This window comes from Urtica dioica, chromosome 10, assembly GCF_054948205.1.
Source record: "Urtica dioica subsp. dioica isolate 48M chromosome 10, U.dioica_male_clone48M_v1_H2, whole genome shotgun sequence".
NCBI classification, from domain to species: domain Eukaryota; kingdom Viridiplantae; phylum Streptophyta; class Magnoliopsida; order Rosales; family Urticaceae; genus Urtica; species Urtica dioica.
In genome coordinates this window covers 22347827-22418212 of record NC_142765.1, presented here as the reverse complement: position 1 = coordinate 22418212, position 70386 = coordinate 22347827, and the positions used below count along the sequence as shown (strand labels likewise).

Genomic DNA, 70386 nt, shown 5'->3' with positions numbered 1-70386 from the left:
CGACAAACTCTATGGCCTCGTACGCCCAAAATTGAACCGCATGAAGAAACCCGTTGACCACATACTTTGCGTCTTGAACCTTCTTCTGCTTCTTACCTCGATTCTCGTATAAGCTACGAAGGTGTTTCGGGTCCGTCGCTAGCAATCCCTCGAGAGTGGCAGCCCAACTAATGTGGCCCCACGGAAACGCCATAAAGTATGGGAGCTCATCAACCATACTCAACAACTCCTCCCAAATACCTTGCCAACTATCCTTCCCTCGTATCACGCCTTCCACAATCAAACACAGTCCGAGCTTGTAGCAGTCTTCTTCGTTCGTGCACTTCAGAAAAGCTGCCTCTAAATCAGCAACAGACAGTGCCTTGTGAAGTTTTTTGTCGTTGTCATCAACGTGTTCGGGGTCAGGAAAATATGTCTTCAACAGACGGTTGCTTGAAAGGCGCTTCTCGAATTCTTCCGTTGACGGAAGCGCACTAAACTTCAGTCCCGTTGTCAAAGCAAACTCGGTTCTTCCGAAACGGATACGATTCTTACCGATACCAAAGTAAACTGCATCCGCATATCTTTGCTTGATGCGTCGTTGGAGAAGTTGGTCTATAATCACACCATTAAAGTTGAACCCCGTAACGGAAGGGGAATCGATCCAACTAAATTGTGTGTCCTTCAACCTAGCCTGTAATCCGAATGCTATAAATCGTGCGCTTGTTTCCTTCAAGTACCCGCTGCCTCTGAAACTTATTTGCCCACTGTACTCCTTACAGATGGGGACTACTAACTCATATTTCGGTGCCTACAAAAAAATGATAAGTTGTCATACAAAAAAAGATTCAATCACTGAAAACTTACTGAAAACAATGAAATCCATTACAAAAAATAACATAAACTAACTCAAATCCATTACAAAAAATTACTGAAAACTTTGAAATCCATAAAAAAAAAGATAACTGAAAACTCTGAAATCTTTTACAAAAAATAATTGAAAACTCTGAAATCCTTTACATAACCTAACTGAAAACTCTGAAATTCATTCCATAAAATAACAGAAAACTCTGAAATCATTTACAAAAAATACCTGAAAACTCTGAAATCCTTTACATAACCTAACTGAAAACTCTGAAATCCATTCCATAAAATAACTGAAAACTCTGAAATCATTTACAAAAAATAACTGAAAACTCTGAAATCCTTCACATAACCTAACTGAAAACTCTGAAATCCATTCCATAAAATAACAGAAAACTCTGAAATCATTTACAAAAAATACCTGAAAACTCTGAAATCCTTTACATAACCTAACTGAAAACTCTGAAATCCATTCCATAAAATAACTGAAAACTCTGAAATCATTTACAAAAACTAACTACAAACTATGAAATCTTTCACATAACCTAACTGAAAACTCTGAAATCCATTCCATAAAATAACTGAAAACTCTGAAAATCCATTACAAAAAATAACTGAAACGTCTGAAATCAAACACATAAACTAAATGAAAACTCTGAAATCGTTTACAAAAAATAAATCCATTACATAAACAAAGCAAACTTAAATCTTCGAAATCCCTTCAAACCGCTATGAACTTCATAGCCAAAAAATCCAAAATCTCTAATCAAAACTACATCCCATCCCAAAATTTCACACCGAAAATACCAAAGATTTCATATCAAAACAATCTTAATCACCAAAAATTCATCGAAAACTTCAAACCCTCAGACCCAAAATCTTCGAAACATATTCTTTACAACCCTAACAAGTCATAATCGAAGATTCTCAAATAATGTCATCTAAATAATTATGAAACCATTTCAATTTAACAAACCCTAAAACAATGGGACCCAAAACAAACTCACCATTTTCGTTTGGTTCACGACTCGGCTGGACTGGCGACGAGGGCTCGGCTGGTTCGCGAGGAGGGCTAGGGTGGTTCGCGACTCGGCTGGACTGGCGACCACGGAGCGAAATGGCGAGTAGGGCTGGACTGGCGAGGAGGGCTCTGATGGTTCGCGACTCGGCTGGACTGGCGACGAAGGACTGAAATGAAGAGTAGGGCTGGACTGGTTTACGACGATGGGCGTGGGTGCATGAGGATGACCGACGGAGAGAAGAGAAGAGAACGAGGGATTTGGGGCGAGACGGGATGAGCGGGTTTTTTTTTTTTTGGGTTTTGAATTGAAATGGTTCGGGAATGGGAAAGGCACGCGTGAAATGGGAAGGAAGGGGAGTGCAGAAAAAAAAAAGGATTGATTTTGAAAAGAATTTTAATTTAAGGGTAATTTGGACATTTTACATGAACAAATGCTTGATTTCTCTAAAGGACCCAAAATATAGTTTGGTTTTCAAAACACATGCTACACTAAGCTTGGTTTATCAAGTTTCCCTATAAAAACTTCAGAGAGAGAGAGAGAGGAGCAAAATTTTAAATTTTTTTCTTGCTACAAGGAATTAATAGCAAAAAAAACATAGAAATGTGGGTCATAAAGAAATTGATTTTTATCAGCGGCCGCTAATGCGCTGATGTGAGAGAGGCGGTGGGCCCACATGTCAGGTACGTCCCATGATAAATTTCCTATTCTTTCCATAAGGATCGTTATGACTGAAGCCGCCATTTCGGCCTCCTCTTGAATTCTGGGGTCTCTTTCTATGCTTTGAAGCGTTGCTGTCAATGTTCAAACTGATCTTCGGAGGGCTCGCAAAGCAAAACGAAGCTGCCACGGCCTGCTCAATTCAACCACCCATTAACACAAATCAACCCAAGTTTAAAATAAATAAGCAAAAAAATCATTGAAAAAAAATAACGGGTGAAAAGAAACGCCTCTGAACAGAAATCAAGACTGATTGTTTTTAAACCCAAGCGACTGATTTCTGGTGGGTTGAAAAAATACAGAACAGCACAAAAAATTACCAACTCGGTCACGGAGTTTGTGCTGAAAAGCCTTGAAAAATATTCTAACCCAAGAATGAAATTCTCAATTACACCAGAGCTATATATTTTCTTTGACGAAGACAGCTAATTAAAAGCTAAAAGCATCAATAGAAAGTGTACCTGAAGATCAAGGCGGTGGACGTTGAAAGTGTCTTTCATGGTGTGCGAGTTATAGCCTAATATATACGATCTATACGCTTCTTTTGCCGACTTGTTCAGATAATAGTTTGTGCCCACTAGTTTCTCCTGCATCAATCAAACTTTCGGTGAAGATTTTGTCGCCTATGTAAACGAACCATTAAAGGATAAAGTGAGATTTACCAGTTGAGACTTGACATTTTTAAGCTTCTCGGGAACTTCATACTCTTTTACTGAGACTTTTGCTTCCTGAACATGTATTCCGCATCAGAACACAGAAATGGAATAATATAAATATATATGCCGAGTATCATGTTTCAACGACATAAAATTCTGCGCTGACAACGCTTTTATAAGTAGATTTTTTTTTAGTCGAGTGAATATATTATACCTTGAGATAGCGAAGAAATAGCAACTCTTCGGGAAGCAGAAACAACAATGCTCTTCCTTTTGCACCTTCACCACGAGCTGTTCGACCGACTCGGTGAATGTATTCCTACACACAGTGATTCACAATTCAATACAGTACTTTTCTATATTATTATTTTAAGGATTTCACCTGGTATATATGACAAGAAAAATGTTGGAGTAAAAGCAAAAACCGCAATGTGTTTAAGTGGTTAAGTTTTAAATACCTTAGGATCACCTGGAGGGTCATACTGAATAATCCAGTCCTACAAGAACATAAAAACTTATAAGATACAATACTCGTACATAACAAGAGTTGTCATTACATTGAGTCAAAAGAAAACAGTTTTTTTTTCTTTAGAAGAAACTCAATTAAAATAAAAAGAGAAAAGAAAGCTTTTACTATGAAAAAGCAAGATACAAGCTAAAAGCAAGATACAAGCTTTTACTATGAAATTGAGTCAAAAGAATCCAGTTGAATCGTTTAAATAATGCAAAATATTGGGGCATTTTAAATGAAATATAGACACGTACCACAGCAGGTATATCCAACCCACGAGCAGCGACATCGGTGCAGAGCAAGATTCCGGACTCGGCCTTGCAAAAGTTGAAAAAGGTGGTCGTTCTCTTTGTCTGGTTTTGGTCTCCGTGAATGTCGAGGCACGGCACTTGGATGTATTTCAGAAGCTCGCTGTGGAACATCACGGACTTGCACGTGGAGAAGAACACCATCACTTTCTTGGACAGGTTCTTCTTTAGAAAAGAGTAGAGAAGTATAAATCTCTTCTCCGAAGGAACGACGCAATAACCTTGTTCCAACCCATCATTCGTAACCTACACAAATAAAATCTATTAGAAAAGTTGAAATCTAATATTCCCGCTTTCCGACTCCAATCTATTACCTTTCTTCGACCTTCGTCGACATCGACAAATACTGTTTTTTCTCTCTGAAAAGACAACTTCACGAGATCTTCCACCTGCAGTGTTTTACGGAGTTGTGATGAGAAGGAAATCCGTGTGGAAAATAATTGTAATAAAATAAATAATTCGGCCGAAACATGACAATGAAAATTCTTAACGAAATTTGAAAGGTAATGTTGAAAGGGATTTACAAAAACTTGTGATCGTGAAGATACAATGATGCAAGTTTATTACCTTCTTTGTCTGGGTTGCCGAAAACAAAGCGGTTTGCCGTGTCTGCAATTTAAAAGAATAAACTCAATTAGCTACACAGCTATCAATGAAAACAACAGAGTTCAACAAAGAAAAATTACGAGGGGTAAACAAACTCATAGATTTTTTAATTATATATTATGATAAAAAAATATATATTACCAATAAAAATCCCAACTCTAAGATAGTTGTTAACACTTGATTAAGATGATTTCTCAGAAATAACTGGTTCTTATTCCCTTCACTCATCGAAAGAAAGAGTTATTATTTATGAAGTAATGACACATAATACAGATTTTTTAAGAGGTATATTATCGGAATATTCAGCAATATGAGACAAAATTATCAAACCTTTGGCAGAATCCTGATAATTTGATTCATTTCCTCCTCAAAATTAGCTTCCAATATCCTGTCCGCTTCGTCAATCACAAGACACTACAAAAGCAAAAGCGATTTAGGATCTTAAGCACAATGCAAAATATCTTTGAATAGAAACTGGTCTAGTTTATATAGAAAATCACCGATGAATACAATGCAACATAACTAAAAAAAGGCTGATGCATAGATTAGCCCCGATTCTTCTTTTTTATAATTCTATCATCAAATTTTAGTTGAAACTGATACACACTCTTCAATCTTTCAGATTTTTCCATTTGTATGTCTATCCCACATAGATAATTGCAACAATATACACTGTTGTAGACTTCCCAAATTGAAGAATGTGATGTGCAAACACGAAACTAAACATATCATACCATATAAGAAAAATGCTTTTTCTCTTCCTACCCATCAAGTGCACATCAAGAAGCTATATCTTTGAATTCAGCACAGTACGTGGAAGCAACAAAAAGCATAAGAACTTGGACACAAACTTACCTTGAGATTTTTGTATATAAAACCCTTGGTGTCTTTGAGATGGTCGAGAAGCCGACCAGGTGTGGCAACCAATAGATTAACCCCTTTTACGAGGCGCTCCGATTCTCCTCTTCTAGCTGCTCCGCCCATGACTATACCGACCGTTTGTGAATGATGTTTAAATAATTCCTTCGCCACCGCGTGGGTCTTCATTCAGTAAGCCAATAGTGAAGCAATTAGTGAAAGCTTAGATAGACATGTCAAAACTATGAAACCATAGATAAACATAAATAAATTAACAATACAATCAAGTCCGTGAAAGCTAAGAGAGGCAATCAAGACTACAATGAAAGCTTAGAAGTGGACTTTCGAAAATCAGACCCTTTCGTTCGAGGATCTGTGGGAACGAGTCAATTGTTCTATTGCGCTTTGGCTTTCAGTTATAGTCAGCTCCAAGTTTTATTATTCTCTTCGGCTATGCCGAAATAAGACCATACGATTCATTAGGTTTTGCTGATCTAATTTTGTTACACTTGAGAAATTTATCATTCAATTGTCATATATGGCTATACTTGGCCGCTATCCCAGCAGAACAGTTGATTATATTCGATATGACCTGATTCAAACTGGTTACCAAAATGAGACCTATTTTTCTAGACTTCATTTATTCTTGGAAAACGATATTCCCTGATGACACATAGCGAAATAAGAAATCAGGAATAAATAAAAAGCACTAAAATTTTTGTTCCCTTTTTAAACAGGCTAAGCTTTTACGATTATCAATGAAAATAATCAATCAGACACAAACGAAATGTCCGCTAAAAAGAAAAATAATAAAAATCAGAAGAGCAGTAAAAGAGAGCCGATTCCCAAGACAATCAAAATTCCGAAAAAAAAAACCTCTGGCCCTTACAATTAACTCTAATTTTCCAAAAGCTAATCAAATGTGATCAAGTTGCTACATAATAACACTGAATCTACCTGAATGGCAAGCTCTCTCGTGGGGCAAATGACAAGAACACCGGTCCCATTTCGTGGCGCAAAACGAGCATTAAACAATAACTCGACAGCGGGTATCAGAAACGCCAAAGTTTTCCCCGAACCCGTCCTCGCCGCTCCCACCACGTCCGTTCCCTCCAAAAGCGGTGGAATCGATCGCGCTTGAATCTGAATCCCAATTCCAAATGTAAAAATCCAAATTCAAACAACCCTAAATAAAAAAAATCCCTATAAATGAGAAACGTACAAACAAACAAACAAACCTGAGTCATGTGTTCAAAGCCCATCTCTCGAATCGCCATCAAAGTCGGCTCGGAAAGTCCCATAGAGGTAAAAGCCTCAGAGCTCATAATCCCATTATCCACATTTCCACTCTTCCTCTTCTTCTTCTCCTTCTTCTTCTCCTCCGCTTCTTCTTCTTCTTCTTCTACTTCTTCTTCTTCTACTTCTTCTTCTTCTTCATCTTCTTCTCGAAGCTTCTCTTTCTTTCCCTCGACCTTCCTCTTCTTATCCTTTTTCATTTCTTTCTCCTCCGTTTCATGAACTTCTTGTTCTTCTTCTAGCTCTTGCTCTGTAGCTTCGTTCTTGGTCTGATCAGACTCGGAATTCTTCTTAGGTCTGTTTCTCTTGCGCTTGCGCTTCTCGCCGGAGGCGCTAGGATTGTCGACCGCCATATCTAAAGCCCTTAAACCTTAAATATTAACGGCACGTTCGAGTTCGTCGTCTCAACTGAAAACGTAATCAAGAAATGGAAAAGAAAAACATTTAGTAATGAAATTAAATTAGCAATAAAAATCCAACAAATACTAACGATAACAACCTGCGAGAAGAGAGGGAGAGAGACGGCGAATTAGCAGTGTGCTTGAAGGCAATAACGAGTTCGTAGGGTTTGTAATTTCTTATTGCTCACATTCACTAAATAAATAATAAGAAAGTGATGAAAAAAAATAGACAATGTCATCGTTTGGCATAGCTTTGTTTTAAAAAAAAACGCTTTTAGAGTTTTTTTTTTAAATTGACATGTGTTTGGTAAGTTGTTTATAAAACAATTGTTGCTGGTAACACTGATTTTGCGTTTGGTAAAATAAATATATTATAGTAAAAAGACTAAAATATACATAAAATAAATATTTAACAGTGCTATGGATAATCACGTGAGGATATTAAAGTAATTTTATATCAGATACAAAAACGCGTTTTCTAAAAGCTAAGATTCTTAGCTTTTGTGACTCATGTACAATTTTTAAAATCGTTTTTGAAATTTTTTCTAAAAACTGTTTTACCAAACAGTAAGATTGCAGTTTGGTTTTTGCTAACAGCAAAAACAGGCTTAAAAAAGCTCTGCCAAACACGCCCAATAACTTCCTGAAAATAAAAAGAGTTGTCAAAATTTTGAACTTAAACGACGTTGCGCTTAATTTTTTTTTTTTCCTCGTTCTAATTTCATCCTACTTATAATTTTAACGATTTCGACCTATGTATCTTATCTAATTACATCCTTGAACTTTTAATTTGCTCTCATTTTGTCTTTCGCTTAATATAAGTCAAACGTAATTCTTATAGTTACCAACATAATAATAAATGCGGGAACAAAATACAAAAAATAATGTTATACCGTCATTTTTCACAAGATAAAAACGACATCCTTAGAGCAAAAACGACAAGAAAAATGCTCAATGACTCAAACGACTCTTAAGGCTGAGCCACAAAACGGCTCTGGAGACTGAGTCACACATGGCTCTAGAGGTCGAGCTTCTAACGGCTATGAGTCCCTAACGTTCCCACAAACAGCTCTGAAGGCTGAGCAACAAAACGGCTCTGGAGGTTGAGCCACAAGTGGCTTTGAAGACAGAGCCTCTAACGACTCTGAGTCCCTAATGTTCCCAGAAGCGGCTCTGAAGGCTGAGCCGCAAAACGGCTCTGGAGGCTGATCCACAAATGGCTCTGAAAGCCGAGGCCCTAACAGCTCTGAGCTCCTAATGTACCCACAAGTGTGAAACCACAATTCGAGACAACTAACTCTCCCCAGAAAAACCTAATACAAAAGCAAAAAATTTATTTCCAAACACTCAAAAAATTCAAGAGGAAAGAAACCATAAAGCTCTAAACGCTCTCAAAAAACTCAATACGCCCAAAAAACAGAAAAAGATCAAGAAAAAGATAAAGATGAAGATGAAGACGAATAAAAAAAAAATCAAGAAAAACACAAAGACGAAGATGGAAAGAAGAGAAGGAGTCAAGACGAAGATAAAATAACGAAAATAATGCGATAAATCAATGAAGAAGCCGAGAAGAACATAATCACCGATCCGAAAGACTCTCAAGAGTAAGCAAGTCTTCACCACTCTTTCGAGATCCGAGAAAATGTGACCCCGACAATACAAAGATCGAGACACGTCGCAAGCTCGCACTCCGACACGTGTTCCGCGAATGTTATCCGAAAAATCGCACTAACAAATATTAAAAAAAACAAATGACACCCTTGTTCCCCGAAGTACGACAGTTGTAACACTTCGAGCTATGAACTATGAAAAGATTATTTTCGTTTATGGACCTTGTTTTTAGCATTTGTAGTCCGTCCGCGTATGTTATCGTCAACATTTTATGTTAAGTTGCATATGTGGCTAACAAAAAATGCAAAATTATTGAAATGTCCTCATTGACAATTAAATAATGATTTTCATATCAGTTTTATTTACTTTATTTTAGTTAATATTTTTAGAAACTTAAATCAGTTGAAACGTATATTTTTCAAATTTGAATTACAAATCGAATGGTTATTTAGTATCATTTATTATAACTATTGCTGTAAACTTGGAAGGAGCTAAATTAATTTTCCGAATTAGAATCTTTTCTCAATGAATTACCTATAACTAGGGGTGGCAATTTGGGACCGTACACGAAACATGACACGGTTACGATACGGTGTAAATGGGTTTGGGTCGACCTTAAATAGACCTGGGTCCATCCGTGTCGAACACGATTAAATAACGGGTGAACACGACAACCAATTGAGACCCAATTAAACAAGAATGTTAAATGGATTGTTAATGGATAAACACGATCAAGACCCATAATGACCCAATTAAAATTTTAAAAACAACTATCAAATTAAATTATAAGAATAAATATCATATACATATTATAAGTGAAGTGCATCTACTTTACATCGAACAATGAGTTAATTGTATATTTCCAAAACAAACAATTAATAAAACTTTCCACTTACTTCGTGGAATCTCTAGAGCAGAGACGTTTTGCCTTCTCTTATCGCGTGTTCAAATGAGTTTAGTGGTCTAAATGAGTCTGTTGGTCTAAGTGGGTTCGTGGGTTACATGGCCCATTAAGACATGATTAATAAATGGGTCTTAGTGAGTTGTGTCTGGCTGTGGCAAAAAAATAGTGAGTCGTGTTCGGGTTTTGCTCATAGACACGATTAATAAATGGGTCGTGTCAGGGTCTGTCAAAAAATACATGAAAGTGAATAAGACACGGCACGAACATGGACACGTAACCCGAATTGCCACCCCTACCTATAACTAGTTAAGCAAAAAAATATAAAAATTGTGGTAGCTAATTTGATCTAGTGGTAATCTCTCACATACCTCGATGTAAATGTTATGTGTTCAAGCCCGATGGGCTGCAGAAAATGCATGCCCCTTATGATTTATTCTAAATTATGTAATCTTGTCCAATAGTGCCATTTAAAAAAAAAAAAAAAATTATAACGATCAATAATAAACACTAAAATCAGAATAAAAATATCAAGTTACATAGAACATCGTCATAGTTGGCTATACGGCTAAAAATACAGACTTTCAAATAGCTTCGTTTGTGTGATTTTTCTTATTTATTTATGCAATTGAAATATGCATCACAAGATCAACTATTACTTTATTAGATTCTTCAAATAAAATTGAGTAAAAACGAGTTCATAAAAGGAGAATTTGAATCAAAATAACTAAATTCAAACTGAGTTTATTTTTTCTTACAAGTATAGATTTTTGCAGGTGACTTCTCATGTGACATTCTACTCATAGTTTGGCAAGAGACCTTATATCCAAAAAAGATCGCTCGTAATAAAATGGAAATCACCAAGTTGCGATTACTTCAAACTCAAAGTCGTTAGTCCTGAAAAGTTTAAATTGTATAGGTGTTTTAGTTATCCTTTGAAGCTCATTTTGTTTTGTCATTGATGCCTTGATCCATAAATCTTCCATTAAAATTCAAAACCAAAGAAGTTGAGGCTCTTGCTCTATCTTGGTTTACCATGACTTTAAATTGCTAAGTCAGATAATAAGAACGTGGTCCAAACCCTTTAGAAAAAAATAGCATAATTATCTAGTTTATCGTCTATTTTTCAATAATGAGCTTTACATGAATATATTATCACTTGTTACCCATTTACCCGTTCATTACTCAGATTAAACGAGTAAACAAGTCAGGTAATACCCACTCAAAACAGGTTTACGGAAACGTTCACCCAACTCGCTTACACAACCCGTTATAATTTTTTATTTTTTAAAAAAACAAAATTGGATCCCTTCAGGTCATTTAAATATAGAGATTTGTAAGTAACCAAGCCATTTTAAATATGTGATTTTGGATCTAGCATATGTTTGACAATTTTTAGGGATATAACCAAATGGCTTACGTGGCAATAATTAAGGTCTGATTTGCCCTTATTTATTAACAAATTCGTCACTTTCTCTCTCCTATTTTTTTTCAAATAATTTTTTTTGCATCAAAACTTCAAAAATTCGTATCTTTCTCATACGAACTCGAAATTGAGTGATTTCAGATCCTACAAATTCGTGGCGTCGAGATCTTCAAAAATAGACCCATTGTGTTTGATGAAAAAATATGTTTAATGCATCATAGTTATGTTTCCATTTATTTTTTTGATAATTTTCAAAATTTACAGTTATTTCCATATTTAAGGTAGTAACGTGATTTTTCTACATCTATGGTACTAAACATGATTTTTAATCAAACATAATGGATCTAGTTTTGAAGATCTCGGCGTCACGCATCCGTAGGATTTGGAATCACTCAATTTCGAGTTCATATGAGATATATATGGTTTTTTGAAGTTTTTATGTAAAAAAAAGTGTAAGAAAAAAATAGGATAGAGAAAGTGACGAATTTGTTAATAAATAAGGGTAAATCAGACCTTAATTATTGCCACATAAGTCTGTTGACTATTTCCCTAAAAGTTGTGAAACATAGGCTAAAAACAAATTCCATAGTTTCATTTTTGCTATTTCGCTACACTGCCCTTAAATATATTGTGTTGTAACTCTGAATTCCAATTTGCTTTAGTATTCTCATTTTAAATTTTATTTTGACTTTAAATTTGTAATTTTAAAAATTACGATTTATTGAGTGGTTATTTTTTTATCTGTGGACCAAGTTAACGGGTAACGAGTATTCGATTTTCACACATACTACCCGATGGATATATCCGTTACCCGACTCATTTAACAAGATAGGTTAATGGGTACATATTAGTGAGTATTTTTTTTAAAGGGTATTCGAAAAAGTGCATCCGTTCATATTTTTTATCTGTTGTCATTCTTAATTGTCACATTATATGTATATAGAAAGTCAACTTGATATCTCATAATTTAGTAACTTTTATATTTTTTATAAAGAATAAATTCATTTAGTTGGAGGATGTCCTCCTAATAAAGTATGTAATTAATTTTAAATTGGGCATTGTAGCAAAATAGCCAAAATGAAATTATGAAATTTGGATCTAGCCTATGTTTGACAATTTTTAGGGATATAGCCAAATGACTTATGTGGCAATAATTAAGGTCTGATTTGCCCTTATTTATTAACAAATTCGTCGTTTTCTCTCTCTTATTTTTTTTCAAATATTTTTTTTTTTTCATCAAAACTTCAAAAATTAATATCTTTCTCATACGAACTCGAAATTGAGTGATTCCAAATCCTACGGATTCGTGACGCCAAGATCTTCAAAAATAGATCCATTGTGTTTGATGAAAAATCATTTTTAATACCATGGGTGTAGAAAAATCATGTTATTACCTTAAATATAGAAATAATTGAAATTTATCAAAAAAATAATAAATGGAAATGTAAATATAATACATTAAACATAATTTTTCATCAAACACAATGGGTCTATTTTTGAAGATCTCGACGCCACGAATTTGTAGGATCTGAAATCACTCAATTTCGAGTTCGTATGAGAAAGATACGAATTTTTGAAGTTTTGATGCAAAAAAAATTAATTTGAAAAAAATAAGAGAGAGAAAGTGACGAATTTGTTAATAAATAAGGGTAAATCAGACCTTAATTATTGCCACATAAGCCATTTGGCTATATCCCTAAAAATTGTCAAACATAGGCTAGATCCAAAATCACATGTTTAAAGTGGCCTAGTTACTTATAAATCTCTTTTAAATTTCACAGATTAATAGTTTTTTTTTTTCAGAAACTAAAAATTTAATTAAATAAGGGATATACAAAAAATTCAAGAGAAAAAGAACCACAAAGCTCTAAACGCTCTCAAAGCACTCAATACGCCCAAAAGACGGAAAAAGATCAAGAAAAAGATGAAGACGAAGACGGATAAAAAAAATTAAGAAAAACACAAAGACGAAGATGGAAAGAAGAGAATGAGTCAAGACGAAGAGAAGATAACGAAGAGAATGCGATAAATCAATGAACAAGGCGAGAAGAACATAATCACCGATCCGAAAGATTCTCAAGAGTAAGCAAGCATTCACCACTCTTTCGAGACCCGAGAGAACGTGACCCCGACAACGCAAAGATCGAGACACGTCGCAAGCTCGTACTCCGAAGCTTGTCCCATGAATGTTATCCGAGAAATCGCATTAACAAATATTAAAAAAGAACAAATGACACCCTTGTCCCCTGATTATTTTGACCTATGAACTCTGAAAACGATTATCTTCGTTTGTGGACCTTGTTTTTTTAGCATTTGTAATCCGTCCGTGTATGTTATCGTCAACATTTATGTTAAGTTGCATATGTGGCTAAAAAAATGCGAAATTATTGAAATGCCCAAATTGACAATTAAATAATGATTTTCATATAAGTTTTATTTTATTTTTTTTAGTTAATATTTTTAGAAACCTAAATCAGTTGAAACGTATATTTTTCAAATTTGAATTACAACTCGAATGGTTATTTAATATCTTTAATTATAACTATTGCTATAAACTTGGAAGGAACTAAATTAGTTTTCTGAATTAGAACATTTGTGTGATTTTTCTTATTTATTTATGCAATTGAAATATGCTTCACAAAATCAATTATTACTTTATTAGATTCTTCTAATAAAATTGAGTGAAAACAAATTCATAAAATGAGAATTTGAATCAAAATAACTAAATTCATACCGAGTTTATTTTTTCTTACATGTTTAGATTTTTGCAGGTGACTTCTCATGTGACAATCTACTCATAGTTTGACAAGAGGGTTTATATATAAAAAAAAAAAGAAAAAAAGAAAAAAAGATCGCTCATAATAAAATGAAAATCACCAAGTTGTGATTTCTTCAAACTCAACGTCGATGCATTAGTCTTGAAAAATTTAAATTGTATAGGTGTTTTAGTTATCCTCTGAAGCTCATTTTGTTTTGTCATTGATGCCTTGATTCATAAATCTTCCATCAAAATTCAGAACCAAAGAAGCTGAGGCTCTTGCTCTTCATCTTGTCTAGTTTTGCAGACTTGTCTAGTTTATCGTCTATTTTTGCAGACTTGGTCTATTTTTTTGCAGATAATAAGAATCAAAAGTCAGGTAATAAGAACGTGGTCCAAACCCTTTAAAAACACACACAAAAAAATTTATTTTATTTTTGCAGACTTGTCTAGTTTATCGTCTTTTTTTCAATAATGAACTTTACAGGAATAACATTATCACTCGATACCTATTTATCCGTTCATTACTCAGTCTACACGGGTCAAGTAATACCCACTCAAAACAGGTTTACGGGAAACGTTCACCCAACTCGCTTACACAACCCGTTATAATTTAAAAAAAAAAATTTGGATACCTTCAGGCCCATTAAATATTTTGTGTTGTAACTATGAATTTCAATTTGCTTTAGTATTCTCACTTTAAATTGTATTTTGACTTTAAATTTGTAATTTTAAAATTACGATTTATTGAGTGGTTAATTTTTTTATTTGTGAACCGAATTAACGAGTATTGAGTATTCGATTTTCACATATACAATCCGATAGATATACCCGCTACCCGACCCGTTTAAGAAGATAGGTTAATGGGTACATATATGAACGAGTATTTTTTAAAGGGTATCTGAAAAAGTACATCCGTTCGTATTTTTTATCCGTTGTCATTCTTAATTGTTACATTATATTTATATAGAAAGTCAACTTGATATCTCATAATTTAGTAACTTTTATATTTTTTTTATAAAGAATAAATTCATTGGTTGGAGGATGTCCTTCTAATAAAGTATGTAATTAATTTTAAATTTCACATATTAATAGATATTTTTTTTCAGAAACTAAAAGGTTAATTAAATAAGAAATACACGTCTAAATGTTAAGCTCGAAAGTTAATTTAAAAAATATTGAAAAGGACAAAATAATTTTTTTTATAAACATGAAAATCCAAATTTGCAAAAAGAAACCATTTATTTAATCAGAAATCCCATAAAATTCCACGGAATTTCATTTTTACATTTTGGATGGTACTTACATCTTTCATTAGACAAATCTGCAAATTGAACGGACATATTTTTTTTTTTTTTTTTTTTTTTGAAATGGAACGGACATATTTTTTAACATGCGTCCGATTGCACATATTTTATTTCCAATGATATTCCGTATGGTTTTTTAAATTATTTTTAGCACAGAAAATATTATTTGAAAAATGTAAATACATTTTCAGCAAGAGAAATAAAAAAAAAAAACTCATTTACAGAAACACAATTTATTCGTCTTGATAATTTGCATAAGAAATTAGATTTCTAACAGTACAAGTACAACGTTCTCTACCATCTCGTACGTTAAAGAATCATATGAAATGATAACAAAACCAGATTTTTTTTCATTTAGATTGAAACTAATACACAGAATCCCCTTAAAATACTTTGATTTCCCATATCTTGAAAGATTCACTTATCATATGCAAAAGACAATTATTTAAATAAATATCCAAGGTTTTACTTTTAATTGAGGACTCTCCCTCTCCAAATATCTAACCGTTTCTTACAACCATAATATATATAATTTATAGATTCGACTTTCGACCGTTGAAGACCCAAGAGATAATGAGAGGACGAACATACCCCTGGGAATTCAAAACACCAAAAGAGACAAAAAGGGCAAATAAGAAGGCACTTGAAATTGAAAGCCACAAAAGAAGCAATCTCTTTCAATTCATCCTCTTTAAAGCCCAGATTTCCCCCGCTTCAATCTCAACCGTCGATCTACCTCAATCCAACAGTCCAGAGCCAGACTTCACATTCAACGCCCAATCTTGGGGTTTTCGCTTCAGCTTCTTCTTCTTCACTGATTTCTCCGGCGAACCACATCACATATTTTCGGAGCTGTTTTTTTTTTCTCTCTCTCTCTTTCTCTATCGCATCTGGTCATGATTCAATAACGAACGGAAAAAAAAAAAAACAGAATGCCGGTTTCAACTCGGTCTCAGATCAATGAAGAAGAGAGGCAAGAATTCCGAAACCCTCACCACGGGCTCAAGGAAAAGATGCGAGCTCTGACTCTCCTGTACGAGCAACAAAAGCGATCCTCTTTCTCTCTCATGAACAACAACAACAACAATGGAAGAGGAGAAGCAGAAGAAGAGACCGAGTCTCGCCGATTCTCAACTCACATTGGCAAGAAACAAGAAGCGAACAACAATCGAGTCATCTCGATGACGGCTCTGCCAAAACCGGCGAGAAATTACAGTCTCCGCAGCGAATCGGCGAAGGAGAACGCGGTCGAGGCGAGGGGTCCGGTGGCGAGGAAGCTTTCGATGGGTGGGGAGAGCAGGATCAACGTGTTCGTGAGGCTGAGGCCAATGGCGAAGAAGGAGAGAGAGGCCGGGTCTCGAAGCTGCGTGAGGATCGTGAACCGCCGAGACGTGTTCCTCACGGAGTTCGCCGCCGACTCAACTGACTATCTCCGACTCAAGAGGCTCCGCGGCCGCCATTTCGCCTTCGACGCCTCGTTCCCCGACACAGCCACCCAGCAAGAAGTTTACTCCACCACGTGAGTCTCTTCGCTCCTCTCCATCGAATCTTTTGTTTCTAATTTTGGCATCCTAATACAAGGCACAGCAGAGACATAGGTCGGATTAGATCAACCACTAGTTAGAAATACAAAATTTTCTGTGCATGTTTCAGAGAATTTATGTACTAGAATATGGGTAGAAACGCCGAAAGATACATCTTTGGAACATTTTGTGCAAATTTCCGATATTTTTGTTTTGGTCATAGACATAGAAGTTATTTGTTTTCCTATATTGACCTGCAAACAAGCTTAGAAGTGTAACTTGCTGTTTTTGGTACTCAGCCAAACATGGAAAATATCATATGTAATTATATTCTCTCAATGCTTGAATTAAAATAACTAGATGTACTCTTGCTACTAGAGACGGTGATGGTTTGACATTTGGCTTTGGTCAGTCATAGAATTCACTTATTTTCCTTTTGGGTACTTCTTTGATCAACCAAATATGGAAAATATCATGTTATTCCATTCTCTCAATGATTTTAATAAAGATCACTAGATCTAGACTACTTTTGCATGCTTTCCAACGATAAATCATACGGAAAAGCGTTCTTATCGTGTGATTAGGACGTCGGAGCTTGTGGAGGCGGTTCTGCAAGGGAGGAATGGGTCGGTGTTCTGCTACGGCGCGACCGGAGCGGGAAAGACACACACGATGCTGGGCACGGTGGAGAGCCCGGGAGTTATGGTGTTGGCGATCAAGGACCTCTTTGCCAAGATCAGACAGAGGAGCTGCGACGGGTCCCACGTCGTTCATCTCTCCTACCTCGAGGTCTACAACGAGACCGTCCGCGATCTCATCTCCCCCGGGAGACCCCTCGTTCTCAGAGAGGACAAACAGGTTTGTAACAAAATGTTGAGAGTTTCGCAGAACCGAACGTGCTTGCGATGGTGGATTCGAACTCACTCTCTCCATCTGTGTGTTAGAAATGTTTTATTTTGTCGACAATCCATGACATAACATTTGATCATTTCTAGGGGATTGTGGCAGCGGGGCTTACACAGTACCGAGCATACTCTACAGATGAAGTAATAATTTCCTTGCTTTTTTTTGTTTTTTTTTTTTTTTTTTGTTTTTTTGTTGTTGTTGCTTTGTCTCAGTGAATTTTAAGTTAAAGCTTGTGCATGGAGTTTCTTGATATATGTGGTTTTTTGGGGGGGAACAGGTTATGGCGTTGCTCCAACAAGGAAATAGGAATCGCACGACTGAACCGACCCGAGTGAACGAGACCTCTTCTCGTTCCCACGCCATTCTTCAGGTACAATAACTGATATATTGTTGAGTTTTGGTGACCTGAATGTGCATACTCGGGCCCGTGCTGCTGCAAAAAATTGCAACCGAATTTTGACATAATAAAAAATTCATCCTTTTTTTGTGAGTGGTCTTTTCCCCGTCTTGAGTTTTCCACGTAAATATGTGTTGGTCTTGTTTTTTTTTCGTATTTTACTTATTTTATTTCGTCGAATTCCCCGGTTTCTCGAAAACTGCCATGGGTTTTTCATGGATCGTTTTTGGCCATTTCTTTCTTTTTTCAGGTTGTGGTGGAGTACCGAGTGAGAGACGATGCGATGAAGGTGGTGAGCAGGGTAGGGAAGCTGTCGCTGATCGACCTGGCGGGGTCGGAGAGAGCGCTCGCAACGGACCAGAGGACTTTGAGATCCCTCGAAGGAGCCAACATAAACAGGTCGCTCCTCGCTCTGAGCAGCTGTATCAACGCCCTTGTCGAGGGAAAGAAGCACATTCCTTACCGAAACTCCAAGCTCACGCAACTCCTCAAAGACTCCCTCGGCGGCGCCTGCAACACCGTCATGATCGCCAACATCAGCCCCAGCAATCTCACCTTCGGCGAAACCCAGAACACGCTCCACTGGGCCGACCGCGCAAAGGAAATCAGGACCAAGGTCAGTCCAAAAACGTTGCCTTGGAGAACAAGCCATCTCAACTCTAGAGAAAAAAGAAAAAAAAAGTCCGTCTCCTGCGCCGCGCCCAGAATGCGTGATAAGAATCATTGATAATTGGACTGAACTTCTCTTGGAAATAAGCCACCTCAATCTAGAAAAAGATTTTATCTTTTGAGCCTCGGATATCTGATAAGAATCATTGATCATAGTTATAGGAAATACAATCCGTTTATGAGCATGTTTCTTCTGTTTTAGTAATTGGACTGGAGTTCCTTGGAAAACAAGCCACCTCAATCTAGAAAAAAAAAAATCTTTTGGACCCCGAATACCTGATAAGAATCATCCATCACAGCCATAAGAAAATTCCAAGATTATCAACATTTTGTGTGTGTTTATATCAGGCGTGCGAGGCGAACGAGGAAATACAAGGAACGGTGGCAGCGGGCGAATCGGGAACCGATCAAGCGAGCTTATTGCTGGAAGTGCAGAAAGAGAACCGGGACTTGCGGGTACAGCTGGCACGCCAGAAACAGAAGGTGATAACGCTCGAAGCGCAGTCCTTGGCTTCGAACTTCTCTCCGACCCCGTCTTCGACCGCCTCCGCGATGAAGACTCCACCGTCCACGGCCCAGCCCAACGAGAAACGAAGACTGCTGAGGAGAAGCGCCTTCCTCGGCCGCACTTGTTTCACTCCCGGGTCTCGGAACGACCTCCAAGGAAGAAGCAAGGAGCTCGAGAGGGCCGTGAAGGCGTTGGAGGCCGAGATCGAGCGGATGAAGAGAGACCACGCGGTGCAGTTGAAGATGAAGGACGAGCTCATCCGCGAGCTCTCGCTGAACAACAACAATAACAACAACGACAACAATATCAGCAACAACAAGAGGATAGTTACGAGGTCAAGTTTGAGGCCCAAAGAGCCGAGCTCGGGCGAGCTGAAGAGCCCGAGCTACCGGTTTCGTTCTCCGGTAGCTAAGAAGCGGAGCATTTGGGACATCACCACGGCGAATAGTCCTTCCATTGCCACTCTTAACGGAAGGAAGACTAAAAGCCACATCGTCGTCTCAGAACAACCCGGGCCCGCCCCTTCCATGCTTCTTCAGGTACAATTCTAATCAAGATATATATATATATATATATATATATATATATATATTTATATTTTACTGGTCTTTTCTCGTGATTCATGACATGGGTTGTTGGTTTCATGATTCAGCCAGGTTTTGCTCGAGTAAAGCACGAGCGTGTATGGTAGAGAGATTAGAGAGTAGAACAGAGATAGATATGAAGGAACATTCTCAACTAACAATATTCTCTCTAGCATTCTATATAGAAGAGAGATTTTAACTCATTGCTAATGAGATATCATGTGTTGTGTGTTGTGTGTGTGTTTGTAATCAATTAATTATGCCCAAGTTTTCAGGGAATGATTAGTTGCGTTCTATGTGAGTAAGACAAGGCCTGACGTTTTACAGATTAGATTGCAAGTTATTTCATTGCAATCTATGGTGTTAACATGTTTTTTTTCTACATGTGAGTGTATTTCTATTCAATTTATTTAATTTTTGAGTTTGCATTGTCTTTCTTCTTCTTTTTTTTTTTTTTTTTTTTTTTTTTTTTTTTAAAGAACATTCTTCTTTTCTTTCTGTTCAATGATATATGCTTGTTGCTCAACATCTTGTATTGAGTATTGAACTCACTGATTGCTCAATAACTTGCTAGGGGTACTATGAATGAACTTCTAAATCAAGGTATAGTTAAGTAATGCTTAAATGATGGGCTTAGGTGTTAAAAAAAGAACGAACACTAATTTGGGTAAATTTATCCCCAAATAATATAGAAAATATTGAATGACTCGTAATGAATTATGAAATTCAAAAGCCCTGACCTGGTAAAAAAGATGCTAGCTGCTTTTTATTAAAACTTTTAACGAAAAAAGTCGTGAAAAATTGGAGTGAAACAACAATTTCTTAAATTACGAAAGCTAGTGGCTATTTATAGATGGAACATTTCATAAAGTTTGTGTAAAAAATTACGAAAATATTGCATGCAATTTGGTTTAATTTTTGTATTGATAAAACTATTGTAATTGACTATGCCTATTTAAACTTAATAATTTCATTTTGTCACACGTTTCATATTTTTTTTTAATTTCTAGCCATTCTGCTTATGTGACACATTGTCCTTATACCATTTTTACCCATATTAATTAGTTAATATAATTTATTTTCGAAATTAATAAAATATAATTATTATTCAAAATCCCTAATTATTAAAAACTCAGATCTCTCTCTCTCTCTCTTCACAATTTTTTATTTATTAACAAAGGTCAAAAACATTAAATGCGCAATTAATAGCCATTAATAATTGTTAATAGGACTTTGATTTAACTAATAATCGGTAATAACTGTTCATAGATTTCTACCAGAAACATATTAAAACAGTTATTATGAACTATTAACTACGATGCTGTTTTTTTTCGACCGTCATTGCTAAAAATGTAACGAAGAGAGAGAGAGAGAGAGAGAGAGAGAGAGAGAGAGTATTTAGGTATAGATAAATTATTTTATTTAATTTATTCTTGGCAAAGAATGAAGGGAAAATAATAAGAGTAATTATGTCTTATTGCATCATAGATAGGTTAATTACCAAATATTACTAAAACATTGGCTATTTTACAATTTTAAGTTTTAAAGACTAGTAACCTAGAGCGCCCAAATTATAATGGTTTAAAACTTTTTTTTAACCGAAATTCATTAATTGTTTCTAATTTTAAAACTATATTATTTATTGACAATTTTTTTAATAAATAATTGTGTTTATAGACAAAAATGTAAATAAACAATTGTGTTATTGATAATTTTAATTATAATTCTGAAATTAGAAGCAATTAATGAATTTTGGTTAAAAAAAATTAAATGATCGTAGTTATAAAATTATTACATATCCTTAATGCAAGTTTAATTGGAGCCTACTACCACGTTTGGTCGGCGGGAAATTTGAGTGCAAGGAGCCTCAATTATTTGTTTGTTTTCTTTGCAGCAATGTGTTGCAAAAACTACTTTTATCAACGAAAAATTTGAAAAAAATTAAATCTTATATTTTATGACACAAAAATATTTTAAACTTTGTAATAAAGTACCAAATTAACAAAAAAAATGATTTTCTGATAAGAACAACATTTAAGAAAGAGCAACGCTATTTAGCACGGGTCACGAGTGTGAACGATCCATACATTTTTTGACACGTGATATTTTTTTTAAACACTTTTTGGTGTTTAATGCTTTTGGTGGGAGTCGTGTGAATTCGTGCACGGGTTGTAAGCATTTCCGTTTAAGAAAGCATCCAAAAAGTCGGAACCTTAGAGTTTGTTTTCTATACTTTAAAGGGTATTTTAGTCGAAACAATCATAATTCTAAAATTTTGACACTAACGAGCGTAAAGCCTAATTTTACCCATCATCACTTCAAAATAGGGGTGTTCATCAAAATCGCCAAACCGAACAACCCGATCATCCAAACCAAACCGCACTATTTTTTAAATCGCCCCATTAAAACCCGATGAAGTTTGGGTTGTAACTCATGGTGGCTTCACGGGATGGAACTTAATGGAAGGATGGAATTCCATGTCATGCTTGTGCCTCACGGAATTCCGTGTTCCGCGTGACTGACGGAAGTGGCAGGGGCGGAAGATTGCTTAATGGAAGTGGAATTTCCGTTAAGCTTAATGGAATTCCATATTTCCATTTGCTTTCATTAAGTAATTAAAAATAAATAAATAATCAAATTTAAATGGTATATAAAAGGGACTAAACTGTTAAAAATTTAAAAGAAGGTACAAATATGTAAATTAAATATCATCTCGTCTTTATTTTTTTTTTCTCATTGTGAAACCACGGTATTCTTTTGCCATAAGTGAAGCCTATGAATAAAACCTCCGTGGTAATGTCCACGTTTTAAAAAAAACTACTTTAATATGTTTTTATTTTGATATGAAATTTGATATGTAATGTTTTTATTTTGTCTGTAGCAAATAAGTTATTAATAAACACGAAAAAAAATTAGTTTATACAGTGACTAATGTAAGATTTTATAATTTATTTTGATATTTTAGTTTTTATTCACTTTTGATGTGAGATTTCTAATACATTAGGAGAAAAAACACTTTTAGAGAAGAAAAAAAAAACATTTCTAATATACTATATCTTTAAAAAGTTATTAATAAAGATGAAATTCAATTTACATATTAGTACATTCTTTTAAAATTTTAACAGTTTAGTCCCTTTCATTTACCATTTAAATTTGATTTTTTATTTTTTTAATTCTTTATTGGAAATTAATGGAAATATGGATTTCCATTAAGCTTAACGGAAATTCCATTTCCAATAAGTAATGGAAGGCACCAAAATTGGAAATGGAAATACCATTTCCAATAAGCAATGGAAGGTAGCTTATTGGAAATGGAATTTCCATTTCCTTCCAATAGCCAGGATGAGTTGTAACCAACCCAAACCGCAATTGTTTCGGGTTGATTTGATTTTTCATAGTCGTGAGATTGGGTTGAACCAAACCAACCCGATAGTGTTAATTCTTTAATTTTTTAAGATTGCAAATACTTTATATGTACTATTGTTAAAAAAATATCATTTTTCTAATCATATTATAATTAAATAAAAAAAATACTTAGTATTCTACTTTATTATTTGTGACTACATGAAAATTGGGTAGTTAAAAATATGCGTAAATTTTATTTTAATATGTAAATTTTCTAAAGATAAGTAAAATTTTGATTTTATTTGACAAAACTTTTTAGATATAATATACGTATATGATTTTCATTCGAGTTATAAAGTCATTTGTCGAGAATTATAAACCGAAAAAACCAACCCAAACCAACCCGATTATTTTCGGGTTGGTTTGGTTTGGTTTGGTTTTACATCTCAATCGGGTTGGTTTGAATTTTAAAACTAAAAAATTAGTTGTAGCGGTTCGGGTTGATAGCACATGAAAAAACCGACTAATCCAACCCGATTACACCCCTACTTCAAAACGTCTGTGAATGAACTTGCAAAAAAAAAAAAAAAAAAAAAAAACACGTAGAGAATGAAATTTCTCATTTGGGATTCCTTTCAAAATGTCTTTAAAAATAAAAAAATAAAAAGTTGTCCAAAAATAATAAATTATATCCCTATATATATCACCCCTCCCCACCGCGATCATTTTCCACTTAATCAGTAAAGTAACGAACGAAAATTAAATGGGCCGATCTAATAATTTGATCCACTTTAACAGTTTTTGGACCCCATTACTGCTATCATTTGGGCCATTTGCCATATTGTTTAGTGTTAATCCCACAGCCTTTATTAACACTATTTCACAATCATTAGATTCAATTCTAGTAATCAGTGAAATTGATTGCTAAGAAATTCAGCGGCTCAACATGATCCTCTTGTCTTTTGCAAGGCACAATAAGGATTTATTCCCACTATCAGGGAAAATAATGATAATATATAGCCCCAATATTGGTAATTAAAGCCTATACAAACATCTCAATGCTGATCAAATTATTGCCATACATCCTCTAGTCCATTGATTACGCAAAACATGAGTGACAATTTTAATTATCAATTGATTTAGGATTATGTAAAAAAAAATTGATTTAGGATGGAATGGGACTCGTGATATTATTATTTTTGTATTTACCAACAATTTAAAGAGGAAAAAAAAACTTATACAGATTTGGTGACAGCAATTTATACTTAGAAGAAACACGATGCTAAATAGTAATCACGACATGCTCCTTTGTACCTAAAAAAGTTGTATGCGTCTTGTAGGCATAATTATTAATTGTTTTGAACTGATCATGATGATCATATTAATTTGATCATTTTTTTAAATAGTGTGATATATGACAACAAAGTAAACATAAGAAAAGCCCAATGGCTTAATTTTTAAAATTTTAAGTGTGGCAACAAAAATAATAAAGAAATGCGAAGATAGACCGGCCAAAAGGGTCAAAGTCGACACCAATGGAAAAACGATACGACGATGCAATCACCGAGTCCTCCACCGAGCCCAACGTCCATCAAGGGTGGCGTCAGAGCCCAATGTCTGCCAAAGTTCGGCGTCAATTCAAGACTAGCTACGAGCTCAATGTTACCCTTCATCCCGATATTTTTTTTCCAGAGATCAGTGTGCGACTCCAACAGTGAGTCCATCTAAGAGGCATCATCAACCACACTCTTAAGGGTCCGTTTGGAACCCATAAAATGTGACAGATTTTTTTTTTTTTTTTTTTAGAATTTGTAGATGTGTTATATATTCTGGTTTGAATTGAGAAAAATATTAGAGAAATTTGATTATCACCATTTTTCAAACATAGCAAAAGATTTTGATTTTCCCAAGCATTCACCTTACCGTTTTCATTTTCTTTCAAAATTTCACTTCTCCCATATTTTTTGGGTTTCAAATAAATTCTAAGTGTCCAAGACATTCATGATGTTTGAGCCTCCAAAGTCGACTCCCTCAACTCTCCTCTTCAAGCCACAATCAAGACCGGTTGTGGGTGAAGTGGGAGGTTATTCTTTTGGTGTCAAAATAAGTGTTGCGCCGAGATCTTTGCATTTCTTTTAGTGAGAGAGAGAGAGAGAGAGAGAGAGACAGACGCCAAAACCTTCACATTTCTTTTAATCAAGTGGAGAGAGAGAGAGAGAGAGAGAGAGAGAGAGAGAGAGAGAGAGAGAGAGAGAGAGAGAGAATTTATGACAATTAGGTGTCCTATTTTAAGTATATTCGATCTAAATTAATTGATAATCTAGTGGCCAAACTCTTTTGTTATTAAAAATCAAAGCTCCACTTTCGTAATAAAATCATTATGTTCATTTTGTAATAATTCATATGCAAACTTGGGCTTTTGGGACAAAACAAATCGGAATTTTGTTTTGTTTTGACTGAAAAACATTAGCAAAATTTTGTTCCGGTACTGTTTACAAAATATATAATGTACCATTTCGGTATTGTTGGAGTTTATTCTTTATTTTTATTTATTTATTAATAGAGTATATATATATATATATATATATATATATATATATATATATATTTTATTTACGAACAATATTGGAACTCACCGGGACCATTATGTTCACATTGATCTCAAAATTCTATTATGTCATACTTTTTTTTTCCCTAAAATTATAATTGGCCAACTTTATCTAAAAAATGACGAAGATAAAACAAATTTTCACCAAAATTTATAGACATTTATATTTTTTTTACATACTCAAAAGTTTGATTTTCTTAATATGTTCAACATAGAACTTGATTTCCAGTGAAGGTATTAAAGTTCGATTTCTTAAATTTTTGGTACTTAGGAGCAGTCATTGTGCCAAGGCGATTATTTTATATTGGATATGTTTGGCTTAACTTATTAAGCTTATTTTTAATTTTTTGCTAAAAGTTCAACCGTTTTAAAGTGTTCGGTAAAAATAGTTTTTAGTAAAAGTTGAAAAATGTTTTTGCAAAATGTAGAAGAAATTGAAAAGCTAGATTTTCGTAGCTTTTGAAAAAAAAAACAGTTTTTTTTTTTTTTCAAAAGCAAAATCTAAAAGCGTTTTTTTTTTTTTTTTTTTAAAGCAAACTTATACCAAACACGACCATTATTTATGTAAAAATTTCCTAATGATCAGCTAATTCATTTTTGGAGCCAAGTTGTTGTGCGGACTATGATCCATATGAAAACTCTTATTAAAGAAAAAGAAACAGATAGCATTAACAAAACATTCGGCAAAACTTATTTGACTAAAATGTTAAAGAACTAATGAAGTGGAACGGCTCTTGGCAACTAGTGATTGCTTAAGGGCTTTCCATGCATGTCCCATGAAAAACACAAGTTTCTTTCTTTTCCTTTTTTGAGAGGTTTAATATATTACATAATTATTTATTTTGTTGGGATTAAATAAAGTGAGCAAAGATTGCACATTTATTGGAACAATAATGGTATAAAGCGGTGGCCGAACTTTATTTGAGAGAGAGAGAGAGAGAGAGCATAATCCTACTTTTGAATCTATGCAAGAATGATGAGTAGATGATCAAAAAATACATCTCGATTAACGTGATAATGTAATTCATAATCCAAATATATAATAAAAAAATGGTCTAAAAAATATAATAAATAAAATTCTGTATCTGAGAGTCTGATTTATGTTTCTTGTGTCTCTACTGTAACACACACTTTCTGAGTCACGATTCTTATTTTTCCAGTGTGAAAGGTTTCGGCATGCTTTCATGAGATAGTGGACTCTGTAGAGAGAGAGAGAGCTTTGAAATTTGGAGTCCTTTTTTTCATCAAATTTGGAGTCCCTTTCTAAACTGCCCATTGATCACCTGAATTTGAATGATCGGAGATAAAAACATATATATATATATATATATATATATATATATATATATTATCATTTGAGCATCTTTAATGGTGTTTGGCTTAGCAACTTTAAGGACTTGCTTGCAATTAGGAGAAATGTTAAGCTATTTGCTTAACCATTATTTTGCAATTTAGCTATGTGATTGGCTAGATAAATTAGCTCTATAGAGCTACTTGCTTAAGCCAAATACATGGGACCCATTTAAATTATTGAGAGCACATCTATTCATTGTTTATTTAATTTTTTTTTTTTTGAGAAAATTTATTTATTTAAATTTTGTCATGCTATTTTTCTTCTTCTTATTTGTGATATTGGTTAGTATTGTATCATCTTTTTAATAATAAGATTATATGTGTTGTGTTGTTAAATTTATTATTTTACTTAAATTTATAAATTTTTAATTACCAATATTTGAGTAATATTTTTTCTGTGAATTATTTGTTGACACAATTTTTTTTTTGTATATATATAATTAATATATTGTTAGTATAATATAGTCAAATTATTTTCTTAAAAAAAATTACATGTTCTTCATTTGGTCTAATAAATTGAATTATACAACTTTTAATAAAAAAAATTATAGTTTTGACAAGTGAAAATTGAATAAAAAATAAACAAAAATAGCAATTGACAAGTAGGATAAATTTAAGCAAAAGGAGAAATTAGCTTACCATTGTGGATGATTTAGCTTAAATAAGTTGTATTTTGCTATGACTTATGTGGCATGGTAAGCTAATTTGACATTAGCTTACCATTAAAGATGCTCTTAGGTAATCTCCAACTTAAAACAGTATTACAATATCAATAGCATTTTGATCTCCAACTTATTATCTATTTTTTTTTACACAAAAATGATAAATGTATTTCTCAAACAAATTCTTATAATATTTTTAATTGATTTTGTTATTAATTCAATTTACTTATCAACCATTGTATCAATGTTCTGTAAAATATTAGTAATACTCTCTTAAATGTTATATCAATTTTATATACATCGATAACATTAATATTTTACTTCCTTTTAATTAATAATAAGTAATTTGTTCACGGTATTTGAATTAGTATGAGTAAAAATTAAATTTTTAACGGGTTTATAAATAAAAAACATAACATTTTTCTTACAGTTATTAAAATTCTTACAGAAAACATTCAAAATGTTAAAATAAATAAAAGAGTAGTTAAATTGATAAAATAAAATTTGCAGAGGAATTGTTTTTTAATTAAAATTTTGACTTTGCTAGCTCACCAAATTTATTAATCAGTATTCGTCACACCAAAAAAATTCCCACATGTACACCAGAGGGGGTTATAAGTTATAACGCCTCCTCAAATTTTTTTTTTTTTTTTACACATTTTGCTAAATTTGTTTTACCCTAAAATTTATATATCAGCCCTTTCTGAACTTCTTTTTTCACATATTAACCCCCTTAGTTTAGATTCTTGACTTCGTCCTGTTCGCGGTTATCTTAGCAGCTTAACATAATATAACAAACCTCATTGCACTTGAGTATGTATTACATTATATTCTCCAATCTGTGTATAACCTCTATTTACCTCTTTCTTCAAAATGAAAACACTATTCTGTTGACAACCTATGATTCGTTGTTATACATCATTTGAACTAAGGATTAAAATCTCGCATCTCGCGATCGTATCGCACTTTTAATTTTGGGGATATCTCGTACCGTACCGTGGTATCTCGTGGTATTTGATGAACGTTCGGGGTATCTCGTACCCTGTGGTATACCGCATTCCGCGGGATATGCTATCCAAAAAAGGGTATTCCGCGAGGTATTTGAACAATTTTTTAATTAAGATTTTGTATAAATTTAGGATATACAAAAAAATTAAATTTTAAAATAAAGTTTTCAACATTCCATACATAAAATTCTAAATAGAGTACAAATCAATACACATGTTATAGAGAGTTCTCAAACAAAGTCACACTAAATAAAGAAAATAAATACAGATACACGTAATAGAGAGTTCTCACACAAAACAACAACATCAACATTAACAACATCTAATTAAATAAATTACTACTTAAATTCGGATAAAAAAAAAAAAAAAAAAAAAAAACTCATTTCAAAACAACATCAACATTAACAACAACATATAATCAAATAAATTACTTCCTAAATTCGGATGAAAAAAAACCCATTTCAAAATCAAAACAACATCAACATTAACAACATCAAATTATTCAAATTATTGCCCAAATTCGGAATAAAAAAAACTCATCCCAATCAACATTAACATCATCAAATTATTCAAAATTACTACATAAATTCGAATTATAATAAATCTATATCAACAATCCATTAAAAAAAAAAATTCAAATTTTGAAGCTTACCCCGCGGAAGACGCGGTACACGGCGAGATTTGAGCAGCTTTATGCCTCCACCGGACGAGAAATGACCCTCCCGCGCGAGATCCGGCGAGATCTACACAGATTTGGTCTTCGGTCGCGCGAGAAACGAAGCTTCAGCTTCTCTTCTTCTCATGCGGAAAGAACGCGAAAATGAGGAAAAAACGAGCAAAATAACATTACACCCGGACGAGAAACAAGGGTATTTATAACGCGAGAAGTTGCACGAGATCTCGCGAGATTTAGCTAAAATTGCGAGATATACTCGTACCTCTCTCGCAGACTTCCAAAATGCGAGATCTCGCGCGAGATTTTAATCCATGTTTTGAACTTTTTTATACTAGCCCATGTAAAATCAATACCTAGGTTAGTCCCTACATATATATTATTAGTTTTAGGTTTTAGCCAATCAACAAAAAAACAAAGCTTCAAAGATGATAATGGATAGTTTTTCAGAGTAAAAGATTAATTTTTAATCCCTCTAATCTTTTACTGCATAAAGGCTTAGTTTAACAGTGATGTCTCCAAAATTGCAGAGAGAATCAAACACATGGTTAAAAGCACTTAAGAGAGAGAAAGAGAGAGAGAGAGAGAGAGAGAGAGAGAGAGAGAAAAGCAGTCAACAAAAATGAGAAAAGCCAAACTCTGCTGTCAAATATTGGATTTGCATCTTTCTTTTCCTTTGTATTTTGCTTTTTGATGACTTCTATGATTAATTAATTAATTTATAAAAATAAAATGTCATTGGGATCATTCCCACACAAAATAACATACCAAATAAAGTAATGATTTGGAACACTCCTACTATATGCTTTTAGACCGAATTTCTTGATGAATTATTTTCCTGTTGTAGATTTATGTGAAGAAAGGGCATGAAACACAGCTCTTGGTTCCAAGCTGAACAGGGAAAGAAAACTGAATATTTGCAAGTATATGAGATGAGACACTATTTTAATTATATATGTTTTTATTAACATACACACCAGTACTAATCAAATTACAATCATATATTTACAATTATCTAAAGCTGAAGTATGATGAAAGCTTTGCGTTTATAACACAATTACAAATATTGACATGAGAGGGTAGTTGTGATGAATTGAGCCTATGATCTCTTTATTAGAAAATGATAATAAAAGTTAATTTCATGATCATAAATTGATGGTTCACTTTGTGATAATAAATTGAATGAGACTCGTAAGTTAAAAACACGAGTCTAGCCAAAGTATTCTATATTGCAAGAGATATGAATTGCTGATTATTTCAAAATTAGAGACAAAATGAATGAAAAATTGATGATCACCTCTTAGTAAAATAATCACTATATATTCTCACTCTTGTTGTCTACTATTTTTATCATTTTAGATTTATCGTATTAGATGATTTCAAACGTTGTTCACAAATGGTACATATAACGTTCTCAAATTGCATTTGAGAGAGGAATTGCCCCCCAAACGTTCAAACTGCAAAATAAAACTAGATGTGAGACTTGAGTTAAAACAATGATTTACATTTGATTTTGAAATCGGTTGAAAAATTTCAATTAACCATAATTAATTGAAAAGTATTTAAAAAATCAACATGTTTTTAATAGAATAAAGAAAGATGAATTTTTAATTTCAGTTAAAATTAGCATAGGTTAATTTAATCAAAATATTATATTTATGGGGGTAGAGACAAAATCTTATAATTATAGGAGAGAAAAAACAAAACAAAAATAAAGAGTCATTCGCATTATTGTCATTAAAGATATGGTACCTTGCAAAGTTGTTGTCCTCTTCCTAACCCCATGAAGACAAAAGGAACAGTGTTACATGATTAATTATTTTTTTACCTTTTTTCTTTTTACCAAGCTGCAAAAGAAACGGCATTATGGATAGGCCTTTCTACAGTTACAGTAGATATTTATTTATTTATTTACGGCGGGTTATTATGTCAATGAGGAACTGTATTCATAGGATAGGATGGGAAATATGCGAGGAATTAAATCACTCTACTCTGCAAATGCCATATCGACGTACAATGGTGGTTGACCAAAAAATAAACCAATGACTTGTGAAATAAGATAGGACATAAAAAGTAAATGTTTTGGCCAGCTAAATTAATTGTACGTTTAGGAACAACAAACAATTTCATGTAAGAAAATAGATTGATTTGCACGCGCACTCAGGCCTCTATATATATAGATATATAAATAATATAGATAATATAAACACAGTTTCTTGATTTACCAGTTTACCTGTAAATGATAAACCAAACATAAGTTGATATTGATCCATTTAGGAAAAGATAAAGTTGAAAGAGAATTGAACCCAAAATACATAGACAGTCATGATTGCATTGGCCTCCTTTGTCTCTCTCATCTCATCGCCCACTTAATAATAATAATAATAATAATAATAAAAAAGAAGTAAACATTCATATACACACCTTCATTTCATGACCCCACCAACAATACAGTGTTATAATTATAAATAATAGTGTTTTAAACTTTTCCCTTCCAGCCCCTCTAAATTTATAATATTACAATAAACCCCCAATAAAAAAAGTATTCCCCAGCAGGAATATACGAGGGTTTAAAAAAAAAAAAACCCCACTAAAAATTAATATACGAGGATGAACAAAAAAAAGAAGAAAAAGAAAAGAGTTGATAGGCACAATTCAATCCATAATTTCATATGCACCACGTCCTTCGTGACCCTACCAACAATACAGTGTTATAATTCTTATGCATAATAATGTTTTAATGTTTTCCTTCCCAGCCCCTCTAAATCTATAATATTACAATAGACACCCAAATAAAAAAAATCTTCTTTGAATCAAAGTTTTCCGAGGAGGAAGTTTAATGGTCACCCACGTAATTAATATACGAGGATTAAAAAAAAAAGAGCATAATTCATACATAAATTCATACAATAACGTTTAAAGTTTTCCAATCCATCCCCTCTAAATCTATAATATTACAATAGACCCCCCAACAAAAAAAAACTCCTTTGAATCAAAATTTTCCCAGCAGGAAGTTTAATGGTAACCCACTTAATTAATATACGAGAATTAACCAAAAAAAAAAAAAAAAAGTACACAATACATTCATAATTTCATATACACCTTCATGACCACCCCACCCCACCACCAAAACCATACACAGTGTCGTAATATAATGTATTAAAGTTTTGCCCTTTCCACCCCCTCTAAAACTATAATATTACAAAAAGAACCCTTCTTTTTCTTTTCTTTCCCAAAAACACCCCTGATCTCAGAGTCTGAGCAAGTAGATACTGAGCTCCGGAGCGCCATTGCTGTCCGGGTTCATCATGTAGAAAGCCTCCGAGTCCCTCGACCCGACGATCCTCTCGAACTTGGCCCTCATGTACATGACGTCATCCTCCGACGACGACGACGAGGTCTTGTCGTTTTCTTCGTCGTCGTTCGCCGGCGGCAGAACCCCGGCGCCCATGGAGATGGGCTCGACGGCCTTGAGGATCTTCCAGTCGTGGGGCCCACACTCCCTCCTGGTCGCGAACCCGCTCTTCTTCCCGTTGCAGTACGTCCGCCACGTGTCCTCCTCCAGGAGCCGAAGCGGCGTCGTTTTCTTCCCGTCGCGTTGCTGCTTCTTGTCGCACTCGAGCGCGATCCGGACCAGCCCCGAGGCCATTTCCTTGACGAGGCCGCTGATCGGCGTCGCGAGCTCGATCAGAAAAGTCGGCTGCGACGACGGGTCCTTCTGGAACGCGAAGTGCACGTGTCCTCTCCGGGATCCGAACAGAGTCCCCACCACCCTGGACCCCAGCGATCCTCCTCCGCCGCCGCCGCCGACGCCGCGGCGGTTGATCGTCCTTCCCAAGGCGGAGAGGACCACCGATCTCAGCCGAGCCACCGCGACTTGCGGGAGCTTCTTTCTCCTCTCCGCCACGTCACCCTTCTTCTCCGAGGAGGAGGAGGATTTGAGGAGGCAGGGTTGGTCCGGGTCGTCGAGCTCGGTTCCGACTTTGTTGGTCCAGTGGAAGTGTCTCTTTGAGGATGAACAAGAGTCTTGGGTTGTTGTTGAAGTTGAAGAAGCCATGTTCGTGTCTCTGTGTGTGTGTGTTTTTATTATTGTGGTGGTGTTTGTGAGGTTTGGGTTTTTATGGTCGCTTTTATTCTTGTTTTGTTTTTGAGAGAGAGAGAGAGAGAGAGTAAAGATCCCCAGAGAATCCTGACAAAAGAAACATAGAGTGGCCCACCAAACTGATTTTGGGAAAGAGAAAGAGAGAGAGAGAGAGTGGTTTTGTTTTATTTTGAAATTGAAAAAACAAAAGAAAGGAATCTGAGAAGGGGGACAATTTGTTTTGTGATTTCACTTTCCTTCACTCTTATGGGGCAAAGCAGCGAAAAAATAAAGTGGGTTTTTGCTTGACCCAATCCCTACTCTTTTGACTTAAACAATAAAGTGGAAAATAGCCAAACAAATCCAAAGGACATTAATAATAACATTAGTAATTATAATTAACAGCAGTATTGACAAGAACACACTAGAGGACACGATGATATATCCACAAACATAAACCCCCCCAACACATCATATCCTTCTAACTATACATATATGTATAGTATATACATACATGCAACATACCCAATGCTCTCTCTTCTCTTCTCTTCTCTTCTGTTCTGCGGTGTTTGTGATGAGAGTCTTTGTTGGGTGCAGAGTATAACAATCCACCAACCTCCGAACTGACTTGTCCCTGGGAATTTGTGGACCCCACTCAAGCCCTTTCACTTTGCTTTCTTTGCAGCACTTCCAATACCTGATTGGTCCAACAAAAATTACTTCACTAAACAAAAGTATTATCATCATCATACAGTCTGACTCTGACTGTGATGAGAGAATCTGGTTCCACCATATATTAAATCTTCTTATGCTGTGGTGCCAGTTTTGGTCTAGCAAATTGTTATACACAGATTTGGACTTGGCTAAAGACTTGGCCTTGGAATTTTATTTGTTTCAACTTTCAAGTAGTGAAAGCATTAGGGCTAAAACATTGCAGAAGTGAAAACTAGGGTTCACTAAAATCAAATAAAAAGTGCCAACAATTTACTAGGAACCATAACATTGATGAACATTTTGTTTTTCTTTTCATGTAATATATGAAACAAAGAAAACAAGACAACACTAAACGGAGTCTGCAATCGTCAGATAATACATAAAAAGCCTTTGTCTTCATCATCTTCTTCTTCTTCTTCTTCATATGTTAACCAGGTTAGAATGAGAAGAGCATTAAATACATAGATACATTTCCTGCGAGGCGTGTATCCAGACAGTTTCTTCTTACTAAGTAATTACATCACTATAGACACGGCGATCCATAACGCAGAAACACATATGAACAAAAACTAGTCAATGGAATTTGTACACATCGAATTAGAAGAGAGAGATATCAGAAGAGAAGCACAAAATAGAGGTGTCCCCAGATGCTCTTTTTTTCCCCCTACAAAACCCAAAGGAGAACTACAGATTCTAAAAATAAGTTAGCTTTTGCTTAGCTCTCTAGGTTTTGGTCGGGCTCGGGTTGTATAGAGGCCGCGGTCCCGGACCCAGTTCCGGTGCTGGACCCACCGTTCATTCTGGCTTTTGCCTCTGCAAACATTCTCTGCTGCTCGGCCAACGCCTCTTCCTCTGTCATATCCGCTCCGTTCGTCCACTTTCCACTTCTTATGTCCTGCTGGGTAATTTTTTTTTTTTTAAAGGGACCCACATGAGAGCTATGAATGACTAAATTCTTATCATGTTTTCGTAATGTAAAGGACAGAAAGCCAATGATTACCATGGTCTCAAGCTTGTGCTGTTCATATGCTGCATATACTTCCTCTATGTACTCACTAAAGCCAAGAACCTGACATAGAATGAATATACAATTCAAATGAATCAATCATTTAATAATCACTCACATGTAAACTCAAATTAAATTAAGAAGAAGAAGAAAACCGTGTATGTTTGTGAACTACTTAAATTACACACAGTAGAGTCGAGCCTGGAAGTGATTTGGAGTGTGAAACAAATAAGCATAGACTACCGAATTTATTCCATCATTAGGCATTTTATAGCAGGTAAGTTTAGAAGATTTCTCTTCAAGCTTAAGAAATAAATGTACAAAAACATTTTTTACGGTGCTGTAACTTTTCATAATACTATATTAAGTCGCACAACTACGATGTCATTTTGAATTCAACTGTTCATCAACTAGCTCTGAGAAATCAAAAAAGTAAATCCTCTTTTCTAAATATACGCCTCAGTGGATTCCAGTGCTAAGTCCTTACATTTGACAATAATACAAAAAGGGGTTCCAATAAAGGTTTTTCGCCGAAACGATTGAAACCTTAGATCGCATTTTTGCAACTGTCATATAATTATATTCATTTCTCTATAAATTGACTCAAGTCTACAATGATTTTAGATAAAAAAATCTTACCAAAAGTAGCACATAAAAACAAAGAGATTTTAAGCAGTATATAATAATATGAAATATACAGAGGATGATAAGAGAACCAAATATTGCTTGGATGGGGTTAAATACCTCCAAAGCCTTTAGGACATGTTCAGGTGCAATTGTTCTTTTATCTTCTCTGCTACAAACTTCATTAGATTCTGATGAAACAAGGTTTATAAATTCTGCAGAAGCAAAGATTAGACGAGTAAGGTTTTGACAACGCAAAAAACGTAAAAGGCAGACAAGTCTAGAGCGCAATTCCAAGTTATGAATATGATTATTATTCTCATCAAAAGAGAAATAACTTGGAACTTTATATGCAGAGACTAAAACTAGATAAAATTTTAGCTCAATCTGTAAGCGTATATTTACTTAAGCTTAACCATGTGTAGTGAATAGTGTGCAGAGAAGAGGTGTTTTCGAAAGAAAAATATATATATATATATATATATATATATATATATATATATCTATATAGATATATTATAGAGTCAAAAGTTCACTGATGACAAAAAATGAATAAAATACTTAACAGCACTAAACTTGTAAAAAAATCCAAATCACAATATATTCTGCCATACATAAATTCTCGTGAAATCGTCATGTTTTTTCTTCTTTTTCTACTCAAAATCATATAGAGAGAAAGCGGTCAATTAATTATTTCAATTCACTACTTGAACTCGGATGGAACACAATCAAACTATTTCAAGTCATACAAAAATGTTACATGGGTTGAGAAATTATAGTAGTTAGGCCTATATGTTAAACAATACTCTATGTACCCTTCATTTCTTTTCCTTTTAAAAGCTATTGATCATGTCCGACACTAAGCTTTGAAAATTAAAAAACAGTGAAATGAAATTGCAAATCTAACCTACACAACATTCAATCAAAAGATCTTGAGCATCTCGGGCCACACGGACATCTGGAGGCAACATCTCTTTGATGATCTTGGTCATGGTTGCTGATAAAGAAAATCACAATACTTGAATCAATGAGCGAATAAAAGCGGAGAAGATCATTGTAAATTATATGCAATAATCCTCAGAAAATATAGACAAAAAATTAATAAATAAGAAATGTCAGTGTTTCAGGCTCTGTATATCCAATATCATATTTTACCCCCAAAAAAAAAAAAAAAACATAAAATTATGCTCCGAGTGTTCTCTTATTCAATCATCTTCCGAAAACACTGCCATATGGTAGTCTAAACTAAACAGAAAGTTTAAATTTACTAACTTCCAGAAGCTAATCAAATATATAGCTTTATATAGCTGAAAAAAGGAACAAGTCTATTCACTGTACGAAGCACGAACACATTAAAAAAAAAAAAACACAAAAAAAAAACTGCCAGGCTCGGAAACAACCACCACAGCTATATCATCTTCATAGAGTTTAGATTATGAGTGCTCTTCAATCACATCGAACAACTGTACTTATGTTTTCTACCTTTAATTTGAGGGGCAAGCAATAACCCTAAAACTTAATCGAAACCGAAAATTTGTCATCGAATTCGAATGTTCAAATTAACGAAAAAAATAGTTGAAATGTAGAATCAAACAAAAGTCACTAAACCAAGAGAAACGAGAAGATGCTTACGAAAAAAAAAAAAAAATCCCTACCTTTAGGAAGCGAAGCGTCTTCTTTGGACTTCCCAACGATGTCCATTGGATCCATCTTTAATCTTCAAGAACAAACCAAATCAGAACGACAACAATCTTTCGATTTCTCAGAAAAACAGAAAATAAAATCCAGCAGATAAAACATGGATATCGAAGACACGATTTATAGATCATACGCTTTCAGTTAGTTTTTATTTATTTTGTTAAATATTAAAAGGTCAAATAAAATAAAAGAATCGGATATTCGACTCACTAACGTGTTGCCGAGTCGAGAGCAATCACCTAAAACAAACAACGAGTCTCCGCCGAAGAATATCTAGCCCAATGAGCCTTTTTCGGAAATATTCCACGAATATCGCTTTAAAAGACTTTCAAATATTTCATGAATACCCCCTTATTTTAATTTTCAGATAATTTTATCGCTAACAAATAATTATATTTTAAATAAAAATGTAAATAGTAAACAAAATAAATCGGCACAACATTGTAAACAATTTTTTTTTTAAGTTAAGATATTCTCAAAATGAAAAAAATGAGAAGTGAGGTAAAAAAAAATAGAGTATCTCGAATAATTTTCACCTTTTCAAAAAAATTACTAGATTCAACCCTGCAAAATGACAAATTATTATCAGAATCATGTCGAGGATCGCCACGAGAAAGCACATCGTCAACCCCGCAAAGCTCTCAGTTGATAAACCCGAAGCTCATCGTTCAAAACTCAAAAATCGCCAATTAAAATCTCAATGGTTAATCTTCCTGTCACCAAATAAGAAAACGAAAAGCTTGTCTTATTGACAATAATGATTTGTAGTATTAACAAAATAAATAGATCTGTAAAATCTATAAATAGATGGCTGAGTAGAAGCAGTCGACAAATTACATAGATGAAATTCACTTGTTCCACATGGGAAACAGTATGAATATAACCTACATGTCCAATTGAACTGGAACTGAATTTTGACCGATACAATTCCAATTACTTTGGAGTTTGATTTTTCTCCTTCGGCCTTTTGAAATATTTCAACTTCCAACACACAGATTTCATTGTTGATTCAATTAAAACAAACATAGAGTTAACTCACACTTTCGGCTCAGCTCATCTGGAGAACGGCTTGGAAGACTTGATGTCAATATCCGAAAATTTATAAGTTGAATTTTAAGAATCATAAATTGGAGATTCATAAATTAGAGATTCATAATTTACAGGGAGGCCTCTAGGTCTTCATCAGATTCAGAAGCGGTCCATGCAAGTTCCCCAAAAATTTGTAAAAGTAGTTATCGCTTTTTTTTTTTTTCCATCGATAACAAAATTGTAGAATCTAGATCATTTTTTGTATGGTTGTTAAAAATGGTATTAATTAGATACATATTTATATAATTCTGCAATTGTTAGCATGGTGCAGGGGAGTGGCAGGAACCGATCGATCGAGAACGGGAATGTTGAAAGCTAATGTCGATGCTACACCATAATTAATTGGTGTATTTGGTTTTTCTCTTAGCAAAACTCAAGAATACGCACTTGTTGTAGAAGGGGATAACAAACAAATCATGGACGATTATAAAATGGATGGGTTGCCCAGTTTGGAGCTTTTATACCTCTTCTTGATCAAATTTTATGTGCTGTAAATTCCTTTTTTTGTTTTGAATTTACATTGTACTCTAGAGAGATGAATGGGGTCTCCTTTGCCGTCGGCTGTATAACTCGTTTGAAAGACATTGTCAAATAAATTATTGATTGCAGGCTTTCTGAACAAATTAAAATGAGCAATGCTATTCAACACTACTCACGATGTTGAACGATCCACTCACAACGCGACACGTGGATGTTCAGTGCCACGTGTCGCGTTGTGAGTGGATCGTTCAACATCGTGAGTTGTGTTGAAAAGCATTTCCGAATTAAAATTGTACACGAAGAAGGTCAATAAATAAATATCGACACAAGAACAAGGGAACTCTATACATAATTACATATATAAAGAATACTGATTAAATTAATAGAATAACTCTTTTTTTGCTTGGCTTATTGTACGTATGAGTTGAACTTGAACCAAAAAAGATACGTCGATCGTGGCCCCATAAACCCTAAAATGACTACAAAAATAATGACATGTACTGAAAATAAAAATAAAGATGTATAAAATAATGAGATATTAATATGCATAGTGTATACGTATGAGTCATACAGCTTGTAGTAGAACAAATCGTTACAAAGTAGCAAAACAGTATTTTTTTTTTCCTAAGGAGAAAACCTTTGAATCTTAAATAGTACGATATATAACAAATCGAAACATCTAAAAAAATATATAAATAAGTCGACTCTGATTTTTTTTTTTTTTTTTTTACGAAATCTCAAATAAATTTAAAAACTTATGAGTAAGATATTAAGTAATTTATTAGATTCAAGGATATTTGTGTCCTAGTCATCAAAGTACATAAATTTCTCATTTAATAGATCAATAGTAGAGGTTGTTCAATATATCAACGGTCCAATGACTATCGGAATGAAACGAAAATTCCACTTTCGTTAGTGTGCCTTCCATTGTTTAACGGAAATGGTATTTTCGTTAGGGAATTTCTTATATTCCATTGCTTAACGGAAGTTGAATTTCCGTTAGGTTTAATGGAAGTTTGCATTTCCGTTAATTTTCATTAAATAATAAAAAAATCAAATTTAAATGGTAAATGAAAGAGACTCAAATGTTAAAAATTTTAAAAGGTACTAAAATGTAAAATTCAACTATATAGAATATAATAACTATAAAACTATAATTTTAATAATTTAACTACATATTATATTTTTAAATCAAAACTATATAATATAAATTAAACTTATAATAAAAATTTATATAATATAAACTTAAGTATGTAAAATATATATCTAAATATCTTGTGTATAAAAAGGTTGTAGAGAGAAATGTAGATTGTAGAGAGATTTGAGAGAGTTGAGAATGTGATTTGTTGTGAAAATTGAACGAAATCGGGTTTATTTATTATAGTGTAAATTGAGGGAGGGATGAAAGTGTAAAAATATTCTTAATTTTCGAGTTCAAACGGTAATAAATGGACAAATATTCTCAGCTATTGATGTTCAGATGGTAACAAAACGCCTGCCAATTTCCGACAACCTCTCTGCCATTTTCGACAATCTATGAAAGTCCTTTTTCCATTTCCGAGTCACACGAAAATCGGCACTTCCGTTAGGCACACCATGGTATTCGAAAGACCTTCCTTCCGTGTGGTACCGTTCCGAATGTCAGGTTTAGTCCAATATTTCGAAATTCGCCAACATAAATAATTCAATTCAATTGAATTCAAAATTGCCAATTTACAAGTCAAAGTCAAAATCATCACGTCAATCATAAAAAAACACAAATTAGTTTTAGCATTATATTTTCTTAAAAAAAATTAGATATTCATTTCATAGTTTAAATCCTTAAGTCCATATAAACTTGTCTTCATTTTTCTCCAATTATATTATTTTATTCACATCAACATTAATGTATTTTCTTCCCTATTTGTACATTTCGAATTTTGAATAAAGATATATTTATATATACATATAAAAAGATAAACATGAACACAGTATATGGATCATATACATACTAGTAGCGTTGTGCAATAAAAAATCCTATAGGGGAAGGCCTGCCAAACCATCCAGTGGCATTCACTAAACTAGTCTAGCAGTAACACGTACAAGATTAATAGGCCATCGAGATTTAAATTTTATTTGATATATATAGTTGATAAGATGAGATCAAGTAAAGCTTCTTAATTAATTTCCATTGGTGGCTCACCATACGGATGCCTATATAAATACTGATCATATGCCAAATACATATTCACCAGCATTCATATCGTTTTTTGAAATTCTTTTTTAACTATGGTTTTCATAATTGTAGTAATGTTTCTCTTATCTTTACAAACTATTGAAGTTCTATCCCAACCTAACTTCAGTTTCACCGCCGTGGATCTTCCATCTACATCAGTGGGTCCCGAATCCATAGCTTTTGATACCAAATATGATGAAGAGCCTTATTACACTGGGATATCTGATGGTAGAATCATCAAATATGATTCAACAAATGGTTTTATTGACTATGCCTACACAGTCCCAAATCGGTATTTTTTTTTAGAAGTCTTGTTGCTGCTTTTATTACATCTTTATTTCTCGAGTAGTTGCAAATTGAAAGAATATTTACTTTCCGCTAGTCAAGTATTTTTAGCCCCTCAAAAGAATTTTATTATATTTTCAACCAAAATTTCATGTTTCATAATTTTAACATGTATTTAAATAATATCACAGATTATTTCATAAAATATACTACTAAAAAAATACAAATAAATAAGAGATTTGTAACTAATTAGGTCACTTTAAACATGTGATTTTGGATCTAGCCTATGTTTGACAATTTTTAGGGATATAGCCAAATGGCTTATGTGGTAATAATTAAGGTCTGATTTGCCATTATTTATTAATAAATTCGTCACTTTCTCTCTCTTATTTTTTTTTTCAAATAATTTTTTTTTTCATCAAAACTTCAAAATTCGTATCTTTCTCATACGAACTCGAAATTGAGTGATTTCAAATCCTACAAATTCGTGGCGTCGAGATCTTCAAAAATAGACCCAATGTGTTTGATGAAAAATTATGTTTAATGCATCATATTTACATTTACATTTTTTTTTATAATTTCAAAAAATTTCTGTTATTTTCATATTTAAGGTAGATTTTTCTACATTTATGGTATTAAACATTATTTTTCATCAAACACAATGGATCTATTTTTGAAGATCTCGGCGTCACGAATCCGTAGGATTTGGAATCACTCAATTTCGAGTTCATATGAGATAGATATGGTTTTTTGAAGTTTTTATGTAAAAAAAAGTTTATGAAAAAAATAAGAGAGAGAAAATGACAAATTTATTAATAAATAATGGTAAATAAGACCTTAATTATTGACACATAATCATGTTGGCTATTTCCCTAAAAGTTGTGAAACATAAATTAAAAACAAATTTTATAGTTTCATTTTGGATATTTCACTACAATGCCCAATAAATAATAAGAGACAATTAGAAAAGTAATCTAATAGTTCATCTTTCTTTTCAAAAGTAGCTCAAATTTTATTTTATTAAAAAAAATTCAACTGCCCGCAGTAAATTAAATTAATTCTTTAGTTAATTTAATTTATTACGGACTGATGACTTATTTTTTTGATAAAATAAAATTTAGACTAGAATCTTGAAACTAAGGAGCCGGTGAAATAGTTAGTTGTAACAAATTCATGTTACTCATTTTCAAAAGAGTTTCACTTTAGACTGGTTGAAGTTTTAATTGCCTTTTTCTAATTCAAAACAGCTTGTTGAAGTTTGTAAAATATCTTTTAAAGTTCAATATGTTTGATGAAAATGGCTAAAATCTTCAGACTTGGTAAATTCGAAGACTAATATTAATGTAATTTATCCAGAGATATATTTTATTTTTTTACATTTTGCATAATATATTATATACATATATGTGCAGGTCAAAGGAGGTATGTGACGGGATCGGAGTTAACAGAACAGAGCTTGGGCATATATGTGGGAGGCCATTAGGGTTAGGGTTTAACCTGAAGACGAAGCAACTATACGTTGTGGATGCTTATAAAGGCTTCCTTGTTGTCGCTCATAATTCCACTCTCGCCACTCAAATCGCCACCGGCGCCGAGGGACTTCCCTTCCGATTGCCCACTGGTTTGGATGTTGATCAATCCACCGGCGATGTCTACTTCACTGATGCTTCTTCTAACTTCAACCTAAGGTACACAACTACACATATATAAATTAGAAAGAGATTTGTAACTAACTAGTCCACTTTAAACATATGATTTTGGATGTAGCTTATGTTTGACAATTTTTAAGGATATAGCCAAATGGCTTATGTGGCAATAATTAAGGTCTGATTTGCTTTTAATTATTAACAAATTCGTCACTTTTTCTCTCCGAATTTTTTTCAAATAATTTTTTTTGCATTAAAACTTCAAATTCGTATCTTTCTCATACGAACTCGAAATTGAGTGATTTCAGATCCTACAAATTCGTGGCGTCGAGATCTTCAAAAATAGACCTATTGTGTTTGATGAAAAATTATATTTATGTCGATAATTTTAAAAAATTTCAGTTATTTTCATATTTAAGGAAGTAACGTGATTTTTTTACATCTATGGTATTAAACATGATTTTTCATCAAACACAATGGATCTATTTTTGAAGATCTCGGCGTCACGAATCCGTATGATTTGGAATCACTCAATTTCGAGTTCATATGAGATAGATATGGTTTTTTGAAAAAAAGTGTAGGAAAAAAGTAAAAGAGAGAAAATGACGAATTTGTTAATAAATAAGAGTAAATCTGACCTTAATTATTGTCACATAAACCTGTTGGCTATTTCCCTAAAAGTTGTGAAACCTAAGCTAAAAACAAATTTCATAGTTTCATTTTGTCTATTTTGCTACACTACCCATAATAATTACAAAAAAAAAAGAGTAAACAAACACGTCATGTATCATGCACTTTTTAGTACGTAATTGTTGAGAGGATCATATCAAGGATATATCATATATAGAGATGAGTTTCTACTTAATACATGCTCATATCATATGTTTTAATTAGTGGTTAACTATCTTGGATCTCGTATCCTAAATAATTAGCTAGAGATATTTAGTAATATCGTGGTATTAGTAATAGTATTGGGTGGTTATCAAACTATTGTTAAACGCTGGGTGTAACTTAAAATATATATTTTACAAAACCATCGAAGAGTTTTTTTTTTTCCTTCTCAACTTGATAAGAAAATAATCAAATTAAATGCCCTAAATTTAATTTTGGGGACTCGACGGGAAGGCTAGTTGTTCATTGTATCATTAAAAATAGGGTTTAGTGGCTGAAAGTTAAAAATTTCTAATTAGCAAACGTTTCGTTAATTTTTTATAAATAATCACGTAAATCTATTTACGCAAAGTAAATTTCTAATAAATATGTGTAAATAACATTGGTACATCATATTTTTAATTAGCTATTTATGAAACATTTATAGCTATTTACAAAAAAATTACAAAATATTAGCTAAAATGCAAATACTTATGTTTTTGTGGCTTATATCACTAAATATTTGTTAAAAATAAATAAATTTAATAACACTGATTATTATTATTATTATATTCACTGCAGCCAAATCCAAGATGCAATTGATAGTGGAGACTCAACGGGAAGGTTGTTGAAATACGACAACAACACACAACAAGTCACGGTGTTGTTGAGGAATCTCTCGGGAGCCGGAGGAGTGTCGGTCAGCCTAGACGGGTCGTTCGTCCTCGTCTCCGAGTTCATAGCGAATCGGATTCAGAAGTTTTGGCTGACCGGCCCTAAAGCTTTCACCTCTGAGATTTTGGTCACGTTTCAAGGCAGGCCTATCAACATCAAGAGGACTTCTTTGGGCGATTTCTGGGTCGCCGTTAACCTCGAGACGGCCGTGAATGGGTCGCTTACCAACGTTCCAACAGGAATAAAGATCAATTGGAATGGGAATATCACAAGGACTGTGGTCTTGACTCCTTATTATGGCTCTGCTAACATCTCAGATTTTCAGCAGCGTAACAGACAGTTTTATGTTGGTACACTCAGGACTAGTTTCCTTGGCCGCTTAAGCATATAGGCAGGCACGACTATAAGGACATTAATTATTATTATTTACAAACGCACGAAAAATAAATTTCATACTCATATATGATGTTCGTTATACCATCAAATAATATAACTAATATGTTTGTTCGGTGTACGACCTAAATAATTAATTAAAAATGCTATGAAAGAATGTTTTGTTCATTTGCTTTTTCTTTCGTTGATTAATTGATACGCACACCGATTGTCTTGTTTTGGACGGTTTTCTCTTGATTATTGAGGTTCTCCTCTCTGATTCTTCATATGCTATGAACAAAAATCAAGAATAGTTTTATTCACTCCTACTAATTTAGACCGTCAAAACAGGATCACGTTCATAATGAATACTTATAATCGATAAAACCGCAACCCCTAACCGAACCAGCCTACCAACCTCCAAATTGAAACCTTCCGTCATCGTTTTCTTTCTCTCTCTCTCTCTCTCTCTCTCTCTCTCTCGCCATGGCTGTTGCTACGCCGAGCTCCGAAGCCACTGCAACTAAACCGCCGGCCATGGAGCCCTCGCTATCCCATCTATCGTCCTCTTCCGCCACAGCTGCTGCAATATATTTGTCGGAGTCTTCGCAGCCGATTTCTACAGCGCCGTCTTTGCCGGCGATCTCCTCATCCTCGGTGACGCCTGATCGCGACGATCCTTCCAATTCCTCTCCCAACAGTCTTTGTTTTAAGGTACGCACGGATGAAGAAAAAGATGCCATTTTTGTTTCTGCATTTTTTTTGTTCGATTTGCGGTTTTTAAGAAAGAGACGCCCGTACAAATGAAGAAGGAAGAGGAAGAGGAATGAGGTAATTTGAATAAATGCTTAGTTAGGAATAAATGCGCAAATAAAACAATTCTGTTTGAAGCCGACATGTCGTTCTTTTATTAGACGAAAAAAAAACTCGGCCGTGTCTCAATAACTTATTATATTATAACTTTGTATTCTAACTTATTATATTATTGTATTCAAGGATTGACTTTCCGAGAAAATCGGTCGAAAATTGATCGGAAATCAGCTTATCGGAGAGAACCGGCAACGGTTCGCAAGTAACCGTTTCCATTTCAATTTTTTGGCAGTTTTCGTTCGTCACAACTTTTTTTTTTTTTTCAACTTTCATTGGATCTAGGCAGGTAAGTTTTGGGGGTTTCTCATATTTTGAGGTGCTTTATTTTTTTTTTCATAATTAATTACTTTAATCCATGATTTCAAGGATTTGAGCAATAAAATATGAGTTTATTGGTTGTTTTGTATGGTTTTCTATGTATTTTTAAGTTTAATTTAAATTAAATGTTGATTTTCAATCCGAATATGAGTTTTTTGATGTTGTAGATGATTATTTGATGATGAATATGATGATTATGATATTCTTGAGTGGATGTTCTTGAGATAAATATAATGCTTATGATGTTTAATGATGATGAATTATGTTCTTGAGATGAATATGATGATTTGATGATGAATATGATGAATTGATATTATGTATTCCTTGTATGAATTATTTTATGTGTATGAACTATGAAAAATATTTTTATGTTTACAAAATATTTATCTGAATACCTCTGGTTTTTCATAATTTTTATCGATTTTCTCTCTGGTAAACGATTTCCTAGCGATACCAGTTTCATATTTTTTTATCTGAATATTACTCGATTTCTATTCCGATAAACGGTTTACCTCCAAAATTAGAATTCCGAAACGAATCGGTAACAATAAGGCGGATGTAGATATATGGAGAAAACATATATATATATATATATATATATATATATATATATATAAATATTTTCCAAAAATCTATTCAAGCAATCACATTTTATAATTAAATAACATTTTGCATTACATAACCTCTTACCATCATCGACTAACATACCTCTTTCATTGCATTTTTTTCAAGCAAAAAAAAAAAAAAGAGAAGAAAAAAAAGGTTTGGGCATATGAGAACTGATTTCTTCACTTGGCTCTGTTTTTTGTTGAATTTCTAAAACCCTAAATCCCGTTCTATACGTCTATTCCGGTGAACTCCTGGGAAGAAAACAAAAATGGATTTGGAGGAAGAAGACTTCGTTTTCTTCGGAACGCCGATTGAGCGCGAAGAAGATGGCGGTAGCCGTAAGAAGAAAGCGGTAGCCGAGGCTTCCGGTCAGCTTCGAACCCTGCCTGCTTGGAAGCAAGAGGTTGATTCTCAATTAAATTCCATTTCTCGGTTTTTTCTTCTTCTTTAATTCACATCGTTGTATCGCTACCGAGAAAGTGCGAGGAAATGATATAGCGGTGTCGAATTTAGTTTAAGTTTAGTTCACGAATTTAGTCTGAGCTATTATAAGTTTATAACCACTTTCATATGCGAGCCATTGTCAAAGCAATTTAAGTTAAAGAAAATAAGTGAAATAATCATTAAATTTGTCAGTATCATTAAATCTGAAGTGATTTCTGTATTATTGATTTCGCTGCTCTCAGGTCCGAGATGAAGATGGAAGAAGGAGATTCCATGGAGCGTTTACGGGAGGGTATTCTGCGGGTTATTACAACACAGTGGGCTCGAAAGAGGGTATTGTTAGATCAGCTTAGTCCTAGAATATGATGCTCTTTTTTTTAGTATATATCATAGGAATGTTGTTACTTATGATCCAGATTGTGTGAAACGAATGTGCAGGGTGGGCTCCACAGGCGTTTGTATCGTCTCGGAAGAGTAGGGCTGAAGTCCAACAACAGAGCATTTTGAATTTCTTAGATGAAGATGAACGAGCTGTATGTTTGTCTGTCACCTGATTTCTAGATTTTTGTAAAAAGAAAAAGAGTTTCTGTTTCTATCGTTCTATTCAGAATGTAAATTGCAGGGATGAAGTCTCATTATTCGATTCTTCTCTGTCTAACATTGTAGGATTTGGAAGGTCAATCCTTGGGAACGTCCGCGCAGTTTGATACGTTTGGATTTACTGCTCAAGAACTTGCTCGCAAACAAGCTGAGAAGGAACAAAAAGAAAGGTAATTGTTATTACTTTGTAGTACAAAAAGGACTTCCCGAGGCTGTATTACTTAGTAGCACGTAAGGTAATTTCTTTGATGATATCAGCCATGACTTGTTATTGATTAAAAAACATCAATAAAGATTAAATGCAACAAAAAAGAGAGTAAGAGGACATGGCAGAAATGGAATTTTATCTACAATCTAAAATATCCCTAGAATTGAGAACCAATTTAGGTGTCCTATATCTCGAGCACAAACACAGCACAGATCAGAGCACAACATACATTCACAGACAATCAGGATTTGCTAACTTACTGATAGACCCTGTTTTGTATGAATATGGATAGTGTTTGATAATAGATCACAGTGCAAGATGAATTGGGAAAAGAGGCTTTTTTATTTATCACAATACTTAGGAATTTTCAAGAACATCTCTAGGCTTTCGAGAAGCCTATTCTCTCCTTAACACAATCAGATAAGGATAAGAGTCATTCTCCTCTAGGTATATAAAAGCATAAATCCCAAAAGAGAAAAGAAATTGGAGAAAAAGAAAAAGGAAAAGGTTCACAAACAGCCAAAAGTTCTCAACGGTAAAACAACATGAAATCAGCATCAAGTCTCCACCTCAGCACCCTCCCTCTTCTAAAAACAGCCTCTAGAAGTCTTCACTTCGGGCCCATCTGGCCCATCTTCTCATCATGGGCTCGTTTCGCCCTCCTCGCGTATGTGAATCTCAGCGGTGTTGTATCACAAACTGAGTGTTGTTCCTCACCGATAACAAATAAAAAAAGGTTTGATTCCCATAAGCTAAAAAACTTGGGGCCATTGGGAGGTCTCCTGGTCGAACTGCCAGGGCCTCGCGAGCTTAGTTGGGCGAAGCCTGGATACCCATGGTTATAAAAAAAAAAAAACTTCCCGAGAATATTTTTCTCACTCTCTCTTTAGCTCTAAATCCCTTTTAAGTTTCTATCTCCAAGACTTGAACAATTGTTTTATTTTTCGTTCTATCTGAAACAACTGAATTGAACTTTATTTCTACATAATAGAACAATATTAATTTTCAGCTTTTGGTTTTGGTTAATGGGAGTGAAGTAGCATAATGTATACGATTACAAATATGTTATTGGTATCCTGCATGCTAGCACTTGTATTTACGTTTTCATTTATGTTTCCTGTCCATTCTGTTTAATGCGTGCTTTTTTTATATGACCTTCATGTGTATCTATTTCAATAGTTTTCTGGTTCTATTTTTGCTGATAATAAGTTGGAATTAATTTTGCGGCTATAAATTATAGTTACTAATATCTGACCAAATAACGTGATGTGTTTGCAGACCATCAGCTATTCCTGGACCTGCCCCGGATGACATTGTTCTTCCTGCAACAGAGTCGATAGGTTTAAATTTACTAGTGAAGTAGTTAGGCATTTAATGTGGAGAAAATCTGAATCTGAATTTCAGCGATTATTGTTCTTTTAATTAGGTATAACATTGCTGCTCAAGATGGGGTGGAGACGCGGTCGTTCGATCAAGGAATCTCACGCTAATTCCGTTGCTGGTATATTTCCCAATTTGTAGTTTTCAAAATGTTCTTAATTGAATATGATTGATGGCATAACATTTCCTTATTCTTGCATCTTGAAAATTTTAATTTCAAGTTTGTATCTCAATATGTAGAGCGTTTGTGACTGTATTGCTGTTTTGTTGCATCTCACGTTAAAGCTTTTGTGACTGTATTGCTGATTTTTTTTTTCTGCCATCCTTCTGCACTTTTCCAAAATTAAAAGAAGCTACCATGTTGCTGCTTGTCAGTAATTCTTTTGTGCTCTATCTATTTTCCTTCATTATGAGATGGCAATTTACTTGGGCATAAAATTTTCTTCTTCTTTAATATAATGTGTTCTGCTGTCTCTGACTCTAGAGAAGGCCCTATTCCATTCCTTGTGTATTAACTGTCAAATGAGAAAAGGGTTTGAAATGCATGGTTGTGAGTTATTTGACACCCATAGAAACCGTGATGTTTCTCTAGTCTTTTCTTCTCCCCGGAGCCGTATTTCATTGGATAGAGAATCTATTTTTATTATGTTAAAATTCTAAGCTTAAGTTTTATAATTGACAAGGAAGTATTTTCCTTTGTTAGCATCGCTTTTAATTCTAAACAGAATATTCGGAAGTAGATTAATTGGAATTGTGTAATTACGTAAGCACATATGCGTCTGGATTCCGGCCCTCGGGGTTGATGATGTGTGTTATCTCATCTTGTTTAGAAGCTAGGATGAACCAAATGATTCGGAATTTCTTATCTTTGAATTGTAATTAATCAGAATTAACGTTTCTGAATTTACTCACAGATGCTCGGAGAGAAGCAAGAAAAGCTTTTCTAGCACTTTCTACAGATGGTGCCAAAGCTCAGACTGCTGAGTTTGAATCTACTAAGGATGATCTTGGAAATTACATTGAGCAGCCTGCTAGCAATGTGCAATCTTCTCAAAGTGCACAGGTGAGGAAACTCCTTTTGCAAATACGATTGTTATTTAATTTTCTTGACACAACATTGACTCCGTGTACAGAAGTAGACAAAAGTTTCTCAACTTATTGTACTTATCATCATTGCAGGTCTTTGTTCTTCCTCCCAAGCAGGACTTGTATGGTTTAGGGTTTGACCCTTATAAAAATGCTCCTGAATTCAGGGGTAGGTGTTGTTAAAGAAAATCATTTGACAGTTTTGCATGCTATTGATGATCTTATCAAATTCTCTCTTATTTTTGTACCAGAAAGAAAAAGATTGCACGTATCTGGAAAGAGGGACGTGGAGCACAAGAAGTCTCAATCGACGAGAGGCAGTCTTTTCGGTTTTAAGTGTAAGAAGATCAATAGATCATTCTTTTGTTCCTATTGAATTTTACAATTTTGCTTTGTTTTTTCTTTTTTAATTTTTGTGTTTTTCTTTTAGAGGAGAAAGCTCTATGTTGCCACACTACATCTCTATGATTTAACATGAAGATTATTCATCAGCAGGAAAAGTTGCTCCTGGTTTTGGCATTGGAGCACTTGAAGATATGGATGCCGAAGATGCAGACGTTTTTGCCTCTGGTTAGTATTTTTGCATAAATTACATTCCAGTGTTCTCCGTATCATCTATCGCTACGAGGAGCTTCTTGACTCATCACAGGATCGTAAAACTATTGTCAATTTGTTATTAATTGCAACTATAAGTCATAGATGTAGTTACAATCAAAGTTGTATGGTGCAAACAATCCTCAAAAAAGAGGATCTAATTGAGTACTTGTCCTTTTGTCCTGCTTGACATCAAGCCTCTCATATATGTGATTTGACTTTTAGGATGTGCGGTTTCTTGTATAGCCATATAGCTATTTATACAAGTAAGCAATTAATATTTTTGTATGTTCTAAAATGTATTGTTTTGATGATGAATTCTGTCTTCAGAATATGACTTTGAAGAGACGTATGTTCAAGAAATAGATGAACCTTCAACAAATGTGACTGTAGTCAGCAATCAAAAGCTACTAACGAATGAGAAAGGCGTTCTGCCTGGATTTAGACTTGCTTCAAAAGCAGAATACCAGACAGAAAGGTAACAAATATTTCCTCGTTAATATTTTAGGCGTAGTTACATTTAACTTGTCATATGTTCATCCATGTAAACAACTCTTCTTTCAGTCAAATTTAAATATGCTAAATCTGATGACAACCTATAAAAATCACCAGATATGCTTACTTTCCCTCACTCTTCTGAATTATTATCTGCTAATTTGTCAAATTTTTTCTCAGATATGATCCTCCATTAGTTCCCAAGGATTTTGTCCCGCACCATAAATTTCCTGGACCACTCGAGGCTGATTTCAAGGTTGCTAATGCTGGTCCCCCAGAAGTTTCTCCGCCCGAGGATAATAATTTGAAACTTTTAATCGACGGAGTTGCAACTTTAGTAGCGAGGTGTGGTAAATTATTTGAGGATCTTTCGAGAGAGAAAAATCAGACAAATCCTTTGTTTAGCTTTCTTATCGGGGGAAATGGGCACGAGTATTACGCAAGGAAGCTGTGGGAGGCACGGCAGAAGCGGGCTGACCAAACCAAACTTGGTTCGGAAGTTAAAGCATCTCCTCCTCGCGTGCAGAAACTAACGGCAGAAAGCCGCGGAAATATCTTAGGAGAGAGGCCTCTAGAAAGAAGCTTTAAAGATCCAAGCCCACCTGTGATTGCTTCAGACCCCATCAAGCTGAATTACAACCTTTCCGACACCTTTATGAATCCTTCGCCATTTGTGAGTGATACATCTGTTTGTATTATTATTTCTGGGTCATTATTCTCGTGCATATTGAAGATTTTTATACTTGATTTGAAATGTTAGATTTTTTGAAAGCATAAATTTTTTATTTGGGCTCTGATAGGTGGTGTTATATATCCGTTATTTAATGCTCGTGTATGTTCAATCTTCTCTTATTGCATTGGGAGTAGAATAAAGTACCAGAGAATGCGAAGCCCTTCAAAGATGATCCTGCGAAGCAAGAAAGGTTCGAGCAATTTATAAAGCAAAAGTACGAGGGAGGGCTTCGAACTTTTGGGTCTGGGGGAGCTAGTTATATGTCTGAAGAAGCACGTGCCAGTGAAAGATTGGACTTTGAGGCCGCAGCGGAGGCAATAGAAAAGGGAAATTGGGGTAAAGAAATCAACTTTTCTACACATGTTGCGGATATTCTGGCTTCTGGAGGATTGCAGTTCGCTGCTGGTGGGTCACAGGTATGTTTACAGTGTTGCAATATACTTGTTTTGGCTTCATAAACTTAAATTCTAAAAAAATATAGTGTTGTTTTGTTTTGTTTTTTTTTTTTATCTTAACTTGTTCAGAAAATTGATGACACTCCTGCTAAGGATTTGGTCATGAAGAAACCAACTCGGGAAGAATTTCAATGGCGTCCGGCTCCTATTTTATGCAAGCGGTTTGATCTTATTGATCCTTACATGGGAAAGGTGATTCAAGTGCTTTAAACTACTCACGTGTTCTGATCCCCTACTATGTAGGACTTGCTTCGATTTCAGCATTAACAAAAAATAATATACAATCATGTCCTTTACATGATTCACGATTAGGCCGTTTTATTTCCTAATCAATACATATATTAGTAGCGTCATTCTTTAAATATTTTATTCAATATACAAGAAATATACATCTGTAGTAATCATGTAATAAATGCAGAATTTAAATGCACAGACGAGAAACAGGTTTTTTATTTTCAACGAATTTTAATATCTTCAAGATTGTCGATCAATTTGATTTGTTTTATTTTGCAGCCCCCACCAGCTCCAAGGATGCGTGGTAAAATCGACACTCTAATTTTCACAGCCGATTCTGTGAAAGCCAACAGCACTAATGGAAGAGGAATTGGAAACTCTGTTTCGTTTACCAGCCCTCAGTCTGATACCCAAGGGATAAGCAAAGACGTAGCGGAAAAAGAAATTGAATCTGAAGTACCAGTTGAAAATGTGGAGAGGCCGGTCGACCTATACAAGGTGACACCAATCTTCATGCTCATTGTCTATTCTCTATCTGAATTAGGTGCTTGTAAAGTATTTAGAGAGCAGCTTTCCTTTTTTACCTATGAGATAGTAACTCCTTTGCAGTCGGAGGAGCATTTATAGAAAGAGTAATATAAGCACATATTTGCAAATTATACCACCATATGAAATGTTAAACATTCTTTAAATCGGGTGTGTTTCTTACTGTGTAAATGATCTTCCGTTTTGTCTTTGAATTGGCACAGGCTATCTTCTCAGACGATTCAGACGAAGAGGAAGTTATTAGCGCCAACAAAGAGGAGGAAGATCCAGAAAAGAAGGCCGAAGTGGCTAACACGGCTCTGAGCCGTCTAATGGCAGGTGACTTTTTGGAGTCTTTGGGTAAAGAACTCGGCCTCGAAGTCCCTCCCGACCCGCCCTACTCTTCCAACAAGCCTGTCGAGACCGTTGATATTAAGTCAGCAAACAATAGGCGTTCGAACGACGCAGATCATAGGATCGCTCAGGGTGGTGGGGTCAGGGAAAAAGACGAAACGACTCACGGCAGCGAAGTCAAAAGCGACCGAGTTTGGGATAAGCACAACCGCGGCGGTGGTTCTTCGTCGGAAGATGATGAACGGAGTAGAAGTCGTTCCGGGAGGCACCGGAGGCGTAGAAACAGCAGTTCGGATAGCGACTCGTACAGTGACGACCGAGATCGGCATCGATCCCGATCGTCGAAATCGAAACGAAAGAGACACAAGTCTTCTCGAGAAAAGAGCAGCAGCGACCGAAAACGTTATGATAAAGATCACGAGCATAGGAGTCGGGACTCACGCTCCGAGTCGAGGAGGGACAAGCATAGAAAGAGAAGTTGAATCAGAATCTCTGTTGAGTGAGATTGGAATCTACAACTGTCTTTTAAAGAAAATGTCCATTTTTTTTTTACATACAGAAGCTGTAATGTCAACTACTTTTTAGATGTTTAATTCAGAAATATGTGGAGATGCTTCATTTTTTTTTTTTTTTTTAATTGAGATGTGAAATCAGGCGCAGAAGTATATTCCACCATTGGAATGTCACGGGTGTTTTCCTCTTTATTTCATGTCCTATGAGTTCACCGTTCCATATATATACACACACATTGAATTTCTCTGCAAGTCAGCTCATCTACTTTGTTTTCCTTGATTCATTTTTATCATTTGTGTTTTTAGGGTCGACAAAAACGAGCAATGCACAACAAACAAAAGAAAGATTTCCCATTTAATCTTCTCTCTCAAACTCTCTTCCTTGTTTCCAGGCGAAGAAGACTGATATCCGATATGAAAGCGTAATCATCATCTCGTATAAGGCTTGAGGGCGTAAGTGTCGAACTCGGAGCCGAAAGTGATGGCCTCGGATTCGAGCTTGCTCTTCACCCTGGCCCAGGTCTTAGACCTATCGTTATTGACGAGCCCTTTGTATAGCGTCTTGAAAGTGACCTTCTGAGGAAGAAAGCCCTTCTCGATCATCTCGGAGTAGAGATCGCACGCCTCTTTCCACCGCTTGGCCTCGCACAGCCTCTGCACCGTCATCGTGTAGGTGTCGAGATCGGGGCCCGCCCCGCTCGCCCTCATGTCCTCCAACACCTCCTTCACGGCCTCCCTCTTCTCGAGCCCCAAGAACATCCCGATCAGGATGTTGTAAGTGTGAGCGCTCGGCTCGCAAAGTCCCTCGGATTTGATTCTCCGGTAGAGACTCATCGCTCCGGCGAAGTCCTTCCTACCTCGGTACTCCTTGAAGAAGCAGTTGAAAGTCTCGGGCGGAGAGCGAATGCCTTCTTTGCTCATCTCGGCCACCATGTCCTCTGCCTCCCCGATCCGCCCGCACGAGCAGAGGCACTTCACAACCGGGGAAAAAAAAAAAAAAAACAGAATTGGTGTTTTAAAAGTGCAAAGAATAGTGTGCTTTTTCGAATGCTAAAAAATTATTTTCCTTATGAATGAAATTATAAACAATAATTTTTTTTTAGAGGTTATGTAAACATTAGAAAAAATAATTGTTTAAAACTAAAAATAAAAAGACTTTGCGTTTTTTGTATTTTAAAAGCGTAACATTTTCAAAATAGTATTGTTTTAAATCATTTAAAAACTAGTACTTTTTCGAATGGTAAAAAAAAAATCAAATGAAGCCTTGAAAAATAGAAAAATCTTACAGATTAGGTCACTTGACACGTTAGATTTGTAATCTATCCAACGTTTTAAGCATGTTTAAAATGTAGTCATATTTTACATGACAGTTCTTAACATTTTTATATGTTAATTTTGGTAAACGGTTAATTTATCAAAATAAATGAAACGTTGATTGGTTCTTTAAAATCAAGTTTGAAATTGACTAAATAGCGCTGCGACAAACCCTTCTTTTTCAAAGATTCTACAAAACTTGAAATCTATTTTTCAATAAACATGTTATTTCTGCGATCACTTTTTTTTTTTACCTTGACGACGGAAGTGTAGGTGGCGGCGGTGGGGGCGACCCCGGCGGCCCTCATCTCCCTCAGCTTCTCCAACGTCAGGTCGGGCTTGTGGGCCCGGCTGCACACGTGGACCACGACCGAGAAGCTCGTTGCATCGGGCTCGATCCCTCGCTTCCTCATCTCCTCGAACAGCTTCTCGGCTTTCCTCAGAGTCCGAGCGAACCGACCGTCCGGATGAAGACTCGCTCTCCGGCAAGTCCCGTTCAAGAGCACGTTAAACGTCACCACGTTCGGCTCGATTCCCCGCCCGACCATGTTCTCGAAAAACCTCTCGCCCATCTCTCTCTCCCCGATCTTGCACCACCCGTCGATCAGCACCGTGAAAGTCTTCACGTCGGGAGCGAAAGCACCGGTCTTTTCCCGGGCGTTGAAGAGCTCCACGGCTTGCCTGACGTGGCCGTACTTGCAGAGCGTGTCGATGAGGAAGGCGTATTCCGGGGAGCCGGGGCTTCGGCCGAGGAAGGGTTCGATGTCGTCGAAGGCCCGGATTGCTTGGCGGGTCAGCCCGGCGGCGATTAGGCGGCGGACGAGGATGAGGAACGTGGAGAGGTTTGGGGCGGTGAGGGCGTTTTGGTCCATTTCGGCGACGAGCTGCCACGCCACGTCGAACTGGCGGACCCGGGCGAGGGCGTCGACGAGGATGTTGTACGACGCGGCGGAGAGGAGCGGAGGAGAATCTCCGGCGGTGGTTCCGGGGAGGGATTTGGAGTAGTGGAAGAAGGCGAGGGCGATTTTGGAGGAGTGTCTGAGGCGGAGGAGGGTCTGGTTGAGGAGGTTTGGGGAGAGAGCGACGCCGTGGAGCTGGAGGCTTGATTCCATGGCGTGGAAGGGGTTGTGGTGCCGAGTCAGGATTGAGGAGATCAGATCGGCGTCGCGACACGGCTCCACCGGAGGGAGGTGGTGCGGCGAGTACGACGGAGAACAGAGTGGGCGCGATCGAAGGAGATTCACTCGGAGCTGATGATTGTCGGAGAAGGAGACGAGTTTCCCCAACATTTTCATTGCGTTCTTGTCTCTCGCTGCTACTCAACCATGGAGTCTCTGTTTCAGTTCGTACTTTTTTTTTTTTTTTTTTTTGAAGGCCGTTTCAGTTCGTACTTCGAATTAAGCCTTTTATATATATTTTTTTAATTATTTTTACCTAAAGAGTCCCCTCAAATTTAAGTAGATATTGGGGAAAAAAAAATTACCAATTTCGTATTATATATTACTATTTACTAACTAATTATAAAAGGTCTGAAATTTCTATTTTATCCTATATTAGGCTTCGATCGGTATGTATAAATGTCCTAAAAAACTACTAATAAAATAGACAAGTACAAAAAAAATAAATGCATATCACCAATTTCTGTTTAGGACACTTTAATGTTTAATGTTACTTTTATTGCTGAAAAATGAGAACATGAAGGTGTTACACCAAATAGACTAAGTTTTCTACACGAAAAGTCGAGCACGAAACTGGGAGGTTACTGGTATGCTGTCATTTTTCTTATCAAGAAAATGTCAATCAAACCGCAAAAACGATCATAAATGCCCAAGACAAATCAGTGTGCCCACGACATATCAGATGCCCAAGAATTGGTCCAAAAAGCAGGTCCAAGCTCGAACCCTGTGCGCCTACGCGCTCGCCCCGCGCGCGACATACCTTACACCATGTACTCGTGACGATCTGTTCTATGGGCTGGCATCCCCGCACACAGGCTTGTCGCAAACTAGCCTCCTAACCTATTTGCTGGCCACCTTGCCCGCGGGCCAGTCTCCTCGTCTGTGGATTCGTCGTGGATTGGCCTCCTCACCCATGGCCACGGACTGGCCACGTTTCCCATGGGAAGTTCTACCCAACCACGGGCTAGCCTCACACACACGCCTCGCTGTGAGTTGGCTTCCTCGCTCACGGGCTCATCGCATGCGACCACTTTGCCAAAGGGTGGAAACCTCACTCGCAGACCAGTCTCCCTCCGTGTGGGCTCGCTGCAGGCTAGCCTCCCCACTTATAGGATCATCGCGGGCCGGCCTCCCTATCCACACAGGCTGGTATCCTAGCCCACAGGCTTGCCGCGAGCTGGCCTCCTCGCCCAGCCTTGTCCTGAGAGACAACCACATCGCCCAAGCGTCCTGGAGCTTGCCTTCTCGCCCAAGGCACCCCTCAACACACTAGTACAAAATATAGCATCAGGTGCGACTTTTTTCGCACCTGAAAGTGCAAAAGTCGCACCTGAAAGTACTTTCAGGTGCGACTTTAGATGCGACAAAGTCGCACCCGAAAGTCCGCACCTGATAGTCCTCTTGACTATTAGGTGCGACTAGTCGCACCTGAAAGTCTTATATTATCAGGTGCGACTAGTCGCACCTGATGCTCTTTATCTTTTTAAAAAAAATTAATATGCTGATTGTATATTACAATATATAATCAGCATATTAAAACTAAAATTTGAAGAACCATATCGGGTTCCATCTAGGGAGTTATTCTATGATTTAAAAACTAAAATTTAAAAGTTATATCCAAGTCTATTAACATAAATATGAATAATACAAATGTTCATATTTATTAGATTTAAAGATTATAACTATTAAATTATCCAATAAATTACTTACAAAAAAAAGGAAAAAAAATATTCATTCATTTTTCAGGGAAATTTAAACTTAAACTAATCATACAAATAACCTAAACTTAATTTTAACCTAAACTAATCACATTATTATAACCTAAACTTAATTTTAACCTAAACTAATTTTAACCTAAACTAATTTTAACCTAAACTTAATTTTAACCTAAACTAATAATTATATAAATAATTTAATAGAAACACTAACCTAAACATATTACAAAGCATTAACATGTTATCAAATTAATTACAATTACAATTACAATTAACATAAACTAATCAAAATTAAATTAAAAAAACTAATCAAAATTAAATTACTAACTATCTAATTAACATTTACAATTATTAACATATATTAACTTACATATTTCACATTAATACACTAATATATATTTATCAACCTAACTAACCTAGCTAACTAACTAATATATGATTATATAAAAAAAAAGACTAATATATACACTAACCTAGGACGGCCGGCCGGGGACTCGGGAACAGCGGCTCGGTGGCTGGGACTCGGAGGCAGCGGGGCCGGGGCTGAGCGCACGGCGAGTGTCACGGCCAATGAATCACAGCAAAATCACAAACTCATTTCAGCCAAGTCAAAAGAATTCCCGACAGCCTGACCCACTAGCGCTTAAGCCATCATAACTCGAGCTACAAAACTTGAAATCGATTGATTCTAGCGGCAAATGAAAGTAGACTCATGTAGCTTTCTAACGAGATATTACAAGCATATATATGACAAGAATAGCTATCTCAAAAAAGCCCGTAATTCGCTGTTACAATTATGGAAATCCCGTTTTACTGCTGCGAAACACAAACTTTGGAAATTCATAACTCATTCAATACTCAATGGATTTACATTTTCTTGGTCATTTTAGTAAGCTCATACAGTCTACTATCCATAAAAAATATCCAAAAATAAGAACTCAGGTCATACAGGTCTACGTCGATTTATATAACCTCTCATATTAAAAAAAAAACGTCAATTTCCTAACTCATCACATGACTTCTCAGATTCTAGGTTTCAATTCACGGCCAAAACAATAAACTCATATCATTTCAGCCCAAAACACACAACAAAATGCTTAATCATTTTCAGCCAAAATACACAACCCACACTCTCGGCCAAAACCAAACCAACAGAGACCAAAAACACAAAACCAGAAACGTGACCCAACACCATCAACATAGACTCAGCAAGCTCAACATTTACAACAATTCAGATGCCAAACAAGCTCAACCAAGTCACCTTATCGGTCAACACAGAGGCAATGAGAGAAAATTCCAACAACCAATTTAATCCATAACTAAGAATCATCATCGAATCCAAAACTCAAACAACCCAACGAGCAAAATTTAGACATAAACGTGAGATTTAAACCGGATTTCACAAAAGCCCCAAATCTTTAAATCTGAAACCCTAGAAATTGGGTTCGTGGTTGTACCTTTGTTCATTTTGAGTCTCGGTCGGAGATACTCGTCGCCCTCTTCTTCCCCACGGTTGCCTTGCGCCTCCGCGAGATCTCAACTCCGCCGCCGCCAAAATTCCTCGCCGCCACTCCTTCCTCTTCTTCTTCTCTCGGCCTGAAGCGCGCGGTGGAGGATGGGTCACGGCGAGCTCGCGGCGGTGGCGCTCTGCTCGGCTGGGATGCGCGCGCGGTGGAGCTCCCGGCGACGTCTCTTCTCGGCTCCCTCTCTCTCTTTCCCTTTCTCTCTTCTTTCTTCTCTTTCTCTTTCCCGTTTCATTTCTTTTCTTTTAATTTATTTCTCATTTTAAAACTGAATGAAAAAATGAGGGGGAGAATTGGCCCGCTTAAAATTTTTTAACAATCAGGTGCGACTTTGTCGCACCTGATACTCAAAAGAAAAAAAAATTTAGCGAAAGTTTTTGGACTTCTGGTTGACAATCTGATGCGACTAGTCGCACCAGAAAGTCATTTAGATGCGACTTTTAGGTGCGACTAGTCGCACCTGATAGTCATGCGCATCAGAAAACTATATTTGTAGTAGTGACCCTCCAAGACATATAAGTACTCATCTCAAACATAATTTTTATGCAAGTTATTTTTTTACAAGGCAAACTCATGCCAAAATTCTCTATCTCACACATCATTATCTTTCCCCTAGAATTCACGAGGAAAACTTAGACCCTCACCTCCCATTTAGCTCCGTAGACTAATGTTGAGCGTTGGAGGAAAACTCTTCTTACCCTCTTAAGTCTCAACTCATTTGTCTTGTCTCATCTAGGTGATGGAGGAAAATCAAATTTCTGAAGAGAAGATCAGGACGAAAACTGTCACATCAATCGTCTTTCATAAGTCTTTTTAAATATTGTGGTTAATCGGATCTAACCCCAATCTGCCATGGTCTTCTCGCGACCGACGAAAACCCTATTCTCGTCAAGATTCCGAAGACACTCTAGAGATTGTGACATCTCAGGTTCAAATAATCACCATCTCGATACTGCTAAAAAAAGGCATTAGCGATGGTGCATGGCATCTTGAGTCCGTCTCTTACATCACCATGTGTGCCTCGAGTGTTGATAAAAAAAACGACACTGTTAATGACTGGTGATAATTATTATCATTTTTCTACATCTATAGATGGAGATTTAGAAGAATGCAAACCAACTTCTAAATGTACGGACTTGTTTGTACCACTAAGTTACAACTAATTATACAATTAGAAAAGGGACTTGTACTGCCACTAAAGCACACAGTTAGAGCCGGAAGATGAAAAAGTTGGTGTCCTATTTTTTTTTTTATAAAATAATTTGTGTTGAATGTGGATGAAATGATAACTCAGGAAAGAAAAGAAAGGAAAAAAAAAAACCCCCCCTTTATCAAAAGTTGCTAAAAACCTACATTTTGCGGTTCTCAATAACACTTTACAACTCTTAAAAATAGCTAGTTTATCAAACACCTAAAAATGTTATTATAAATAAAAATAAAAAGACAAAGCACTCTAAAAAAATCATACGAGCATTTGTAAAATCTAGAACATACTAATTGACAAAACAGTTATATTAAGTAGGTCACAAAGGAATTAGTTTAGCTATATTTACACACGTCAACAAATACAACACCTCGAACGTTACCCTTTTCAGCTATCTAAAGAGGGTCTCGTCAGCTCGAATCTTTACCTCAAACTCAACAAAAAGAACCAAGTAGAGTGCTTGGGCATGATAAGATCGAGTTTTTGGCGGAGCATAAAGCTATTGGGCGTAGTTTTGTCCCTGCAACCCTGAAAACTGCAAGATGGCGTTGTAGATGCATTATATAAAGTGTTGGCTCAGTTTTAGCCCCGTGATTCGTTAAATAAAATATTGGACCAATTGCGTCTTAAGCTAATGATCGGTATGATGATGATGGTTTGATCTTCGAAAACACACTACTTCGTACCTTGAAGGCGGAATTGATCAGTAGAAAGTTGTGTGTCAAAACGGTGAAATTTAAATAATTACTTAGGGCATAATAAATCGAATGAGTAACAAAGGAGTTTTGGTTAATTGTTCATATTTATTGGAGCCTAGATTATTTAAGAACATCTATAGGTTCCTTCTCTATAACTAATAAATGATGATTAATTATACAGAAAATTAGGAAGATAACCAATTTAAACATTTGACATTGTTAAATAGTCAATGTTTGGTAAATTTTAGATAAATAACCATTTCTAGACGTAAATTTTAGATAAATGGTCAACGTTTGGTATATGAAAATGATTATTTATCTAAAATTTACGTTTAAAAGTGATTATTTATTTAAAATTTACCAAACATTGGCTATTTAACTATGTCAAACGTTTAAATTGACTATTTTTTAATGATTCTCGCAATACACGCAGACAGTTTAATGACTTAACTAAAATTTGCAGCTATTCAATCACACATTGGAATAGACTCACGAATGTACATACACGGATTTATGCGTGGGTCAGCTATAGTTAGGGCGATTGTGTAAGAGAATTTTATGAGAGTGAGAGTTGTGCCTTAGTAAGTAGAGTTTGTTGTTCTTTTTCTAATAAGTAGAAGGAAAAGCGCTGTACTAGAAATTCCAACTATTCTTGTAATTGAAGCTTGCACTATGTGAAGTTTATTTTGGAAGGTTCTAGTACCACCTTGTGCAAGAAATAAAATACCTAACTTATTTTCTCGGTGGTTGCCGTGTTCTTGACTAATAATTGTGGATTAATTTGCTATATCTGAAATATTCAAAATAGTGAGGTAGCGATTTAATGTAAGTTCGAGTCTTATTATCGCAGGAATACCAATAACTAATCAGTACAGTAAGGACATAAAAAATGTTTAGGACCACGAATCAGTTTCATACTTATGAAGCACAGTTTGAGAAATTATAAGACGCTTACACTAACCTCAATGAATCAAAGTCTATATCCATGAAAATTCAGAATGTGAAACCTACTAAGTTTTATGACAACAATATAAAGTAATCCAAATTAAAACTGTAATGAAAAGAACAAATCTTATTTTGAAAATAATATCAAATCTAACTTTAAGTAATTACAAGAAAATAAAATGAAATATAAGCTTGAGTAACAATACCTTCTTGCTCCGAGATTCTCTTTCTTGTGTGAGAGCATGAGTTCAGTACAGTAGAAAATTTCATCGGTATTAAAGTTAAAAGGATTTCTTGTGCTAGAAGTTCAATATAATGATGATGTAACTTGTAACAATGAAAATATTAAAAAAATAAAAATTGTAATTCAATAGTCTGCAATACGATATATGTTTTTAAGATATTTGTTTCCGTGCAGCTAAAAGCACATATGCTATGAAATATAAATCAGTACGATTTTCCCACACACATATAATAATATGTTCCGTTTCACTTTTTTCATGACCTAGTCAACAAAGCTAAAAACAAAACATAACATCATTTTTTTTTATGTTTAAAAATAATTAAATATTCTATTTTAATTAGTGAGACACAGAGAGACACGAAAAATGAGACAGAAGTTTCATTGGAAACCAGGGGCGGACCCAGGTGGTGAACTCAAATGGCCTGAGCCCCCTTCAAAAAAAAAAAAATTGGGCTAAAAAAAAAAAAAAAAAAATACAGTCTAATTTCAGTTTTGGTCCCCCCTCCTTCCGAGTTTGGATCCGCCACTGTTGAAAACAACAAGATTTTAATACCATACATTTTGATTTTCGGCGCATATATATATATATATATATATATATATATATATATATATATATATATATACACACAATTAAGTTTTGCCTGGTGGCACCAGGAGTTCCCCCAAACACTTCAACAGGTATAGAAAATGTATTGAAAATGTCATTTGTCAAATACAAAGTTACCAGTTGAAGCATTCAGGGGAGCTCCAGGAGAAACCGGGCTTTAGTTTCCTCAGAATTCAAAGCATCTATTGTGAGACTCTTTATATAGCCACTCTCTCTACTCACTTTGGTAGAAAACTTGTTATGGATATGTACTGTATTTATAGTTCACAAATATGAGACTAAAATGTTAAGTTAAGACTTAAGACCTTTCACATCGGCGTATGGATAAAGTTATATTGAACCTAGTCCGAAATATGGGAAATATGAAGCACTAAAATAAGTCATGTACTTTGGAAAACGATGGGTCGTAATAAAAATTAAGAAATATTTGGAAAAATATGCTATTATATATATGAAAATATCACATTACTAACAAATAAATTCTGCAAAATGAAAATATCACATATGAACAGAGCCACAGCTTATTCGGACTAGCCCCCTGTAGATATAATTTTGTTTTTACAATTATTTTATGTATTTTGATTCTTCATTGAAAATTTTCATATTAGCCCCCTTGAGAAAAAAAAAATCATCTAGCCTCCCTAACCTAATTGTCTAGCTCCATCTCTATGATTATTGATAACTTGATATTCTCTTGCTATTCATTTGCATGGCATTAGTATTCGGGGATTCTGATGTAAGTAATGGTCTTAATATCTATATATATATATATATATATATATATATATATATATATATATATATATATATATATATCAGTAAACACTTCGTAAAACATCGCTTAAGATATGTCATGGATTGAGGTTGGCCGGGTTAATCTTATCGTATCATATCATGTAGTGCAGAAGAATATTGAAAAGCAAACAAAAGAGGAGAAAAAATTGAGAGTTGAATGTGGTCACACGTAGTCGAGAATCTAGGTTTATCTTTTTGTTGTAATTCACTGTTCTAATTCAAGCCACATTTGCGTCTACATTCACCTTTGGTTGTAATCAAGCTGGGTTACACAAAATATAGAAGAAACATCAGTCAAGAATCTAGGTTTATCTTTTTCTTGGTCAAGTATGCTATGTGGTCCAAAATTATTCATAAAAAAGAAAGAGAGATCTGAACCTGCGATCATTATAGAGCCAAGATCGATATGCTCATGTTTCCGTTAAACTTTCCGGCATCATATCTAAGCTTATAGAACCAAGATCTTTGTAATCTGGCCGTTTATATGATATATGATCAGTGAAAAAATTATTTGTACTAATTAGGCTTGAGTTGATGTAAATCCATCAATCATGTAGTCAAGGCCAACACCTCATCAAAGCTGAATAAATCTCTTCTCTCACTAAGTGACACAACTTAAGAGTGCATCGTTGTGAAATGACTTCAATCAATAAGAATTAAACACACAATTAAGTCATATAAATGATCACTTAAGAAAAGTTTAACATAATGACATATATATTTCCTTAACTGAAATCAACATGTCGCATACGGAACACAACTAAGGCTTTGTTTGGTAGGAAGTATTAAATGATAGATGGATGGATTATTTTACAAGGGAAAAGAATGTAAAAGAAAGGAAAGTATTACATAATTTATTATTTATGTTTGGTAGAAAGGAAAAAAATGATATATGAATGGATTGTTTTGATGATATTTTTGTAAAAAAAATAACATTTATCTTCTTTACTCTTCTTTCCTTCCAAAATTGGAAGGATTAAAAATGATGGGCCCGGTGGATTATGAATCTCTCCAAATCCTTCTCATTTTCTTTCCCTCTTTCCTACCAAACAAGGATACATGTCACATCAACTGAAAAAATCAATTCTCTCCTTCCATTTCTCCTCTACCAAACAAAGCCTAAATGCTAATCCTTGATGTTGTCATCAACTAATCATAATTTGCCCTCATGAAATTGTCGTCATGATTTTGCCACACCGCATAGCGGGAGCAAACAAATTCAAAGTTACCAATTAACCTTCATAGTTATTATTTCATTCAACTCATTTGTTATTTGTGAATAAGCACGAGCATTGTTAGAGAGATGCAGCTAAAATATCACAGTTCTTGATTCAATGAGTTCTCTCAATTGAATACTAAGTCTTAATTATTTATTCACACTATGAAACGACAAAGTATGATGTGATATAAATCTCATTTAAGCAATCTTGTTCATGAACTCCATAGTTACGAAAAACTCATAACTCCAACATGGCTAAATCATTTCACCAACATGGCTAAATCATTTCACCAACTACCTAATAAAATATTATTAAGGAAGAACTTTTATCATTGGCTCATCAAATGAAGATGAATAGTCATAAGCGATTATGTCTCATTTCAAGATTTACATAAACTCGAGTCTATTCAATATTTTCATAAGATATTTAAGAAGAATTATAGAGCTCCCAACTCTTTATATTTTATATCCAAACATCATGAGATCCTTCTAACAATCATATAAATTGTCCATTTGTTTCTAAGATTTTGAATATTACTTTTTAAAATAACCTTCAAGAGAGATGGCATGCAAATATGTATTTGACTCTTCACATGTAATGAATTGTTTTGAGATAGAGTTTATTTAATTATAATACAAATTTAAATGAATAAAAATGAATGTTTCATTTTATTGATTTGAATTAAACTGTACATAAAGTTGTCTTACAAAAAGACTTGTTACATTTACATCTACTTGTGGATACTAAATCCAAAAATACTAAACAAGGATAGATAAGTAGTGTTGAATATAGAAATTAAAGATAGATAAAATCAAGCATTCACATTTGAAATGAGAATAAAAAATTGGTTGGTGCAGAGTGATGCTTGAACGAGCAATAACTTCATGCTCCGATATCTGATTTTCACAAATAAATAGACATCGATCGAAAAGCTTTATTTGATGATGCAAAGTCATAATCTCAAATATCCATTTAGAACCTCTAATTCATGTAGAAAAGGAAACATACTTGTTTTTCTTGCTCATACTTATACAAAAAGCATTTGAACGTTCTTGAGTGCTCCAATTTATTCCATTATGCTACAAAAGTGATCTTAATATAGACCTGAAATATTAAGAAATCTACGATACAAATATTAAAATGCTTAAGAACTCGCTATGATATAAGCTTAGAAACGCTTGATAAGTGTGTATATACTCAATTAGGTTTATTTTAGAGATTAAGATAATGCATAGTATTGTTTTTGTTGCAAAATATATATTGTTAATCAACGTGTGGGCCAATAAGGAAATGAAGAAACTAATAATTGGAAACGCCTTAGTTTCAAGTTGAAGAGTCACACGAAAATCAGTGAACATTTAGTTAACAATAGTGTTTGGTTTTATTCGGGACTAAGATTGTTTAAGAATAAAAGGTTAATACAAATATCCAAAAAAGTATTAGTAAGAAATATAGCCATTGTGAAAATTCTAGCAATTTTTTAATAATTTGACCTTTTGTGGAATTAATGAAAACAAATATTTCAAGAGAAATGGATTTTTTTTAAGTTTAGTTGAAATGATGTGTGAATTTGATCTAATAATGTAAGAACGTATTCGAAATTGTGAAATTCATAATCATTAGGACATAATAAATTGAATGACTAACGAAACATTTTTGGTTAACTGTTCAAATTGATTGGAGTCTAGATTATCCACACATTGATAACATCTATAGATTTCTTATCAATATTAACTAATGATGATTAATTATATTCTCACAAAACGCAATATATTGTCGATAATACACGCAGCCAGTTACCCAACTAAAATTTGCAGATATTGAACTACATATATGAATAGGTACATACGCGGATTAATGCAGAAAATAAACATGATTTTCTGATGTAGACTATAGTTTGAAAAGTCTTCATAGACTATATCAAGCAACCAAAACGAAAGATATCACTATCAAACGAATTGATCTTCCACGAACAAAAATGCTTCTCCGCCGAGAATGGAATGGCAGGGGGGGGTCATCTTGAGTAATCATGATGCCACTCACTGTTTTTCCTTTCCCGAAGAACATCACAAAGGAGAGGTGCTCGTATCGAAGCGAAGGTAGTGATCGAATTGAATTAATTTAAGCGCAAGAACAGAACGAGGAGAAAAACCCTACTATCATTATGCCTTTGCAATGTTACTTGGTTCAACTCTATATGCGGTGAGAGTCGCACGTACGGTTTTTTGGGGAATGTGTAACGGCTGTTTCATGAGAAAAAAAACAGACAATCTTTCAGACGAAAACTTTTGAGTCTCTGAGCCCTAAAGATACTCAGATTTTCCAAGAAAATAGTGATTTTTATAACTTGTAGAAGATTCTAAAGACTTAATTTAAAGGGTCCATTAGAAAAATAGTCAACTTAAACGTTTGAAATTTTTTAATTATCAATTCGGCAGTTTATGTAAGGTAATTTTTTTTTTAATTTGAATTTTAAATTCTCTCTTATATTTCCAAAAATATAACAAGCAGTTATTTCTACATTATTACATGGATTCCTGATAACATATCAATGCCCAAAATATACGCACCAATTATTTTTCTGATTCTGTGTTCTTTAAAATCGTAGTTCACATCTATATGTATTTGCAAACATTTACAATTATTGACACATTAACAGATATTAACACATTTATTCTACGTTTTTATTTGAATATTTTTGGCAGTTATTCATTTAAATTGTGTTATGTGTTTAAATTTAGAAATTAATTATTTAGTTGACTTAATCGTGTTAAGAGTCATTATTTCAAAAAATGTAGCAAATAATTATTTTCTACATAACTACGTGAATTGCGAATCATATTAGTGCCCAAAATATACACAACAGTTATTTTATTATTTTGTGCTCATATAATAGTATTTTAAATTTACATATATATTAACATATATTTACAAAACATTTACAATTGTTTACACATATTAACAATTATTTTCAAATAATAAATTTACAAAATTCAAATAAAGATCCTGATGGCGGTGTTCGCGATTGACGAGATTTTTTCTGAGCTTTTTAAGAACGTTCCTGAGGATTCGGCGATGTCGTTGGAGAAGGGCGTGAGGCGGTGGCGTACGAGGAGGAGCGTGAACGCCGCCGTGAAGACCAATTGCAACGCGATGATCGTCACCGCCGTGGACGACGTGAGGCGCGCTAGGCCGCGCCATAGGTAGTTGTCGAGGCCGGTGATGATTCTGACGGCTGCGGTGGCAGCAGAGATGCGAGAATGGAGCTGGACGAGTGGGGCGGAGGGGTCGCGGCGGTGGCGGAGGACGGCGTGGGCGGCGAGCAGGTAGCCAGCGGTCTGGATGAGCGGGGCAAGGACGATTATCTTCTTGTTTTTTTTTTTTTTGAAATGTAATGAATTCGATTGAGATTTTGTGTTTGGTAATTGATTTGGTCAGTTAGATTTGCGCAATTTTTACCGATTTAATTGATTATTTATTTATTTTATTTAAAATTAAAACAAAATCAGTTTTTGACGAGAATGATATATATGGGTATTCTTGTAAAATTGCGCATATAAATAAAAGACAATGACTATTTACTTAAGATTTACCAAACGTTGACTATTTAGTAATGTCAAACATTTAACTTAGTTATTTTCCTAATTATTTGTAATTTAAAAGAGGTAAGATTTTGATATTCTAAAGACTAGTTTCAAGAAAAGACCTTCTGAATATTTGAATGCCTCTAACTCAAGAACACTAGTTTTTTTTTTTTTAACCATTTAGTAAGTTTTAATAAGTTTGCCAGTCCACACCCATGTTTAATTTAATAAAGCTACAATAGTTTAACTATCCCAATAAAAAGATAGATGACTTTTGTAAGCGCAACAGGGCATCAGCGGTTACAAATTATGTCTGTTAAGTGTTTTTATTTTTTTTATTTTTTTTTGTGAGTTAAAAAAAAGTTGTTTTTTTGTGGGTCCCACTTATTTACACACTACATTGTACAAGTGATGCGCTGACGGTGCTGATAATTAGCAGCACTCTAATAAAAATTAAAACTAGAGAACTTTTATTTTATAAGGGAAAGACTGAGAAAAGACAGGATGAATATGTTAGATTTTGAATGCTACAACAAGAACACTCGTCACATTCTATAGGGTTTAGTTTGGACGACTTTAGGAGATTATGGCAAGGTTATAAATAGAATGAAACATTTCCCGTTGATGCTTGATAGAAATAATTTAAGTAGCTTGCCTTTTATAGAAATGGAAAAGTTTCCAATTAATAAAATGAAAACTCGATGTCTCTCCAATAAAAATAAAGACAT

General features: G+C 34.8%; 8 protein-coding genes across 10 annotated transcripts in view; 3 read left to right on the top strand and 5 right to left on the bottom strand.

The window, feature by feature from the left end:
• LOC149384087 (uncharacterized) overlaps positions 1-2540 on the bottom strand; it is a 3692-nt gene extending 1152 nt beyond the window's left edge. Inside the window, exons 1-2 of the mRNA XM_089627983.1 lie at positions 2460-2540; positions 1-790 (exon numbers count right to left, since the gene is read on the bottom strand). The exon at positions 1-790 is cut by the window's left edge and continues 113 nt beyond it. Coding sequence (XP_089484109.1) covers positions 1-790; positions 2460-2540 — 871 coding nt within the window. The remainder of the gene's footprint in view (positions 791-2459) is intronic.
• On the bottom strand, positions 1559-7434 carry LOC149384086 (P-loop containing nucleoside triphosphate hydrolases superfamily protein). Its single transcript, XM_089628818.1, has 13 exons — positions 7317-7434; positions 6760-7225; positions 6479-6664; positions 5519-5704; positions 4994-5077; positions 4625-4666; positions 4372-4446; positions 4004-4303; positions 3697-3735; positions 3453-3557; positions 3245-3310; positions 3044-3169; positions 1559-2715 (listed from the first exon to the last, which is right to left on the bottom strand). Exons 2-13 carry the CDS (start codon positions 7168-7170, stop codon positions 2542-2544), a joined length of 1794 nt encoding a protein of 597 aa, XP_089484944.1. The 5' UTR covers positions 7171-7225; positions 7317-7434; the 3' UTR covers positions 1559-2541.
• Positions 7435-15743: 8309 nt separating this feature from the next.
• On the top strand, positions 15744-20224 carry LOC149384085 (ATP binding microtubule motor family protein). Its single transcript, XM_089629646.1, has 7 exons — positions 15744-16740; positions 17329-17602; positions 17740-17790; positions 17928-18020; positions 18298-18663; positions 19065-19763; positions 19877-20224. Exons 1-7 carry the CDS (start codon positions 16154-16156, stop codon positions 19913-19915), a joined length of 2109 nt encoding a protein of 702 aa, XP_089485772.1. The 5' UTR covers positions 15744-16153; the 3' UTR covers positions 19916-20224.
• Positions 20225-32366: 12142 nt separating this feature from the next.
• On the bottom strand, positions 32367-33596 carry LOC149384084 (MIZU-KUSSEI-like protein (Protein of unknown function, DUF617)). The gene has a single exon (XM_089628680.1). The coding sequence runs from the start codon at positions 33511-33513 to the stop codon at positions 32707-32709; it is 807 nt and encodes a 268-aa protein (XP_089484806.1). The 5' UTR covers positions 33514-33596; the 3' UTR covers positions 32367-32706.
• A 943-nt stretch (positions 33597-34539) lies between these two features.
• On the bottom strand, positions 34540-37744 carry NF-YB13 (nuclear factor Y, subunit B13). 2 transcript variants are annotated; one of them, XM_089628682.1, is made up of 5 exons: positions 37537-37744; positions 36789-36878; positions 36002-36096; positions 35252-35320; positions 34540-35146 (listed from the first exon to the last, which is right to left on the bottom strand). In XM_089628682.1, the coding sequence occupies exons 1-5, from the start codon at positions 37589-37591 to the stop codon at positions 34967-34969; spliced, it is 489 nt and encodes a 162-aa protein (XP_089484808.1). In that variant the 5' UTR covers positions 37592-37744; the 3' UTR covers positions 34540-34966. The 2 variants fall into 2 exon arrangements, with proteins under 2 accessions (XP_089484808.1, XP_089484807.1); XM_089628681.1 differs by having other exon boundaries at positions 34540-35149; positions 37537-37739.
• Positions 37745-41383: 3639 nt separating this feature from the next.
• On the top strand, positions 41384-45405 carry LOC149384082 (protein STRICTOSIDINE SYNTHASE-LIKE 12-like). Its single transcript, XM_089629338.1, has 3 exons — positions 41384-41655; positions 43061-43336; positions 44747-45405. Exons 1-3 carry the CDS (start codon positions 41417-41419, stop codon positions 45228-45230), a joined length of 999 nt encoding a protein of 332 aa, XP_089485464.1. The 5' UTR covers positions 41384-41416; the 3' UTR covers positions 45231-45405.
• Positions 45406-47098: 1693 nt separating this feature from the next.
• On the top strand, positions 47099-54848 carry TGH (SWAP (Suppressor-of-White-APricot)/surp domain-containing protein). 2 transcript variants are annotated; one of them, XM_089628492.1, is made up of 17 exons: positions 47130-47161; positions 47268-47411; positions 47695-47785; positions 47891-47985; positions 48119-48222; positions 49539-49600; positions 49687-49761; positions 50555-50703; positions 50820-50895; positions 50978-51064; positions 51219-51296; positions 51651-51798; positions 51996-52488; positions 52683-52964; positions 53073-53195; positions 53517-53735; positions 53987-54848. In XM_089628492.1, exons 2-17 carry the CDS (start codon positions 47277-47279, stop codon positions 54596-54598), a joined length of 2829 nt encoding a protein of 942 aa, XP_089484618.1. In that variant the 5' UTR covers positions 47130-47161; positions 47268-47276; the 3' UTR covers positions 54599-54848. The 2 variants fall into 2 exon arrangements, with proteins under 2 accessions (XP_089484617.1, XP_089484618.1); XM_089628491.1 differs by having other exon boundaries at positions 47099-47411.
• On the bottom strand, positions 54818-57284 carry LOC149384080 (pentatricopeptide repeat-containing protein At2g13420, mitochondrial-like). The gene is made up of 2 exons (XM_089628494.1): positions 56197-57284; positions 54818-55600 (listed from the first exon to the last, which is right to left on the bottom strand). Exons 1-2 carry the CDS (start codon positions 57235-57237, stop codon positions 55058-55060), a joined length of 1584 nt encoding a protein of 527 aa, XP_089484620.1. The 5' UTR covers positions 57238-57284; the 3' UTR covers positions 54818-55057.
• Positions 57285-70386: the final 13102 nt, after the last annotated feature.

Excerpts from the sequence above, each read along its gene's own strand:
- LOC149384084 (XM_089628680.1), bottom strand. The coding sequence starts at position 33,513 with ATGGCTTCTTCAACTTCAACAACAACCCAAGACTCTTGTTCATCCTCA.
- LOC149384086 (XM_089628818.1), bottom strand. The coding sequence starts at position 7,170 with ATGGCGGTCGACAATCCTAGCGCCTCCGGCGAGAAGCGCAAGCGCAAG. Across the intron at positions 3,558-3,696 it reads ACCCTCCAGGTGATCCTAAG|GAATACATTCACCGAGTCGG; the intron begins GTATTTAAAACT and ends CACTGTGTGTAG. Across the intron at positions 2,716-3,043 it reads TCCACCGCCTTGATCTTCAG|GCCGTGGCAGCTTCGTTTTG; the intron begins GTACACTTTCTA and ends TGAATTGAGCAG.
- LOC149384082 (XM_089629338.1), top strand. The coding sequence starts at position 41,417 with ATGGTTTTCATAATTGTAGTAATGTTTCTCTTATCTTTACAAACTATT. Across the intron at positions 41,656-43,060 it reads GCCTACACAGTCCCAAATCG|GTCAAAGGAGGTATGTGACG; the intron begins GTATTTTTTTTT and ends ATATATGTGCAG. Across the intron at positions 43,337-44,746 it reads TCTTCTAACTTCAACCTAAG|CCAAATCCAAGATGCAATTG; the intron begins GTACACAACTAC and ends TATTCACTGCAG.
- TGH (XM_089628491.1), top strand. The coding sequence starts at position 47,277 with ATGGATTTGGAGGAAGAAGACTTCGTTTTCTTCGGAACGCCGATTGAG. Across the intron at positions 47,986-48,118 it reads TAGATGAAGATGAACGAGCT|GATTTGGAAGGTCAATCCTT; the intron begins GTATGTTTGTCT and ends CTAACATTGTAG. Across the intron at positions 51,065-51,218 it reads CAGTCTTTTCGGTTTTAAGT|CAGGAAAAGTTGCTCCTGGT; the intron begins GTAAGAAGATCA and ends ATTATTCATCAG.
- LOC149384080 (XM_089628494.1), bottom strand. The coding sequence starts at position 57,237 with ATGAAAATGTTGGGGAAACTCGTCTCCTTCTCCGACAATCATCAGCTC. Across the intron at positions 55,601-56,196 it reads CCTACACTTCCGTCGTCAAG|TGCCTCTGCTCGTGCGGGCG; the intron begins GTAAAAAAAAAA and ends CCGGTTGTGAAG.
- NF-YB13 (XM_089628681.1), bottom strand. The coding sequence starts at position 37,591 with ATGGATCCAATGGACATCGTTGGGAAGTCCAAAGAAGACGCTTCGCTT. Across the intron at positions 36,097-36,788 it reads TTTGATTGAATGTTGTGTAG|AATTTATAAACCTTGTTTCA; the intron begins GTTAGATTTGCA and ends TTGCTTCTGCAG. Across the intron at positions 35,150-35,251 it reads AGCACAAGCTTGAGACCATG|CAGGACATAAGAAGTGGAAA; the intron begins GTAATCATTGGC and ends AAAATTACCCAG.
- LOC149384085 (XM_089629646.1), top strand. The coding sequence starts at position 16,154 with ATGCCGGTTTCAACTCGGTCTCAGATCAATGAAGAAGAGAGGCAAGAA. Across the intron at positions 17,791-17,927 it reads GAGCATACTCTACAGATGAA|GTTATGGCGTTGCTCCAACA; the intron begins GTAATAATTTCC and ends GGGGGGGAACAG. Across the intron at positions 18,664-19,064 it reads CAAAGGAAATCAGGACCAAG|GCGTGCGAGGCGAACGAGGA; the intron begins GTCAGTCCAAAA and ends TGTTTATATCAG.